General features: G+C 36.6%; 5 protein-coding genes across 6 annotated transcripts; 1 reads left to right on the top strand and 4 right to left on the bottom strand.

Moving 5' to 3' along the window:
* Window positions 1-977: 977 nt before the first annotated feature.
* On the bottom strand, window positions 978-6,853 carry LOC116200261 (homeobox-leucine zipper protein REVOLUTA). The gene is made up of 18 exons (XM_031531086.1): window positions 5,748-6,853; window positions 5,180-5,339; window positions 4,772-4,854; window positions 4,595-4,685; window positions 4,375-4,470; window positions 4,148-4,261; window positions 3,969-4,052; window positions 3,733-3,888; window positions 3,575-3,649; window positions 3,381-3,487; window positions 3,101-3,281; window positions 2,812-3,000; window positions 2,646-2,726; window positions 2,422-2,556; window positions 1,937-2,271; window positions 1,705-1,810; window positions 1,451-1,600; window positions 978-1,337 (listed from the first exon to the last, which is right to left on the bottom strand). Exons 1-18 carry the CDS (start codon window positions 5,996-5,998, stop codon window positions 1,188-1,190), a joined length of 2,544 nt encoding a protein of 847 aa, XP_031386946.1. The 5' UTR covers window positions 5,999-6,853; the 3' UTR covers window positions 978-1,187.
* Window positions 6,854-17,582: 10,729 nt separating this feature from the next.
* Window positions 17,583-21,597, bottom strand: LOC116200531 (double-stranded RNA-binding protein 2-like). The gene is made up of 3 exons (XM_031531376.1): window positions 21,071-21,597; window positions 19,375-19,594; window positions 17,583-18,673 (listed from the first exon to the last, which is right to left on the bottom strand). The coding sequence occupies exons 1-3, from the start codon at window positions 21,314-21,316 to the stop codon at window positions 17,940-17,942; spliced, it is 1,200 nt and encodes a 399-aa protein (XP_031387236.1). The 5' UTR covers window positions 21,317-21,597; the 3' UTR covers window positions 17,583-17,939.
* A 4,839-nt stretch (window positions 21,598-26,436) lies between these two features.
* On the bottom strand, window positions 26,437-31,336 carry LOC116201462 (vacuolar fusion protein MON1 homolog). 2 transcript variants are annotated; one of them, XM_031532708.1, is made up of 14 exons: window positions 30,876-31,336; window positions 30,055-30,134; window positions 29,886-29,957; window positions 29,722-29,761; window positions 29,168-29,269; window positions 28,897-29,018; window positions 28,606-28,738; window positions 28,400-28,491; window positions 28,139-28,220; window positions 27,988-28,052; window positions 27,555-27,851; window positions 27,358-27,449; window positions 27,199-27,263; window positions 26,437-26,844 (listed from the first exon to the last, which is right to left on the bottom strand). In XM_031532708.1, the coding sequence occupies exons 1-14, from the start codon at window positions 31,155-31,157 to the stop codon at window positions 26,749-26,751; spliced, it is 1,620 nt and encodes a 539-aa protein (XP_031388568.1). In that variant the 5' UTR covers window positions 31,158-31,336; the 3' UTR covers window positions 26,437-26,748. The 2 variants fall into 2 exon arrangements, with proteins under 2 accessions (XP_031388568.1, XP_031388569.1); XM_031532709.1 differs by having other exon boundaries at window positions 28,617-28,677.
* Window positions 31,337-39,011: 7,675 nt separating this feature from the next.
* LOC116201664 lies at window positions 39,012-40,057 on the bottom strand. Its single transcript, XM_031532965.1, has one exon. The coding sequence runs from the start codon at window positions 39,831-39,833 to the stop codon at window positions 39,315-39,317; it is 519 nt and encodes a 172-aa protein (XP_031388825.1). The 5' UTR covers window positions 39,834-40,057; the 3' UTR covers window positions 39,012-39,314.
* A 14,622-nt stretch (window positions 40,058-54,679) lies between these two features.
* On the top strand, window positions 54,680-56,394 carry LOC116200519 (plant intracellular Ras-group-related LRR protein 4-like). Its single transcript, XM_031531365.1, has 5 exons — window positions 54,680-54,710; window positions 54,853-55,043; window positions 55,089-55,452; window positions 55,565-56,111; window positions 56,310-56,394. Exons 1-5 carry the CDS (start codon window positions 54,680-54,682, stop codon window positions 56,392-56,394), a joined length of 1,218 nt encoding a protein of 405 aa, XP_031387225.1.
* The last annotated feature ends 2,679 nt before the right edge of the window (window positions 56,395-59,073 follow it).

Genomic DNA, 59,073 nt, shown 5'->3' with positions numbered 1-59,073 from the left:
GTGTAAAAGCGAGTCTTTCCCCCCAAATTAAACTTCTTGTTAAAACTTAGACTTAGTTTGAAAATAACTCACAATCTAGGCTTGTTTACGTGAAATCATTTCAATTCAATCCCTATTCTTTAAATTCTTTTAAAAACACCCTAAAAAAATATAATCGGATAACCATTAAAACAATATTAGCCGTTTTGTCAATTTGGCTTACCGGTTAATCGAGTTCTAAAAAAATAATGAATTCTATATAGAAATTAATCGGTTCGGCTATTTTGGACAAAATTCTTAAGAGTCAATCGTGAATTAAAGTCAATTTTCACACCCCTAAAGATACTTCTATGTTTTATTTACCATACCCGTTTTTTCCGATTCATTTAACTGAAATTTAATAAAAATTAATCGGGTTTGATTATGTTGGATGCAATTTTTAAGAATCAAATGTAAATTAAAGTCAATTTTTATGGATTTTTTTTGTTTTTTAATTTAATTTTCAATTATTTTTACTATTTAAATGATTTTACTTATTTTACTGAATTTTACTTAGTCATTTTAATATTTTATATTTTTAAAACTAATTAAAATTAAAGATCAATAAACTATGAATAAACGGATCATAGTAAATCACTAATCAAATAGGTTATTGACTATAGATCGAATTAAAGTAGAATTGATCCTCAACCTGTATCCTCGAGTTTTTTTAATTGAACATACCCACCTCCGAGAATTTGTGGATGAGCAAACATTTAAGGATTTAATTAAGGATGAATGATAATGCTGTTTTTATTTTTTAACTATCCTCTATTGAGTTAAGGACTTAAATCAAACAAATTAAAATGTTTTGAGAATACGCGTAAAAAAAAGAGAACAATGTTTACTTATTTCGTACTGGGCCAAGGACTTAGATCAAACAAATCAAAATATTTTGTGAAATGTAAATCTATTATGAAATATATTTTGCAAAAGACCTTAGCCAGACATGGGAATGGTGGCATGATAAAAATAAAATTTCGATTAAATTAATTAAAAAGATTTAAGGGACACAGCCAGAGAGGCCGGGTTCTGAGTACTACAAAACTTGCAATTTCCCCTCATCATCCATCCGTTTTTTCTTTGCACAGGCTACTACTGAATCTTTACTATAACATAAAATGGATGATGAGTCGGAAAACCGAGAAAAAGGGTCAAAAGGAAAAGATTCACACGAAAGACCAGTTGACGAAGGAGAAGGCGAGGCAGTGGACGGAGTTGTCTTCTCCCGATAGGACTTTCCACGCGATGGCTTGGTCGTATGAGACGTGCCGCCCCATTATCGACATGCACACTCCTCCGGGCAAGCAGGCGAATCCCTGAAAAGTCCCAAACATCGTATGGAAGGACTTAAGAGTAGGGCCCTTAAATTGTTTCTCAGTATTATTTGTTGATATAATATAATAAGGATCATGGAAAAAGAAGACTCTACCTGCTGCATCAACTTGGCAAAGTCATCACACAGTGCCTTCCGGCCAGCTTCATCGAATATCTTGTCGAGCGTGATGTCCTGAAGGGCCACTAGGGTCGTCTCCAGCATGTCTAACCCGGCCTGGTTTGCGAAAATGAACACCGGAAGAGACTGCGACAAGGATGAAAAGGACAATTTCATTTCACTTCCAAGGGTATTTTAGTATATATTGGGTAAAAGCATGATCCAAACCCGGGGAATTTCAGTTACAATACCTTCAAAGTACAGCACAAAATTGCATCCTGGTGATTCCAAAGGTTCTTTAACACGGAATCCCCGCCGAGAGAATCAGACCCGAGCAGTTCTGTCCCCAAATGGTAACTGTAGAGCCAAACCATGAGTTCCATCAGTTATCAGTAAAGTTCACCCGTAAATCACACATATCAGGCGCAGGGGACACAACTAATTGCTGAAAAAGCCAGAGGAATGATAGATGTAGATATTTACTTGTAGCTTTGACAGATCCAGTGAGCAAGAGTAAGGGCCTCTGGAGAGCCTGGGGAGAGCTTCGGTCCCACAGGCGGGGCCATTCCCGATGGGGATATTGCCATAGCCACACGCTGAACAGAGGAAATCACGCTCCGGACATATTGTCGTGCCATCGAAGCAACATTATCTTGTAGGCTGCCCTCAAAGGGGAATTGGAATGCAATCGTCAACACAGACCGTGTGCTAGACGATCGCGCCCCCTCTCCAGCACTGTTGGCCGCACCCGATCCCACCTCAAGGCTGGATGCTAGATCAAGGGTCCGATTTGTCAAATTGTTCTCCTGTGCATCACTCTGCATCCAAACCAAGAATTAGCACATCCAAAATATGGAAAAGACCACCACATTCAGATAGCTTTACGTGTATGTCATAATTAGAAGTTGTTCTGACAATCTTCTGGTTCTGCATGACAAATACAACTGAGACAAGTGAGATTGACTCACTGATTTTGAATCCAATGGGATGACCCGGAAACCTGAGGGAAGCAACGGAGCATCATCAGGGAACATTTCGTCAATTGGGGCGAACACCAGTTCAGAACAAACCCCGACTGCATTCTCATCAATGCCACTGCAAATCTGCCAGTTGGAGAAGAGGGTGACAAAATTAGGTGACAAGCAGTTATAAACTAAACTTGCTAGGTCTGCAACTTGATAAATTAAAGTACCTGCAAGAGATGAATGTCCCTTGACACAAAAGCATCGTCTTGGGCAAGAGAATGGCCTTCAAGTCGAATGACTTCCAGCATCTGTACAACAGCAATCAATAGTTATAAGCACAGTAACATAAAAACTGGATCCTAAAAAGCCAAGACAAGAGCCTGACACTCTTACCTCCTCGTGTTCGATTGTGTGGCCGAGGGGCATAATGATTTGGCTCCCAGTAAACCTCGTAGGTCTCAAGCCAGGATAAGCATAGGAAGCTGCCTTCAATGATGCTGCAGAATAGGCATCAACATTGAAATCAGCCCACTCCGAGCGGTGCTCCCTGAGGAACCGAACCAACACTGCAGGCGGGACATTCTAACAAGCAAACCATTTCAAATCGAGACATGTCAACAATAAGCATAATCCTTAATTAGTCCTTAATCTACTTAAAGAAAGAGTTTTCAAGAGAACTCACTTGGAGGAGCATAGAAGCCTTTGCACAGAGGATCCCTCCGAGAAATGAGAAGGCATTAGGAGCTGAGGTAGCATTCAAGTTCTTAGAGGAATTAATGGAAATGATGACATCTTCGGCACCATCACAGTTTAATAGCGTCCAACCATCGTCATTGAACCCATTGATTGCATCATTGAAGCCTCTGAAATAATAGGACAAGATAAAAAAACATAGTGAGAAAAAAGACTCAATATGATTACTGAACTGCATGAAAGACATAAAAATGCTTTCAGGACTTCACCTGCTTAATCTCTGGCTGAAATTTCTTAGTACAGCAGGTTGCCTACCCAAACCATACACGACTTCTCCATTCGTTTCCTGAGCAATTTGCCGGACGAACCGTAGGGCCTGTAAATTTGAACAGGATCATCTCACTTCCATCTCCGGGAAAAAAGGTGAATTAAACTAGCAAAATTAAAGACCAAACATGCTCACCGCAATAGTCATTCTTTGCGCCACGACTTTTGATGATTCGTACAGTGGGCGAAGTACCTCGGGCACGCTCCAGGCCTAGAATCATTGAAAGGGAAAAATAAATTCAGACCCAGTCTAGAGGAGAAACCTCAGGGAAGTTTATAGTTTTAATGTCAAACCTCGAGATTGAGGTTGTCAACAATATGAATGATTGATCCTCCACCTTCACAAGGCCGAATCAGATACCCACTAGGAAGCATTTCAGCTCTAACAAACTGAGAAGCTACAGCTGCGTTGGCCCCGGCTCCGGAACCAGAAAGAGATCTCTCGCATACCTTCAGAATGAGAGCCGTGAGGGTTTGAAGAAACTATAAATTAATCACAGATATCCATCACAGTTGAAGGAATATTTTACCACGAGACTGCCATTCTCCAAAGTAGTTGTGTATCGCAGAGTCCAGAAATCCCGTGCAGGAGCAAGCGTCGTTGGTGCATAAACCTGATAATATACAGGTGTAAATACATTTGTGATTTACTTATGTGTATATCGATCTATAGAAGCGAATGTCCTATGAAGTTGAACACTTTACAAACCTGCGTGTAGATGAGTTCAATAGTTCCCCCATTGCCAGCAGGAAACATGGTGAAGACTTCAAGGTTCCGACAGTCCCGGAACCATAATGGACGGTCTTTAAGGATCTCTGCGATCTGTGAAAATTTTCTTCAAAGATTCAAATGGCATTCATGAAATGGAAAAGGGACTGGAACTAGGAAGTAGGAACTTGAATCTCCTCTCTGGGTAAAATGTAAAATAATAATACCTTTGAAGGTTCCAAACTCACGAGACCACAGGCTCGAGCAGCCACTCCACTGCAACTTTGCGAAATGGCAAAGATCCCAACCGAATCCGGACCAGGCTGAATCAATCAATCAATCAATCCTCATCAGGAATAAAATCAATGAACAAAAAATTATATTCCTAGGTCTTTATCAAGAAAAATCTGTAGAAAGACTACAATCGCAACAATATACAATACAGACCTTCATCCCAGGCATCTGAACCCAATCAACAGCAGTTCCTGTAGCCTTTGAGAGGAACTCTGCCAATGTCTCCTCTGCAATGGAGAGGAGTCTGCCGTACAGAAAAAGAGAAACATCCATTAGAAACACCCTGTTGATCGTATATCGTCCAAAAGAGAATACAGAGAGTAAGATTACCCAGCAGGGTTATTGGCGTCTCTCATAGAGTGCTGAGGAGTGGTAACTACAGAATCACAACTTGCGTCTGTTGCAGTTGGTGTCTGCAGAAAATTTCAAAAGAACCATATATTACGAAGGCTACCTAACAGAGATATGCGATAGTGTTGAGAGTGGAATCTGTTGTTCAGGGAAAACTAGCTCTTCATCAAGATGCGGTCTGCCGAATTACCAACAAAACCATCCAAACATATCCACACCATAGATAGACAAGCAGAGTTGATTCCAGATCAACTCTGATTTTCAAAGAGATGAAAAGATTTAATCTCCCCAAACGAAGCAATCTCATGTCCTAGGAATCCTTATAGAATGCAAAGACCATCTACAAAACAAGATTCCTAAAAAAAAGAGAGATTTTCGGGGCATTACAGTGTGGAGTTGCTGCCGCATATAGCCGTTCTCGCAGACCAACTGGGAGACCTGCTTCTGCAACCTATCATTCTCCTCCATCAACAGCTTGTTCATGGCCGTTAGTTTCCGATTCACTGTCTGCAGCCTCGAGGCCTCTTTCCGCTGCTTCTCTCGGCACCTGCATGAGATTCAAACCCCAATGCAAATCATCACTGACTTGCCTACTATAAGCTCCTCGAAGCTTAAGAACCAATCAACCCAGACCCTTATTCTACACTACCCCCTTCCCCAGCAGAAAAAGCACTTGTAATAGAAAATACTCCAGACCAAGTGATAAACTGGACGAGGCTGTTTTGCAATAATGAAGATGTTCAAATTTTCACATAAAATACAAACACAGGTACGGGATAATTACATATTCATACTGAAAAAAGGAACTAGGAAGCTTTCTACACCAACATACTGATCATTAAAGACAAAGAAAAGCTAATACAAAACCGACAAGGAACAAAACACAACCAAGAGAACCAAGACTGGTCACAGTTCAGACCCCGTTTCTTTCAGTTTCAATTGTGTCTGTGTGTACCTGCGGTTCTGGAACCAGACCTTGATCTGCTTAGGCTCAATGTTAGACAAAATGGGGCACTCCCTGATCAGCTGCTGCCGGCGGATGGAGCTTGGCTTCGGACACTCGGAGTACACCCTCTCGAGGGCCTCGACCTGCTCGGCCGTGTACCTCACATACTTGCCGGAATCAGTTAAGTGCTTGCTGAGGCTCCCCCCACCTCCGCCCCCGCTGCTACTGCTCTCCCGGTTATGGGCCACCACCATAGCCATACCTCGAGAACTAGAGCTTGGCCTCTCAGTATCAACAGCTTCACAAGATTCCCACTCTTTCTTTCTTTTGTCAAGCTGGCTCTATGTAAAGCTCGTCACTTTGCGACTGATTTAAGCACACAGAGAGAGAGAGAGAGAGGGAGAGAGAGAGAGTGGAGCCTTGTAGGGGAAGGTAAAGGCCGAGATGGGTTTCCCTTCAGTTTCGTCGTGAGACCGAAACACCGCCGGGTGTATTGGGGTTGATTGAAGCAGAAGCTGCTGAAGGGCTTGCTGAAAATGGGCTGAAAAGTGAAAAAGCTCCCGGGACAAGTTTGGAAATTTCTAGGCGTTTTATGGTTCTTTCTTTGCCAAAAGAAATCTTAAAATCTTGCACAGTTTGAGCTCAACCCCCGGAAATCTCACCGACCCAGAAAAGGGTATCGACCATCAACTTCCGGAAGCAGCTTATTACAGAGGAACACAGCTCAGGCAGGGCGATCTAAGCTCAAGATCTCCCAAGAACACGAAAACAGAGCTTAGGGTGACAGAAGCTGGGAGGGGATGAACAGAAGGCTCTCCCTGGAGGGGGATTGAGAGCCAGTGTTTGGGAGCATTAAAAGGAGGGGGGTGGTGTGGTCATGCACAGAGCAGGGGAAAAAGAAGAAGAAGGAGCAGAGGAGAGTTGGAGGAGGAGGAGGAGAGAAAAACCAAGAAGAACCCTAATCATGATGAGAATGTAGAGAGGAGAAAGTGAGGGGTCTGAGGAAGTGTTGGATTTTAAAGGGCAAGAAAATTTTTGATTGAAGGAACAGAGCAGATAGAGAGAGAGGATTGGGAGAAATTTGGAGCCGAGGATGGAAGGACGAGGTTGGGACTACAGTACAGACATTACACAGAGAGAAGGGGAGAGAGAGAGAGAGAGAGAGAGAGAGAGAGGGGGGAGAACTACAAAGCTAAAATAAAATTAAAATTTTAAAAAAGAGTTTGCCAATGAGAATTCTTTTTTTTTCTTATAATTATTTTCTCTTTCAATTTTTAAGCAGAAAATCAGCTTTGAAAATTATGTTTGTTTGTTGAAAGAATTATAAGGGCAAAAAAAAGTGGAGCAAATCATGATACCAAGTAAATGTGAAGATTGATTCGTAACATCATCTTGCACATCAACTAGTATTCTTACTATGTAAATACGATGAAAAAGATATCAGCATTGAATAAGTTCAAAACTATTATACAAATATGTTGGATCAGCGAGTTGCGAATTAAGAAATTAATATTTTAATGGTTTAACTGATGCTTAAATTTTGATTTTACGTATATACGTGAAGATTGAAGAAAGAAGGAACGAATGGGTAATTCCTTCTTTTTATTCATTCCTTCTTTTTTTATAATTGGATATTTTTTCTTTTGGGTGTCCAAATGAAATTTCTTTTGGCCGAGAGGGATGGACAGGAGGACCGGAGGAGGGAGACTGTTGATAGATTAGCCTGAGTTCATTTAATAGAAACAAAAACATAAATAAATAAAAAAATACAAAGACAAAGATTTTTAAATTTATCAGTAAATAATACAATAATTCTTTTCATATTTATATGTAAACAATTGGTTGGAAAACGACAAAAGGAAAGAAGGTGTCTCTTTTTTTATAAAATGTTTTGGTTACGGCGCATTTACGGAGATGTCCCTATTCCTACTTGGAAATGACATCTCAGGCCCCCCCCTGCTCTGCTCTGCTCTGCTCTGACCCCTCCTTCCCCCACTGCTTCTCTCTCTCTCCCACCTTTTTCTTTTTTAAAAAATATTTATAATCAATAAATTTATTTTTTTTGTTTGGGGAAAAAATTTATTTTTCTGAATCTTTCTGATACTTTTGCCGTATTTCAGGGAGCGTACATCTCAGGTGTAATTGCTTACTGTTCATCCACCGTTGCTTCTTTCAGCTTAAAGTCGCTCCTTCTCGATATACAAAATTAGGAAAATGAATTTCTGATCCACAGGAAAACTAGCTTAGGTTTAATCTACTTCCATGAAGTGTTATTTCATTTCTTTTGTTAGAGTATTTTCGATGACCGAGAGCTGATGAACAATTTTAGATATATGAAGTGATTGGATGTCATCATCGATCAACTGAAACTTTTGAATTGTTCATGAATCTCATCGAATGATATCTTAGGGCAGCCAGCCTATTTGGTCATACTCGTGTGCACCCTTATGCATGTGGCTCTTTGCCATATACACATTTTTTCAATTGGACATCACTAAAAGCGCACATGACAAAAGATATTCGCGACAAATGATATTAATTGGCAAATAATTTCCCACACTAAATTGACTTGCTACTACATTAGAAAGCTAGTGTGTGGACAAATCTTAGGTATATAAGGTGGTTGAATTTCACTACCTATCAACTTAAATTTTTGCATTTGAGAATTCTTAATTTTATGAATATATTACTGCATTCATCACTCTATCTTTTGACTCTTTAATACAAAACTTTCGAGTAAGTTTTATTCCATTTTTCAACCAACGAAGAGCCCAAAATCATTGTAAATATATGCAAGAATATCATTGATATTGTTTACTCCGTTATTATGTTTTGAAAGCATTTTCAATTATTTTTTTCCTTTTCCCCTCCTAAAAGACTAAATCGATGGATTAACAAGATATAAGAATCAAAAGATTTTGAGTTTAAATTTTAACGATAAGATTATTCATACTCCTTTATTTATAATTATTTTAATAGGCGACTTCCCTTGTAATTGAGAAAGGAAGATGCGGAGATTAATGAAAAAGCAAAGAAGAATATTCCGAGAGAGAGAGAAGGGGAACTGAGGGAATGGCAGTCTCGAGATTCTGCAAGAAAATTGAGGACAGATTTGTAAAGCCAAACATTATATTATAGAATAAAGGGACAATTCCATCTCTTCTTAACATAATTTTAGTTTCCACTGCGGTTTCTTAATTCCGGACAACATTATTCCGAAAAATGGAAAAGGACATTTTATTAAATTATTAAATTTCTTAAGAAAAATAAAAGAGAACGGAATAAGATGAAAATAAATAAACAACCAACCATGTTCATGTAGTTCTACATTTTTTATCCTTAAATAAGATCACAAATTCAAATGCAGAAAATCCTTGATCATGAAAAATTTATCCTTAATGGATCAAACTGGGTCGAATTAAATTAGTTAAGACATGCATTCCTAGATAGTAGGATACTCATCGAAAATAAATAAATAAATATAAAATCTATGTTGTGAGAATTTTATCCGTTAATGAGTTGACCTGACTTGACTGAATTAATATGGTCCAATTAGACTTTTGAATACAATAATTCAGATCGAAAAAATAAATAAATATATAAATAAATAAATGAGAAAAAGAAATTTGGGGTAGAAAAAGTGGTCTATTCGGCTCTTTCCCTCTCGCACGCACTCTCTCTCTCTTCCGGCGCGGCCGTTGGCGCCCGTATGTTTGGTCGGTTGTGCGTATTGGGATTTGAATATAAATTCATATATTATATACATATATATATATATATATTCTTTATTATCCTTGCTTTGATGCAATATTAAAACGAAAGGTCATGATTTTAGCTGATGGGATGTTTTGATATATTTAGCTAAAAAAAATATTGCCGAAACAAACGTGCTTACGATTGTGCATGGAGTTTTGGCTAGATCCAAAGTTAATGATTTGTTGAAATATGTTAGCATTACAAAGATGGGAAATAGCCTAAAAAATCATATAGAGGCCGTTTGGATTCAGAGTTAAAGTTATTTTGATTTTGATTTTGGAAAATGACAAATGAGATGTGATTATAAATTTGACTTGGGAAACGTGTATTTTTATTGTGTAGTGTGTTGAGTTAAAGTTAAAGTTAAAATCAAATTTCTTTGAATCCAAACGGGGCAATAGTTTTCCTAAATTCCTCGTTCTGTCAACTTGTCAAATTTTGATATGAAAAATCAAAACGTTTCCCTTCATTTTTCCCGTTTACCAACTCGTTACTTTTGACTTTAGCAGTACTGATGTGGCCGTTATTTCTGCCTATGTGGCAGAAGGAGTCAGATGTGAAAAATATGGCAATTGGATTTAAGCTAAAAAATCATATAGTTTGCCAATTTTTCATAATCTACCAAAATTATTTGACTTTTTTTTCCCGATCTACCGAAACATTAAAAACTCCAAAAATTCATATAGTTTTCATATGTACATTAATCAATTAAAATGTGAATTATAAGTTCGAATTACAAAGTCATACATGTACGTTGGTTTGAATATTAAAAAATATTACATATATCCCAACATCCGTACTTTTTCTCAATTTTATCATAACCTATAAAAATGACATGAAACACTCCAACGTTTAAGGTAACGTCTCAAATCTATCATACCGTCAATATTTTATTCATTTTGGACGAAAAATCTGACATGACACATAATTGTGCTGACGTGACAGTGCGTGAGCCACTCCTATATTGACTGACATGAAGAGTTCATCAAGTTAATTTCAAGCTAACTATTTTCACGCTCGGACCACCATATTACGAGTTCTTAGATGCTATAGAAAGCTCATATATAAGACTAAGCATACAACAATGAGTTCTTTCAAATCTCTCAGGCCACCAACTGCGAGTTCTCTCTCCTCTCTCATCTTTCTCTCCCTATCTCAACTCTCTTTCCTCTCTCTTATCTCTCTCCCGATTCTCTATCCTTTCTCTCCCATTTCTCTCCCGACTCTATCTCTACTCTCTCATTTATCTCCTCTCTCTCCCAACTCTCTCTCCTCTCAATTTCATCTCTTTCTCTCCCCTTTCTCTCTACTATCTCCCATCTCTGTTATCTCTCTCTCACCTCTCTCCCTCATCTCTCTTTAATCTAACACGTGAGAAAAAGGAGAGAGATGAGAGAGAGAAGAGGGAGTAGAGATAAAGGAGATAGTCGAGAGAGAGAAGAGAGAAATGGATGACATTGAGAGGAGAGATAGTAGAGAGAGATGAGAGAGAGTCGAGAAAGAGAGGAGACGGACTCGAGAGAAAGGAGAGAGAAAGAAAAGGGGAGAGAGAGATGGGGGAGAAATGAGAGTGGTCGAGAGATGAGAGAGTAAGAGAGAGAGAGAGAGAGAGAGAGAGAGAGAGAGAGAGGTGAAAGAAAGAAAAGAGAGATAGAGATGTAAAAAGAGAGAGAACTCGCAGTTGGTGGCCCGATAGACTTGAGAGAACTTGTAGTTATATGCGCAGTCCTATATATGAGCTTTCCATAGAATCTAAGAACTCGCAATATGGTGACCCGAGCGATGAAAATAGGTAGCTTGAAATTGACCCGATGAACTCTTCTTGTCAGTTAACATAGAAGTGGCCCACGCACTGCCACGTTAGTACCGTTATCTGTCATGTCAGATTTTTTCGTCGATGCGATAGTTTTGAGATGTTACCCTAAATGTTGGGGTGCCTCGTGTCATTTTCATAGGTTATAATAAAATTGAGAAAAAGTACAGATGTGGGGATATATGCAATATTTTTTCAGTATTCAAGCCAACATACATATATGATTTTGTAATTTAAACTTATAATCCACATTTTGGCATATCAGGGTACATGAGAAAAATATTTGAAATTTTTTAAGTTTTTGATATTTCAGTAGATTGGGAAAAAATGTCAAACAATTTTTCTTGATTAGGGAAAATTGGCAAACTATCTGATTTTTTAGCTTAAAGTCAATTGCCCTATTTTTCACATTTGACTCTGTCTGCCATGTAAACAGAAATAATGGCCACGTTAGCACTGTTAGAGCCGAAATTAACGAGTTGATAAATGAGGGAAACGTTTTGATTTTTCAATTCAAATTTTGAAAAGTTGGTAGAATGAGAGGGATTTAGGAAAACTATGTGATTTTCTAGGCTATTTTCCCTTACAAGAACTAGCATGGGTAAGTTGATTTCAAATCGGGATATCGTATGAGATAGTAGATGTTGCATACAAATTAAGATTAATGAAAGAGGCTTATGCAGCAGTTAGAATTTTTTATATTACATTACAAAACTACGAAGTTTCATGAATGATAAACTTTACATTTCATTATGTAACTTATGCAGACAGATAACATGCTGAAAATTTGGATTTAACGAATGATAAACTTTACGTTATATTCCATAATTTATGCAGATTGTTAACACACTGAAAATTTGATTTTTTTTTTTATAATATACTTCCTATATATTTTCCTCAATTTGCTCTAGCCTCACCCTTCAAATATAGTTCAATTACATAGAACAATCTCGCTCGTAATGTGAGTAAGGAAGCATTTGAGCTCAATGGTCATTGTATCATGTACTCTAACGTGTTTCTCTTCTACCTTTGTCGCTTTCGAGTCGAGAAAAGTTGTTTATATGAAGACCCTTCTCGCCAACAGTTATTGGACGATAAAGTGGTGCTCTTGATATCGATGAGACAGCACTGCAACTCGTGAGGGTTGACAAATGATCGGATTGACGATCGACCCTAGCACGGACATGAGGCATTTCGCGATTACGACATGGTACCGGACGTCGACTTCCGTCGTCTAGTGAGATGAATTCCTATGACCAAGAATGGACTATATGGGAACAATATCCATGTTTGTGTTGTGTGCCATTAAAAAAAAAAGAAAAGAAAAGAATAGGGAGACATGTTGGTGAGATTTGGGCTTTTGGCGTTTTCATCCTCTCACTTTTGGCATGCGGGAAAAGTAAGATTCACATGCTTCCCACATAGCCACAATAATAACATATCTTCCTATATTATTATTATTATTATTATTATTATATATATATATATATATTTGCGCATAAATATAAAATTTCCATATTTCTAGTATGATTTTTTAATAATTTCCTCGTTTAAAAAGACCATTAATCAAACTATAATTAACAGTTTCTTATTAGTATTGTAAAGGCAGTCTTAGTTGTTTTACAAAATAAATAAATAAAGATGATATGCTGTCACTTAATTAAACCGCTGAACTGCATTGCAATTCAAGCAACACAAAGGCAAAAGGGGGGATAAGAAATTATTATTCTCAGATCGAGTTAAAATGAATCTTTTTGGCTCAATGATTGTTGGCTAAAATAATAGCGAGAATAATGTAGGGAAATCGGCTTCCAAATTGTTTGCGTAATTATTTTACGTGTAGACGATATTTCATACACAGGTACGCATCACATTATTGTACCAACATCACCCCAATGAATACGTACAAATTGGATAATAATAATAACTTTTACAACACTTATTACAAAAATAAGTAATACTGCTCGTGAATTACATGCACAAAAAATGTTCGAAAATTATGTACACATTATGCGTAAATATCGCTTACAATATGTATTAGAAATCATCGAGATCATAATTAATATATGAAATTTAAAATTCCTGATAACGCCAGCAAATGGCTAAATCTCTATTCATGTTCAAGATTCTCCGACACATGTAATTTGAACATATTAGCGTAGGAAAGGAAAAAACAAACCCTAACATGTTACAACATATACATTGCACATTCGGCTGTTCAAGGAACTGAAAGATCGAAAGTTTCATTTTATTTCCCGGTCAAGACAAGAAATTCCAAATCCGACAGGTCCCCCGATTTCGACGATGGTGGAGAATATGTATGCATCGTTAGCTTGCAATACCGCACTGGTAAAAAATTTGAATGTGGCGAACGGCGGTGATAGCACAATTTATGCGTGTTTGATTATGATAATCCCTTCTTATGATGTGCAATATAGAATCGTGAAATCGTGGTGTTAGAATACATACTCGATGGATGAAATGGATGCGTTCTAATAAAACAAAGCAGTTAGTTAGGGACATGAGCCATAATACCAACGTCAAAGGGACCAATAACATGGGCAACATCGGATTGGGAATTAATGAAAGCCTCTCACCCAATTCCACAAATTCAGCTGTCGGAATAATTGCATGAATAGACATTAGACACCATTCTTTTTCTTCTCTCTGCAATGATAAGAAGAGTTTCCAATTTCATGCTTTGCTAAAAATAAACAAGATAGAAAAAAAAAAAAAGCTTCTCTTTACATGAATTTTCCCTTTCTCTATCCCTCTCTGGCTTTACACATTCTATTCTCAAGGACCAAGCTTCCTTTTCACATGTAGGGTTTGTTAGAAGCAGTCAACACATGCAGTAAAACAAAAAAAAGGTGGTTTATAACCGCGGTAAAGATGTCGGTCGATTTACCGGATACCCTATTGTCTTCAAAGTTAGGGTTCCATCGCATTCGGGAACATTCAATCCTCTAAATGTTTTCTAGGACGAGAAATCAATAGATTCGTATGAATAACTACACAGATCATAAGCACACTGTTACTTTATAGTCTATATCCTCATCCATTTAGGTCATGTGCATCCCGCAAAATAAAATAAAATAAAATAAAATAACAGATTTTTATGCAATATTACCATATGAATAGATTATCTTGTATCAAAGGCCTACTAAGGTTTCCAAAGTTAATTGGGTTATCCTTTTGAGGATTCGACTACAATACGATATACTCCATACGATAACCACAATGAAAAAAAACTAGACATACCTCCTAAAAGTTTCGGAAAAGTGAAGAGTAAGATTACCGTCCAGATCGAATTTATCCATATTCAGCTGCAATGCATCACTGCTCCAGATTGATAGTGGTTGGCCTTTTCTTTGTGATAGATATATATGCATCTTGGAGTAGAAATCAATCAAAGAGAAGATTTTTACAAAGCAAGTTTTTTCCATTGGCTCAACACAAGAAAAAACAAGAAAAAACAAGAAAAGGCTACAAATCATTGTTGCCAAAACCCAAAAGAGAAGCGCAACATTGCACATCACACAAATGATGTTATTATATAAATTCTTATATTTATTTATGTTATTATTTGTGGAGTGATATATAGTACAATCAATGGGGCATGATGAGGCATAACAAAGTCAAATGGGTATATTTTCTTTTCAAAGCTTTAGTTGATGGGGATCAACATCCTTCCACTTTGTCCCCCCCTTCCTCCTTCCCCTCTTCTTTCACTTTTCTTCTCTTTCCCCTTTTCTCCTCATCTCCTCTTCCCTTCTTTTTTTTTTTTTTAAAAAAATGCTTATTATTATAATTTTACTCTCTTCTGTCATTTTAATTTTATAACAAATTTTATAACTATCTCTATATCCATTCCAATTCATGTCGAGACTTTTGCATACTCGCTCTTAAAGTTCTATATGCAGAACGAGGAGCAGTTTCCATGACTGCACCGTATACTCAAACTCTAGATTGTTGAACGAGGACGGGGCATGTGTTTGTTAGTCCAAATAGCGTAGATTGACGACAGGGTTAAATCGGTGGAGATCCCAATGTAATTCTTCATCCTTTATTTAATTTAATAATAAGAGAAAAAAGGAGAGAAAAAAATGAAATGTGGGTGTTCTATTGGGTGAGGGGTTCCCATCTCCTTTAGCACCCGGCCATTGCTTTTGTCATAGGGAAGGAATATTAGTGCCAATTAGCTTCTTCACCTCAGGCCCTTTCATGGGCCCCACTCCTGTCCAATCAGGCCCCCTCCTGGTGGGCCCACGTTGTCCTGGGCCGGGCCCACGGATAAAAAAAAGCTTTTTTTTACTTCATCCCTTCCTCTCTCCCCCCCTACAGAACGTTGCTTGAATCAATAGAAAGAAATTTTGGCTACGCGGCAGAGGCAGAGGGGAGGGGTGCGGTTGAAGTGGAGATCGGTCCCACTGCCTCACTCACTCCCCCCTCCCCCAGCCCACTTACACACATGGAATTGATCTGACACGAGAGAATGAGATCGATGATTGTAATCTTGCACGATATGAAGGCTTCGGTGAGATTTCATCTGTTTTTTCCGTGTAAATTAGCTTCGAATATCCTGACATCGATCCAAAGCAGCTTGAGCTAAAACCCGGTGTGCTTTTGGGAAGAAGAGGATTTGGTCATTGCCAATGCATCGGATCGCACCAAAGCCGTTGCTCATGGCATAGAACGGGAGAGAATGGGGGGAACACCCTTCATGCACAGAAACGGAAGGATATCGAGTTTTCTACTTTCGATGGTAAATAATCACATCCGTCGGATTAAGTAAGGAATAAGTTCCACCTGATTCAACGACGAAGGATTCAGATCCGGTAGAAGTAACGAGCCGACATGGCAGTGTGGGTGGCCGGTAAATGTGAATACGGGACTCTCGCTCTCACACACACACGCACACACGCACAATCACACTAGTTGTCTATTCTAAGTTGAGTGCTACCTTTGCTTGTATGGCACACTTATTGTAGTATCCTCACAAACACTCCCTCCTTTATTCATCATCATTTTCACTTTTCTTTTTTCTCCTCTTTACCTCTCTCACTACCATCCCCTCCCTCCCATGCCCTGTTGTTTTCACCATTATAACCTTTTAACCCACAAATGGATAAAAAGAAGCCACTGTTCCTTTTCATGGCGGTTAGGGCTCTTGCCCCTATCAAAATCCCCGTCGTCCTCATCTATATCTCATTTCAAGTTCTATAGTGGTCCCCTCCCCCCACCATGCCGCCCTCGATCACGTCTCGTCCCGTTCTCGATTCAACGCTCCTCCCGTTGAAATCTCGAGACCGACGGCGAAACCCGAAATTATTTCCTAATCTGATGTAAGTTTTTGAATCGAGCGATTAGTTGAGAGGGAAGAAGTGACGTGATTAGATGGGCAGGCCGGGGATGGAGTGAGGTGAAATTGTGGAGGGCCTACGGGGGTTGAGAAACGGGCATAAAACACAATAGTTGTGTCGTGGAATAATGGAGCACAATCATTTGTATATTGCCTGCATGACATGACCTTTCTCTGACCCCTTTTCTCCGGATTTTAGCTCTCTCTATCCGACCATCGTCAAGGACAGACAAACCTCTACCTTACATTGTCCTTTCTACGCTTTCACGGACGATCCATTGGGTCAATTGCTCCTGTTCATCTTCCCGTTAGGCCGGTTCGATTGCTAGGCAGAGGGACATAATGTGCACGAGACAAGACGCCATTCATGCCGATACCAGTTTCCAGTTTTCTGCGATCGCGGTCTACCCATCATGCATGTGTAAGTGCAAATCACGGTGCGATCACAACTAATAATAATATGACAATCAAGCCTTTGGAAAAACTAATGAAATAACGATGCAAGTCTTTCCATAGCAAGACCAAGATGTCTTCCCTCCCAATGGGCCATGACCAAACCACCATAGCAAGACCAAGATGTCTTCCCTCCCAATGGGCCATGACCAAACCACCAAACGAACGTGAAGGTTCACAATGAATCCTAACAGACTGAAACAACAAGGAGTCGGTCTTCGAGCTGCAAATCATGCTCTAAAGTTTCCTCCAACAACGACATCCTCAGCAACTGCAATGACAAAATCTCCTGCTCCAGAGTCATTCCTATTTCCATCCAAATCCAATTTACCAATCGCCGAACTTCAAGTAATTGAATGCCTTCAAGTTTCAAAGTCGATACATTTATACTACTCGGACAAATTTTATTTCCTCAGAATACATATTAACACACATATGAAGCTCTTACTCAGAACGCACATATAAAACACATGATCCAGGCCTAGTAGATGTGATATAAATTAACCGACCAAGGATCGGGACAAACCACTGTCTCGCAACATTGCAAGTAAAGGTATCTCAACTGTATCAAATCACAAAGTCTCAACAGTTGAAGCTAACTTAACCTGCGATATAACTACACCTTTTTAAAATACAAAAGATAGGGAAACTGATGAAAGATATATATTAAGAAGGGGAAACAAAAAAGAGAGATATTGAGGACGATGATGAACTGGGCACTCGCATTAACCAAAACAAGCCTAAGACAACATGAGCCCTTATGAGGACTAGGATTGTTCCCTACAGAACTAGTATACTCCCGGAAAGTACGGTACCATCATATCTTAAGCTGATGCAAAATCTGTGCTGCCTCGGATTCTTGCAAATTTTCTTTTGCTGCAATGCCCTTGTCTACGTCGTTGATGGGCTGATTTAGTACTGCTGGGCAAGGAACTGCCCGAGCTTCCTCCTTCTGAACTGGTGGAAGATCTTTTTGGGCAGGGGGAGCTGCAAATACTGGAACAACTGGTCTAATACAGACAGGCGGCGCAATGTGAACAGGGGAGGCTTGCATTGGAGTGGGCAGCCTTGATTGTGGTGACGGCAGGCGGGGTGGGGCAGAGAATACAGGAACGGCAGTTCTCATCGTCACCGGGGGAGCCATGCCTCTGCAATTGGACCTCATTTGCCTAATGGGGACGTAAGGTGCTGCTCCAGGCGCAGGGAACTTATGTGGTCGGGCCCCAGTTCCGCGTGTTTCTAAGGCAGGAGTTTGTGAGGTTGGAACTAAGTTATCATTTGCGAGAGAAGATGAAGGTCTATTATTACGAGGAACTGTCTTTGGGCAGATTAAAGGAAGGATCTTCGATGTGGTCATTGGTGGAGGCTGCGGGCTGGTGGGTCTTGGGATTTGAGTTGGAAACTTCTTCTGAAACGGTAAGGAGCCATCTGGAGAGTTCGCCATGGCTAGCTTCTCCTTCAGACGGTAATGTAGTAAGGCTCGGGCTATTGTTATCTGCTCCAGTTCGTCATTATTCTCTGGTTCAGAGGAACCTGCTGCTTCTTTTGCCACTGCCAAAGAAAGAGTAAATTATGTTATTAAAAAGCCTCAAGAAAAGATATCCTGGAAAAGAGCTAGATTTACAAACATTACTGAAACAACCCAATGATGCTGCTAACTTATAGATTTAAAAAGGCAAAAAATGAACACCAAGATATCAAACGATGGTATATAAACTAACAAAGAAGCCTAACATAGGCCTCAAAAGAAAAATTGAAAATTACGAGTCGATCAGCTCCTGTTCGTCAGTATTCACGAGGAAAGACTGAGAAATATTCCAACTAATTCAATACAAGGCAGTAGTAAAAAATCCTGGACAAACAAATTCCAGATTTGGATTGATGTAGGTCCCATCACAATCTATATGGGACCTACAACGATTAGCAGTTGGGATTACTTCCTCTAGAGTAAGAAGACAGCTGACTACAAAATGCATGATCCTGCAGTTACCAGGACAAAACTTTGTGGGACAAATTCATAATTTGGCATATGAGGTCCTCTAAAGATGATCTCTGTTGCAGGTATCATTGGTTATGTATTATTTCCGGAGAAGGACTATATATTTCTACTCTGTGACTGATGATTCACTCCAAGTTCATTGCAAAACGAAAACTGAGGCTAGTAGTACCTCAGCATCCGCTATTGTATGAGACATGACTTTATTCTATTCTAGCAAATCAATTAGATAAGAAGAAACTGGGAAGAGACTTGCATTGCTTTAGAGATGACCATGCAGCCATAGCTGCATTCTTTTCTGCCTGCTTCTTATTCTTGGCAGGCTCTCCTGTGAATGTGATTCCAGCCAATTCTACCGTCCCTGTGAAAACAGGCAGGTGGCCAAGACCCGATCTGTATGTTGTATACTGTGGCAATGGGGCTCCAACTCTTTGTGCAATTTCCTGCAATAGGTTCTTGTACACACCTGTCTCATCCTAAGAGATGAAGAAAAAATTGTAATGAGAAAGTACCCCAGTCATGCCATAGCAATTTATATTTTCAGCACATTCTCAAGAACATGATGACAGGACATAAGACACTACATTTTCTCACTAAACAAAGCAAGTAAAGTGGCATATAATTACAAACAGCATGCTTCACAGGTCATTTGGAACCTCTAGTCAGCTCATTATGATAAGAAACCACAAAAAGTTAAATGGGAACCGAGATACTACCTATAGTAGGTGCTGTATAAAAAACAATACCTAGACGAACAAGGGAAAACGAAACCAGATGTTCAATCATTTTAAAAAAGATCATGTTTGGATAGAGTATTCACTGGCCAATCACCACTCAAAGCACAAAAGGCACATCCCAGATCCCAAATTAACTAACAGAAAAGAAAGTTGGGACCTTTCAATATTAAGTTCTAAACCAAGACGACATATTTTAGGAAAAAATACAGAAGTTCATCCCTTTTGATAATGTCCTGTTCTGACACCAATCGCTTTGGGAGTTAAAAGAAATGAAGTAGTTATTCTGCTGCAGTTCATAGATACCCTGCATTCAATCAACATGACGCTTTGGGAATTCATCTCTTTGTGCGATTCAATCTACACATTTCCTAATCCAACTTACATAACATAATTTTCCCTGCGACATGCAGTGACCACAGCCAAGCACTAGGCGCAGCCAAAGTGTATCTCCATAATCAGCAAACCATCCATGTTAAGTCAACGGTTCAGCCAAAGCTAAGCCAAGAAATGAAGGGGAATTCAGTTTGAAGAAAGGAAAACACTGACTATGTGTGAGCAAAAAGCAACAGGTGATGGTCTTTCGACTTCTCCAGGAGAGTGAAAATGTAAATATAAAATGCTGACTTCTGCGGCAGTTAGACATCACATGAATGAAGGCATCTGCCCTCTGCCCGGCAATCATTGAGAAAGAAGGGGCATATGATTGTTTCATGGGCTTATCGAATTCCATCAGAAAAACATTGCAATTTCCATTCCGAAAACTGTTTTCGCAGTCTTGATTAGTTTCTGAAAAGCACGAGTTATTAAACGTTGAAAATGGGACGTCCGCTGCAGCAACCCAACACAGTAATGCAGGAAAACGATGAATGGGATGCAATATTCACGTGCAGCTTTTATGGTCTAAAGATCAATTGACCTAAAAGCCGTCCAAATCTCACATACTGAAGATATCACACCATAAAAGTCCCAAATTTCACTTTTCGACTGATTCCTCAGCGCAACACTTAGTTTGTCCGACTGAAAAGTCAGTGGTAAGAGAAAGCAGCAGCGAGTGCAATGGAGGTGGAGAAGCTCAAAATGGGGCAATTAAGCCATGAAGACGTTACCAATGCGCCGATCAGCAGAGTTACATAGCAAACTATACCGATCATCAGCTCAGGGACGAGAAAACCGTGAAAGCGACGAACAACAGCGAGGGGGAAACCCTAGACTCACCAGGATACGGGCGGCGAGGGAGTGAGAGGGGCCGCGGCTCGAGAGGGAGTTGAGGGCGACCTCAGCGGCGGAGTGCTCGGCCTGGCGGAGCGTGGAGCAGTACTGAGGGCTCTCAAAGATCTCGCCATTGAAGTTGACGGCGGCCTTGAAGCGAGGCGCGTGGTCGGGACCTTCCCTGAGGCACGTGTACGAGGGGAGGTTGAAGCAGCTCCTCTGCGCCAGCTCTTGCAGCTGGTTCTTGTACATCTCGCACGCTCTCCACTTTCTCTCTCTAGCTCTCCCCCCTCCTCTCTCTCTCTCTCTATCCAATACACTCGGTCAAGGCGGCTCTGCTTCCTCCAATGCAAATCGACGGAGGCAGTGGTCGGAGGCTGGCCTGCAGAGGCGGCTAATGGCTCCGCCGGAGAATGGCGTCCCTCGGCGAGATGGCGGTCGCTTTAGGGTTTTGCTCTGTACAGAGAAGGAGAGGTAGAGAGAGAGAGAGAGAGAGAGGAAGAAGGGAGAAGACTCAGAAGAGTAAAATGTCCGTATGTGGTGAGGGGGACGAGTAATTAATTTTTGTTTTTGTTTTTAATTATTTTTTATGATTATTTGATGTACTATTTATTTTTATTTAATGCGATTATTTATTAAAATTTCAAATTTAATATTTTAGTCGGGGGGGAGTCAACTGAACGTTGTTAGGCTGCATTGCATGGAGAGCCGAGGATGTGATCTTCTTCTCTTCTAGATTTCCCCTTCCATATTGCCTTTTTGTTTTATATTATTTAGGAAGAAAAATATCTCGGTCGTCGAATTATTTTCATGATGAATTTTTAATTACAGTAGACTTCGAATTTTATAAATGGAAAAAATTTATATTGAGAGAATTTTACTTTCTTAGTGGACTGATCCGGCTCGAACTGAAGTGATCGAGACCTATTCGATTTTTGGATACCAAAATTCACACTAAAAATTTTATATTTCAAACTCATACAAATATATTAAAAATTGAAACCGATTCGACTTCTTTCTTTCCCAATAATTTAACTTCTTTAAATATATGACTATTCTTAATACGATCAAAATTAATATTTCTCCGTAATTCGAATTATCAAGTCTGTGAATTATATTAGGGTACTTAAGAATTAAGTGGCATTGAATAAATTAAAAATATTGAATCAAAATATATAACATTTAAATTCTTGTAGATTATACTTCTATATGAACTAATATAAATTGTCGAGCAAAATATTAAAATAATTTTTTTCTCATGCTAATGGAGTCATGGGAAATTCTTGAAAAGAAAAGGTACTTGGAACGTTAGGATGACGTACATGAAGATAAAAAATAACATGGGCGAGTTTTTGAAGAGAGAAGGGAAGTGAGACTAACCACCCTCATCTCTGACTGTATATAATAATATAAATATAATTTTTTTTCTAAAATAATGTTTTTCCTTATCTAATATATTCCTTTATTTTTCCATCTTTTCCCACTAGTAAAACATTATAAAACCACCGGACATGGAGGATGATTTAACAGCAGTGACAAAGAACCAAAGACTTTCAAAAAAAGAAAAAACACTTTGTGACAATGGGAAGTCATTATCCGGACGACAATTATCTCAAACAATAAAAACTATTATGAATAAATTATTGAGCACAAGTAATAGAGGAACTAATAATTTGGACGTTAACAAACATATATGGTAAACTATATTAGGGTACTTAAGAATTAAATGGCATTGAATAAATTAAATATATTGAATAAAAATATATAACATTTAAATTCTTGTAGATTATACTTGTATATAAACTAATATAAATTGTTGAGCAAAATATTAAAATATTTTTTTTCTCATGCTAATGGAGTCAAGGAAATTCTTAAAAGAAAAAGTACTTGGAACGTTAGGATGACTTATATGAAGATAAAAAAAATAAACAAAAATAACATGTGTAAGTTTTTGAAGAAAAAAAAGGGAACTGCATAGTATATAGTTCTTAAACTATGTATACACATGTCAAGCAAAGGTCCCCCAGCTTAAACCATAGACCATAGTGAATGCACCCGTGTTATGCGCGGCCAAATTAAAATTTTTTTAAATGAGTAAATTTTGTTAACGTGAATAATGAGACAATTAACGGGAAAAATACTGTAAATTTTCTTCATTTTGGTTTGCGCCTTAGTTATGGGCAAAGATATACGCGCTATAATTTATTTCTTTTCTTTGAAAAAAATTAAGCATTAAGAGGTGGTTATGGGAACTGTTTGTAGGAATTACTCCACGCCTAAACTACGCAACTATCTGCACTTGTGCTATTGCGAAGTTAGAAGGGTAAAAATCGGAATAGAAAGTGAGACCAACTACCCTCACCTCTGACTTTATATAATAATATAAATATAAATTTTCTTTCTAAAAAAATGTTTTTCCTTCTGTAATACATTCCTTTATTTTTTCATCTTTTCCCACTAGTAAAATATTATAAAACCACCAGACATGGAGGATGATTTAACAGAAGTGACAATGAACCAAAGACTTTCAAAAAAGAAAAAATAAACTTTATGACGATGGGAAGTTAATATTCAAACGAGAATTATCTCAAATAATAAAAACTATTATGAATAAATTATTGAGCGCAAGTAATAGAGGAACTAATAATTTGGACGTTAACAAACATATATGGTAAAAAATAATTAAAAAAAAAGAAATTGTTTTATTGGGTGATTGTTCATTAGGGTAACATTAAAATGCAACTACGATAGTGGTTCATTTCATTTGGGTGTGTCCACCAACTTTTTACATCTCTCCTTTCAAATCGTATCGTCCAACGAAACCATAGCATTAAAAACGTATAGAATTTACACCCGCACTACGCACGGTGTATAAGTTAATTGAAAGCTATATTAAAATATTTCAAGGAAAAAAAAAGAAAATTATATTAAAATGAAAAACAAATAGTGAGGGACAGAGAACCAAAGGAAAGAGGAGAGATGAGAGAGGAGGAGAAAGACGAAGAGTGAAAGGGGAAGTGTGATGCGTGCGAAAGGGAGAGCAATTTGTGAGGAGTTAGACACGGTAATTATCCTTAATATTTTGTTTTTACATTTGATAGGTTATTTATTTATTTATTTTGATATAGTTAAAAATTATTGAGAATAATTCGGTAAAATTACATTAAAGTAACTATCATAATACCAAATTCTTAGTATGGATAAATATATATATGACCGTTAATCTTATATATTTATAGTTCCATCTGCACATTAAATTTGTATCTATCTCATATACTTGCTTAGCAAAACCGTTGTTGGCATGTCACTATCGGTGACAAGGATGGTCTTTGAGCTACAAAAAGTCGGGCTGGGGTGGTCGGCCGATCACCTTTGACGTACGCTAACTGAATATCAATCGAAGCTTGTGGTGACGAAACTACAAGTATAAACGATTAAGGTCAGGGCGTCAAGTTACACTAGCTAGCGATACCTCAATTTATTGGGCTTGTAATATTCAAATGGAGAAATTAATCCAGCGTTGTAATTACGATAATTCCTTTTTGCTACATACTAATATTGCAGAATTTCCATGTGTTCCTCACGATTTCTTTTTAAATTTCCTGAATTATTTCTTTATTTCTGGATTTTTTTTTTCTTTTTTTCTTAATGAAGGGTATCGGATTTTAACCGGACAATCCACGATCCTCTTGAATATTCTGTAAGTTTACGAGACTTGTAAGTTCATTCGTACCTAAGATACAATTGATCTAATGTGAAATATTCTTCAGAATGATTTCACCGTGACTCCATATATAAATATTTTCTATTTAATCACCACAGCAACTTTTATATGATTTATTCTCTGAATCTTTACTTCATTCATCGTTCAAACATTATTGTGATCTTTAACATTTATATTTTCATTAATGGGGGAGTTGAATAATGGCCTTATCACCTCGACTATTGCATCTTCATTTAAGTAGCAATTAACAATGTCCACTATTAAGTACATAGTTTATATTTTTCGTAATTATATTTGAATTTTAATTTGATTCCAACTTCCCTTGTGAAAAAATAAATACACGCAACCATTAAATGCGAGGCCACCAGCTCTAAATATAAACGTATAAAAGCATGTCATAGTCTTGAAAACAAAAAAAATTAGGTGATGAATTACAAAGACAAAAAAAGAAAACTATTTATTGAGATGTCTTCCCAACTTAGACCAAACCCATGTCGCTCTTGCATAAAGGTTAGGTGCAAACATGTGCCCTCATAATAGGGACTAAAAATTAATTAAAAAGATAGAAACACCGCTCTCGATCATATATATGATACTGCGATCGCTGAAGCATCCTGTCCCGATCGCGAAAAGGGAACTGCAGATGAGTTCGACATGCTAGAATACTGCTGGCTGACTCGGCAAGTGAGACTATTTTCAACCATCATCTGCATATATAATTGCTTTGGCCTAATCTCGCTGTTGGATTTTGACAAATGACAAATTAATGAAGAAATAACCGTCATTAATTTAATGATATGACATCGTAGTATTTTGTTTCAAATTGGCCGGTCAAAGAAATTACAGTAAATCGGAAGAGATAAAAGAAAGGACATAAAATAATGCAAATTGGAGAAAATCAGATACCGTGTAGACCAAACGAAGAAAATTATACGTTCTGGTTGTGCGCATTTAAGGGTCATGTGCTGGTAGAAAATATGGCTTTATTTTGGTTTTAAATTTTTTTTTAACTCTATTTCGCTTAATTCAACTCATTTTCAATTTAACAATACAATTATTATTTTTCATTTTTTTCAATCTTTTAATCATTTAATTTAATTTTTAATACTAAATTCTTTTAATTATTCTTTTTTTTTTCACAATTCAACAACACAATCATTACTTTCTTTCAACTATTATTTTTTCACACTTTTTCTTATAATTCAACAACATAATCGTTACAAATCAATTAAAATCAAAACTCAACTCTAAAACCAAACACAACCTAATTATCCCACAACATTTTGGACAGTGTTTTGGTACAGCAAGAGAGTATATAAGGAGAAAAAGGAACTATCACATAAGATAGATCAACTACCTTGCTTATGCGACGACGACCATTCCACCACCTTCTATTTTTGTACTCTCGTATCAAACATGACTTCGGACAAAAAGTAATCTACTGCCAAATTGATGCGATAGGTCTCACGACTAAGCAAAATCACATGTTTTGAATTAACCCAAAGATAAGGAGGAGACAAGATCCCGAGAGATGGAAAGAGACGTAAAAACAAATCACTTGCTTTGTCTCTGGCAATATCGGGAAGTAGTCTGGGAATAATAATACGTTAGAAAGCAGGCCAAGAAAGAGTGTCATCGGAGGAAAACGTAGAAAATGAACAAATCGACTTGATTCGTGCAAAATGGCAGCCAAACTAAATCCATTCGATGCTTGTGACAATTTGCATCACTGACAAGTATGTATCGAGTATGACTACATACATTATACATTCCTTACCCAAAAAAAAGCTCAGAAAAGAACATGCAACTAATAATTCTAAGCATTAATTAATACCATGCTTTCCTATCATGATTGAACTGATGATATGGATGTATGAACTGCTCCTGAATAGAAGAACTAGATGACCGGATTTCTCGAGAAATTGAGACTCTCCATGCCGGTTTATACAGAAGATGAGTTTCACCATGAGAACGGGCTGGCTCCCAGCAGAAAGATCTCGTTTTCGAGGTCTTTCACCCATTGGCAAACCTGATTGCAAACCTTTATTGCCAATGCCTGCAAAAAAAAGGAGGGAAAAAAAAAATTCAATCCCCAATTCACCCAAACAAGCAACTTAGAGAGAAACGGAGGAAATCGACTATACTAAAGGCATTTGGAATGCCTAGCGTCTCTTGCTCAATTCATTAATTCAGCAGGGGTTGATAAGGAAGTTTTATCCACTGAATAATAAACTCCTGCATACTTGGTTGCCAAATAAATATGTGATATCAATGAAAATTCTGAAGAATGCCAAATTCAGTAGGGGTATTGCATTTACAATAATAATTATTAACTGAAACAAAAAATTGTGGTATTGAAGTGTGTTTATCACTACCATACACAGAAATCAATAAAATAGTGGAAACAAACCTTGTCTGCCAGTGGATCAAAAGCCGCATAGAATTCAAAATCTTGAGTAACCCAGCAAAGTAAGGCTGCAAGACAGAGACGAGAAATTTTTGTTAAAATGGTTATCCCGATATATCACATCAAATACTTGGAAACTAAAATGAAAACCTTAATCCTCACCATAACTTTCATCTCTTCTGAACTGAGTTTTGTGGGGTCCAATATCTTGGGCATGCATGGAAGCATACATGTTCTGGTAGGCCCTATATAACCTGAAAATTTAGGTGCCTGATCATCAATTGACTGCAGTGGAAGGTCGATGGATCAGAAAGGAAAGCAAACGACAAAAAATATTGCTCCTTGAATGCCTCTCTTACCTTTTCTGCTGTCGGGGACTGTCGATTGGAGGTGAAAATTCTGAAGCTACATACTGGTCCATGTATATACTTCGGTACAAAAAATGCCAGAGTCCAGCTGGACCACCAATACCCAAAGAAGCTTCCTTAGGACTGTCCTGCATATGTGGTTTCTGTCGACCTAAATGGGAGAGCAAAGATCCACGGTGAGGTAATGGATCCATTGGCACATCCTCAACTCTCAGTCCACCATCCAGCATGGATCTTTGAATTTCACTAAGAACATTCGATTTGAGCAGAGACACTTCTATGCGAATCCTAGCAAGGAACCAAATGTTTAGTAGAATGATGGATACAATAACTCACACTAAGGTAACTTCAAATGCTGTCCACAGGGAAAAAGTTAATCCATCTAAAAGCCAACACACGCACTCATAACAAGGTGAAACTTTACCTGCAATCCTTCAGGTGATAGAAGGAATCTGAACTTGTAGTGAGCAACATCAAGTATGTGTCCACCTGCAACAAAATATAATTCCGCACAAATTATTTAGCTGCTATGAGCAACAACAACATCATTGAGATTTGAATGAGATATCACTCACGTCAAGATAATGTACATATGCATACAAAAATGCCATAGGATTATATCTCGGCAGACAAATCGGTGAAAAAGACTCGGATGTCCTGCACAGGAACATAACCTGAAGTAAGATGACAAACCCAGGAGGGTAAAGGCTGAACTGGAATTGCCAAAGTTCATGAATACTCCATAAAAGAAGGTGTATTGTATAACATAGTTTAGCTATATAAATATGTCTCGCTGATGGTAAAAGATATGTACTGGAGTAGGCAAATTTACTTGCCTAAATGATTCTGATGCCATGACAAAATTTGCAAGTAGCAACATGTCATCAGGATGTAGGGATGCCTTTTGAGCACCAACAATACTGACAACCTGCAGTAAGCTTAACCAGATAAGATGCCACAGGTAATAGTTATTTTGAAACAGAGAACGACTTCTTCTGATGTTTCTAATCTACAGATAGAAAAGAATGAAGGGACCTCTAACCTTGTGCTTACACATAAGTATAGCAAATAGGACACCAGAATCAGCCACGTCTTGGAGCACAGCACCTGCAGCCTGCCTTGTCGAATAAGCAAGTGGAAGGCAAGTATATGCATGAAGAAATGTGGCTGGGTTCCTAAACCATCAGTAAGTAGTCAAAATCTATAGCCGCTGTGTAACAACAACCTCCAACATGTGCATCACAGTAGACGGCTCAGAGGAACTTATAAGGAAGACGCAGGATAGTGAGCACAGAGAGTGATTTTCCAAACATTATAGGAGAAAGCAACGTACCAGCTAAAAGAATGGATAAGGGAAGAGAAGACAATATCTGTCCCTCCCAGCAATGGCGTCATGTCAAACTTTGGGTTTCTCTCAAAGCATCTGTTTACAGACTTTGTTAGAATAAGAATCATCTGCATCCAATCATAGACAGCCAAATGATTAGTACAGGGGGGTCTACCACAGATAATTATTCCATTTGAATTATGTTCCTCTGCAAGAAAAAAGGATGGGCTAGTACATTTATGGGAAGTGAGAAGGAGAAGAGGGGTTATCATGCTACCTGACCATAGATGAGCTCCAATTGCATTCCGAGTGCGTCATAAGGCTCTTCAGTGCAACTGATGCAGACTAAATAGATCGGCCCCTTGACAAGAAAAACTACCTGAATACAGAACCAAATACCAATCCAGATTTAACAGATAGCAGTCTCCATTTTACGATATACCCTACAGAGAGAGAAAAAATGTTTGATTCACTTAAGACCCTCTTATACAAGTTTCAATGAAGTTGACAAGACAAAAATTGTGTGATTCTAGACAAGCAAGCAAGCATAGGTATTCACCTCGCTGCAATGCGCCAAAACAATGCATTGTTACGTCATATTAAACCTCCCAATAATAATGTCATCCTCAAGAAACCCACATCAAGCATGAAAACATTATTTAATTTTAAATTTACAGGCAAAGAATGATGTCACTGATATAATTATGATACAGAATGAAAGAGGAAATGAGAAAACTTTTACAAGCAACAGGAAAAAGAAAAAAGGATCCCCTTATACCAACATAATCTTAAACTAGAACAATATGGCGACAATTCAAGCACAAGATATACCTGGTGTTTTCCTGCCCTAACAAACTTGAGACGATCACCCCTGAAAAAAGATTAATGACGAAAGCTGAGTCTCCTTTTACAAGTTGATGAAAATTTAATTCTGCACGATTAAAACTTATTCCTGCAGGAACTGTCCATAAAAACCACAATAAGAGATGCCTTACCCATTCTCTACAAAGGAAATTATGGCCTGTAGCGTCGCAGAAAATCCTGCCAGCCTGTATTCATCTCCATATCTAGAGATGTGAAAGATGGCCTTTGGACATCAGATTTTATCAGATGAATAAAGACAGACCACAGCATGATGATGGAAATACTAGGCACCAGTCAGACCTCGAGTAAATTGGTTTGCCAGAATGACTCAATATAAAGAAATGCTTCTTCCTTTTTCTCCACGAAACAGAAGCATCGTCCTGCACTTCATTTATGAACCAAACAGGGTATTAAACCGCAGGCATCTTATCTTAATAATGAAACACAGAAACCTAATCTGATGACTTCATGCACAGTTACTAAACAAAGAATGGCATTGATGTGAACTAATTTATTATCCTTGGCATGTCAGGAGAGAAAGACGGCTAGATCATCGAAACGTTAGCCTAATGCAAACTCGCACAGCTGCAACTTCATTTATCTCACCTAAAACATGTAATCACTCTCAATATCAGATTTTGGAACTACTAAAATCAAGACCTTTATATCGTATAAACATATGAAACTTTGAACCAGTGTGATTAAGATCACGCTTGATAAATTACTGGCAGCGCCCCACTTACATCCATTCAGTTTTTCCCTCCACGAATATGCAATATCAAACCATATACTTCATATCTTAAAATTCATTATCTTCCCCTTCATGAAGATCATGCTTGATAAACAGTTCTGACAAGTTCAGCCAACATCTAACAAGCCTCTCATTCATTATCTTCCCATCGTTTTGGAGACCCTACCATTCTATAAGCAGCTCAGATGACAAAAGAACAATGGTAAACCACAAAGGTATAGTAGGCGCAGGCTATTCCTAAAAATCCCTCATCCTCCTCATCTGCTCAGATGAATTATATTCAATTCTAATGCAGATTGCAGCTTCGTTCACATCACAAAGAATTGAAATTCCAGCGCCACCAGACAGAAACGGCCGGCAGTCGCTTTACCTCATCAAGGCGCCGCTTTCCCTGCAAACCGGATCCAGAGACTCCATCAACTTGACCACCAGCGTTCCTCGCTTCCCGTATATCGTCCTCTCCAATCTCGCCGGAGTACCCGCTGCTACTAGGGACCGGATGCCCCTCCGCCTCGCTCCTCCATGCAGCGGCCCTCTCTTCCACAATCTCACCGGCGTCACGGTTCGGCGAGCCGTTCGAAGCGTGGGAATGCGAACGGGACTTCTCACTTACGGTGATGGAAGCGAACTGGTCTTCGACGGCGGAGGACATGATGGTGGCCTCCTACTGCTCAAAATTGAGCATCAATCTGGCAGGAGAGCGCCTATGAAGTGAGGCCGACGGAGCTTTCGGCCTCTCGGGAGGGAAATTCAGGCGATCTTCCTTCTCCTTCGTCGTCTCCGTCGTCTCTGAGGTCGAGGTTGCTTTTGCTGTTCTCTTAAAAGCTCTGCAACGCGGACATTCCAGCAGAAGTTTCTCGTATTAATTAGATTTTTCATCCTCAAGTTTGCTTCTTACTATTTTGCACCCCAAAGATTTTACTTTTCCAACATACACCCTGATCTTTTAACACTTCTATGTTACACTCACGGGTTGTTTGGTCGGGCGGAAACCCACAACAAATCTACAGAATATTAAAGCCCATGTCCGGTTGCACTTTGAGGTTAGAATTGGAATCCCGACTCATCCCCAATTCCATACAAGGCTCACAGTGGGCTCCGACAATCCCGGGAAAAGAGCTCACTTGAGCTCCCAACTCCGCACCAACTCACACGGGCTTGCAGCGAAGCTCGCCATGGGCTGTGTAGTGAGTAGGTTTGGAGAGGTGAAATTTGGCCAAGCTAGTGCCAGATTGGCCTCGCCACGACGAGACTGACTAACAAAGGTCAGTCTGAGGTTCCGATTGGAGTGTTGAAGGGCAATGACAACTGCAATGGTGGCCGAGCTTCAGTGGTTATGGGCGATAGTTTTTTTTTTTGAAGAAATAATTTTTATAAGCTGACTACAACCCTTATTCTTTTGTGACTTGAGATTTTTAGTCTCGGTTCCTATTATTGTCCCCTTCGGTAGATGAGTGTCTTATTGGGACGGTTTCTCTCCTATATGGAGAATGGTGAGTGTAGGTGTTAGAGATAGTCTTACATGGAAAAAGTTGAGAGAAAATCCATAGGTTTATAAGAGACAATGGTTTAGCAATTGATTGACTTAAGCTTTTGAGTTGCGGATGGGCCCAAGTCCAAAGTAGGCCAATTGATTTTTCCTAACAAATGGTATCAAAGCTCAGGGTAACAATCCTGGGGAAGTGCACATGCTATGCGTAGAAACCCACACCACACCAAGGCCCGAGTGTGGAACTTGTGGCTAGTAAATGGCCTAATAATTGGTATCCAAGTCTGGAAGTGGAAGCCTAGCTCGAAGTCCTCCACGTAGTCGAGAAGGGGGAAAATTGTTGTGACAGTTTCTCTCCTATATGGAGAATGGTGAGTGTAGGTGTTGGAGATAGTTTTACATGGAAAAAGTTGAGAGGAAATCCATAGGTTTATAAGAGATAATGGTCCAATAATTTATTGGTTTAAGCTTTTGAGTTGCGAATGGGCCTAAGTCCGAAGTAGGCCCGTTGATTTTTCCTAACATGCCTTGACTTTGATTCTCCACGAGAGTAGCAATTAGTAAGGATGAGAGCTCACGATGGTTCATGGTGGTTATATTATGGAAGTAGTGAGGGTTTTTTGTGAGAGTAATGAGAGTTTGAGAATAAGTATGTATTTGTTGGGACTTAAATTAAGTGTCGAAAATCTAAAACTTATAAATTTTTAAGTATTTAAATGAATAAGTGTTAAACTATTAAGTAAAAGTTTAGTAAATTATTCAAACAAGAAAACTTTCAATCTATTTTATTGACACCCTAAAATTTTACTAATTTTCACTTCTAACCTAAAATTTTTACATTTTATTTTGAAATAAAAAAAGAACTAAAATGTCAAAGAACTAGGGGTGGTGCTGGCTCGTCGATTGGCCACCACCGCTGCCAGCGCAGTCGCCAACAACCTCTCCTAAGCAGTGCATGGTGGCCAACGAGCACTCATCACTGAGATTCATTCTCACTCCTTTCATTTTCAAAGAAAGGAAAGGGGAGATCTCAGTGGTGCACATGAGGTTGTCGGCAAACACTATGGCCACATGAGGTCTTCAACAAGCATGGTGTGAGATCTTCGCAGGGTAGCTTGTCACCACCCACCCTCGCCACAGATGATGTGACTCATGGGTAGTGACTTGTTTAAGGGAACCCAACTCAGCCATCACCAGGGGCGGGGCCACAAGTCATCATGGGGGCAATTGGCCCGTTAGATTCTCAAAATTTCCTTGTTTATGTATATAATAGTATTAAAATTCTAGATATTATCCCATATTTATCGTAGATTCCCCTAAAATATCATATGATCAAACTGTTTAAAGTAAATGACCCCTAGCTTTTCGCCCAAAAAAAAAAGACCTTCCACAGAATCAGGTGCAACAAAAAAAAAAGAGCCCCAGTGAGATATATTTGATTTGCCCCAATTTTTTCCCTAAAATCTAGTTAAATTACCTCTCTTAATTGAAAAAGAAGATTATATATTTTAGAAATTTCAAAAATTAAAAATAAGTAATCCAATTTCAAGAATAAATTATCTTCTCAAAAATTTATGAGAAACACTAACGAATAATGTCTTATAGAGACAAAATTTTGAGACGTACATATTGAAAATTTAGCAAAATTTCGTCCATTCGGTGATAGATGGAAAAGAGGACGGAAATCTTCGTCTCATTATTTGAAACGGATTAGGAGACGAATAATATAATATCTTAATATGGAGACGACACTTTCCATCTCAAAATTCGTCACTTCTATAGAAATAAATTTTTGAGACAAAATGAGTTTGTCTCAATGTTGAGACGGAAATTTGCAAACTGAGATAGAAAATTCTGTCTATCATCAAAGAGACGGAAAATAAGATGTAGAACTCCATCTCTTTTTTTGAGATGGATCAGAAGACGAAAATTTTCATCTTTTAATAATGAGACGAAAATGTATTTTTCAAATTCTCATTTCTATCCACATAAGACAAAATTTCTATCTCTGGATTCAGATACTTTTTATAAAATATTTATTTCTCCTTTTTTTTCTCTTTTTTCATTCGGGACCTTCTTCTTCACCTTCTATAAAACCCAAAAGTCCTCTAGGATTCTTCACCTTCTATAAAATCCAAAAGTCCTCTATGATTTCACACTTAGAAAATTAAATAATTTGATCTCTCGTATATTAAATGCATTGAGTAAGTTATTAATTGCTCATATTAGTTTTGATATTGCGTGTAAATGAGAACACAAATAGCTCGATACATGAATATAAATTATAAAAAGAGTCAATATAAAAGTTTAAAAAATTATTAAAATAAAAGAGATGAATATTGATTGTACATTAAAAGTTCTGTAAATAGAGTAATAAAACATACAAAAGATGAATAGTAGTAGAAAAAATATGCAAATTACAATAAGAGTGTAGATATTTAACAAATAAATAATAAAAAAATAAATATTAGTTTTAAAATGAAAATCTATAGATGTATAATAATAAATATAATAAAATGTTAAAATGTAATAATAAATGAGAGTAGCCTAGATAGTAGCATGCATGCGCTAGAGTGAAAACCTTAGTTACTAGTAATTTTTTTTCTTTTTACATTTTTCGATGGGTTTCAGTCTCAAGGATTGAGATAGAGAGAAAAATGAAAATTTTCCTCTCTAACGTAGAGAAGGAAAGCTCCATTTCTTTTTCTGTCTCAATTGTCAAATGAAAATTGAGACAATTTATTCCATCTATCAGGTTGAGACGGATTGGGGTGCATTGCACCCTTTGTATAGGTGGTGGGCGCACAAAAACTCGTGCTTCCTTCAGACTTGACCGAACTAATAATTTTTTTTCTTTTTACATTTTTCGACAGGTTTGGGTCTCAAGGATTGAGATAGAGAGAGAGAGAAAAAAATTTCCCTCTCTAATGGACGAAAAGCTTCGCCTCTCTTTCTGTCTCAATCGTGAGACGGAAATTGAGGCGGTTTATTCCATTTATCATATTGAGACGGAAAATTCCGTCTCAATTAAGGATGAGGCGAAAATTTTCGTCTCATTATTTTGCAATGAGGTTTTTTGAGACGAACTCTCTGAGATAGAAAAATCTGTCTCTATATTATGCAGAGACGGAGTTTTTCATCTCAATTGATGTCTCTATAGGAATGAATTCATGTATTGAAATAAACTTAAATTTAAGTAAGCCAAAGAAAATTTTGATAGTTTTAATATATATATATATATATATTATAATTTGTAAAGATTCAGAAATCAGATCTACGTAATAGTAAGAATACCAAAACCGGATTTCCACTTTAAGTTGGAAGGATCTTGTTCTTAAAAGCAAAACACTATGAGAGAAGAAAATCACGATGAAGAAATTAAAATGAGCATAACATTCATAGCCATGACAAGCAATAGATAACCTCTTTCTTGTTTGAGAGTCCCCCTTAATCTTTGTGTCATTAATTTATACAAATTTATCTTAATTTCCTCCATGAATTAGATACAGACTCGTACAGAGAAACCGATAATAAAAGAAACATTATTATACGTTAACTATAGTTTCATATAAACGTCCATTTTTGTTTTGTCCCTGATATCATTTTCTGGCTCTGACCCCGGCCATCACTGACGTGCAACACTGAGCTTGCCGGCTACTTTGTCCGTGGCAATGGTGACTATTGTTGGGGTTACTATAGCCCCCTCCCCAGTCTTCTCTCTGTCTCTCTCTCTCTCTCTCTCTCTCCCTCTTCCCTTGCCTGTAGAGGAGTACATTGGATTTTCTTTGGCATTGGTGCAAAATTTTTAAGATGACCCACTAGCTGAGAAATTATTAGTTAGGTAGAAAAATACACAAACTTGTCGCAAATCCTGTCTTGACAAATGGCATGATTAAACGCCAACTTGATTGTAATAAACAAAAGAACGAGTTCTAACTACTTAAATAATCATCTTCTTAATTGAAACAATCTTGTCACACTATTGTGAGGTAAGACCATTTAAAATCTTCTCATAAAATAAGTTAGATTTTACTTACCTCAAGAGGTTTTTGGACTTATTAAGTTAAATCAATTTACTTTGAGTTTTATCATACAAGTTGACTCAAATTAAATACCGAACATTTAATTTGATGGGAGAATTTTATCCTTTGGTGGGCCAATCCGAATCAGCTGAATTAGTCATGGTTCAATTGGGATTCCGAATAACAGGTTCAAAAAAATAAAAACAAAAAACAAAATCCCGAAGTTTCAACTTAAAGACCAGGTGGTGGGTCATGGCCCGATCCATTTACAGACCCTAACTCTCCTGGAGGCCCAACTACAGCCTACAGGAAGAGAACATGGGCCGGGCTTGAAATCTTAGGTCCAAATCAACTAAAACCCATCAATAAACATAATTAAATAAATACATAAATAAATAAATTTGAAGTAGTAATTTCACATGAGCACATTTTAATCAAGTTTTTTTTCACATGATTTAGAATGAGCCGCGACATGATTTATACAGCATATGGATCCCTCCCATTAAATGCTTGTAGTAGGGCTAAAATTGTGTTTCGCTTTCAGAGGAGGAGAGAGTGCCACTTAAGAGTATTGTTCTGTGCACTTAATAATAATGCCTCTATTTATTTTCAATCAAAGTAGTTAGTGCAAGATTATTACTTCCCATCATATCCGACCATCGCCTGCGAAAGATCGATCTCGGCATATAATTGTTTAACTATATAAAAAGGAAAGCAAATTATTTGAGTACATATCGGGCAGTACATTAATCATATGCATATATACATAACTAACTATTACATTCTTATTACAAACTGTACTTCATATAAGTATACTTTATCTACAATAAACTATACCCCGTTTGTTTTCTCGAAATTTGATTTTAACTTTAACTTTAACTTTAACTCAACACACTACACAACAAAAACACACGTTTCCCAAGTCAAATTTATAACTACATCTCATTTGTCTTTTTCCACGATCAAAATCAAAATCAAAATCAAAGTAACTTTAACTCTGAATCCAAACGGCCCGTAAGTATCTTGTAGTCAAAGCTAAAATGACACTAGACGAGTATTCATCGAGTCAGTAAGTTATGGTCTCATTAATAGGTGTGGGATCTTATATTTTTAGTATTTAATTTTTAAAGCATTTTGTAATGTACAAGTTGAGATTTCTTGCTCTCCAATTTTCGTTTGCTTCCCCGGGATTTGTGGTTCTTTTTTTTTTTTGGTTGAAAGATTTGTGAGGTTTGAAGGGTAGGGGTACCGGTGAGCTTTAATATTAATATATATAGTGAAGACTAATTAGAAATTTTATATTTTATATAATGGCACGTAATTTAATTAATTAATTTAATGAAAAGCAGGAGCATTTTTTATAATCAATGTACACAAACTCATATTTTACACTATTTTAACCGTCACTAGATCCGATGTCTCTCAGCAGGAATATGAACTCACTTTTAATCAAAACAACTTACTTTTATATAATAATTTATATAAAATTGTATAAATCACAAAACATCAAGTCGAGATGGGATAAGCTTTATCCATAGACCCCATTGGAAAGTAAGAAAAATAGAAAAAACACATATTTCTCAGAAATAAATTTTGCGATACTTCTTTAATTGGCTATGTATTAGAATCATGGATTTGTAAGAGATGATCACACAATTCTCTTCTCGCGAGCAAATAGGAGACGAGATATTTCGTGAAAGATGACTGTGTTTGATTTTAAAATAATAATTGTACTTAACTCTACTCCATACTATTATATTATTCTCTCAATTTAACAATACAATACAATAATTATTTTTTATTTTTTCTCCAATTTAATAATAATTTATTTTAAATACTTGTTTAATCATTATTATAATTAATTTTTAATTTTTAATTCTCTTAATTATTTATTTATTTTATCTTTTTCTTTAATTTTGTAGTAAATTCTATAATTTACTTTTTCTTAACAATTATTATAATATTTTTTTAATAATAAATTTTCCTAATTATTTTGTCTTTGTCCCGTGAATTAGAGTAATAACTCTATTTCGAAATCAAACGCAAACTATTTTTTTTTTTAAAAAATCCTATATTCTTATGTGACGACAAATTCAAATGAAAATTACTCGTGCAATTCTTTGAGGTGCAAATTCAATTCCATGTAATTTTGTTTTGAGAGAGGGACAAGATCATCAATGGCATGCCCCACCATTTGTCATCATCATTTAACCAAAGGTCCCATTAATATCATCCACTTTTATCATGAACACTCCCCCACTCTATCCATTAATATGGTTGCTATTTTACCTGAATTTAGTGAAATGATTTTTTGGAAACTTCTATCGACAAAATTCATCCAACCAAAATTTTTATAGCAATAATGCATTTGATTTTAGTGTTGAGTAAAGTTGAATTTTGATTTTAATTGATTTATAATGACCGTGTTATTGAATTATGAGAAAAAGTGTGAAAAAAGTAATGAATAGTTGAGAGAAAATAATGATTATATTATTGAATTGTGAAAAAAGTAATGAATAGTTGAGAGAATTTAGTATTAAAAATTGAATTGAACAGTGAACAGTTAAAAAAATTGAAATAAAAAGAAAAGTAATAATTATATTATTAAATTGAAGATAAGTGAAATTAAGTGAATTAGAGTTAAAAAAGAATTGTGAAATCAAACGGACAGCCCTCGCACCATGGTATTGAGAAAAAATGCATTTACCCTTTAGCTTCATTTACGCATAACTCATGATGGAAGCTGCTCAAAAATGGAAATTACATGTGTTGAAATTTAACCTGTTTTGAGGTCTTTCTGTTTTTTTTGGGTCCCGTAATGACATTATGTAGTTCGAACATAAAAAAGATTCAAATCGTATGAAATTTTCTTATTTATGCTTGAAGAATTTTTACCCATTCTATCCTTATTTATTTCACTCTAGGTATAATTTTTGTATTTATTTTCCACAAATGGGAGTGAAAATTCAAGAAAATAAAGCATCCGAACGCGGAATTGAGGAGAACCAAGAACAATAAATAAGAAAACGACATGTAAAAATCTCCCGCAAATAATTCAATCTTCGGGTCCCGAAATATATAAAATAGCCCAAAAGTCAACATCAAGGCTGTCCCTACGAAGAAGGAAAAAAGAAAAAGCAAAAATCTTCTAATATTTAATATATTATCAAAATATACCAATAAATATTCCCGCCGCGTTTCCGAATTAATTAATCCCTTTTCCTTTTTTCCTCTTTCTTTTTTGCCTACGAAAATTCATCAAAACTTTTCCTCTGAGGGAATCAATAATTTCCTGAAATTAATCTTCGAACCCTGTTTTCTCCCATATTGCATTTCTGACCCTACTAAGATCCCTCCCTTTCAAAGTCCTCCCCCTCCCTTCGTGCACCGAGAACGACGCCATCCTCGTCCTCGCCACCAGCTCGTGCGGCGGCACCCGCATCCCCTCGCCGCCGTTCGCATCGTTGTCCCCGCCTTCGGAGTCGTCATCCAGGATGTCTCTCCTCTTGCTCTCCCTGTACTCCTCCCGCAGGATCTTCGACCAGTCCGGGACGTCGACCGGGAGCGACGACGGTCCACTTGGCCGGCCCTCGGAGTCCGCCCGCCTGGCCCCCGCAGCCTTCTTCGAGATCCGGGACCCTGGGGCGGAAGCAACAGCAGCAGCAGCAGCAGCGGCGCGGCGGATCACCGCCGGCGAGTCGTAGATGTCGGACTCGTCGAGCTCGAAGGCAGGGTCGTTTGGGGCCGCCGGGGCGATCTGGTCGGCGGGGAGGAAGCGGTAACCGGGGCGGGCCGGGTAGGTCCTGCTGGTGGCCATTGGGTCGGTCTGCAGCCGCCGAGTCTGTGCCACTGATTCGAGAGACGACCGTGTCGCAGAGCTAGAGAGAGAAAGAAGAGAGAGAGATAAGACGGTGATCGTCTGAGGAAATGAAAGGACTGTGAGGCTGCTTTTATAAAGGGTTCGGGGGGGGAGGAGGAAGGGGAAGCTTCAGTGGATAAGGCCCTCTCTCTCTCTACTTTCTCTCTCCTCGGTCTCACATTTTCTCTGCAACTTCTTCTTCCCCCCTCCAATTATTTACCAGGGTGGGTGCACGCACAGCGTGAGGTGCCACGTCGGATTTCAATTACGACGATAATTAATTTTGCTTCCTGGAAGTCTGTTAGACGGTAATTAAATTCGCATTAATATTATCTCGATAGTTCATGTGGTAATTGTTTTATTGATGTTAGTCCTTTTACTATTTTGGGGCTCGGTCATGGGAACAAAGCAAAGCATCTCGCGTGCGTGATTTATTGGCACATCGATCTCCGTGGAGGCGATGCGCGATAGCTAATATGCTTTTTACGTTAGGTGAGATCGAGTGGACTGTCAATAATGAGCTACCGGTTTTGGAGAGAAGAAGAGACAGCTGCTTTCTGTTATTGGTCATGGAAAATTTTTACTGTTACGGATCTAGGCGTATCCAAATTAACTGTTGATCAGATTATGATCGATTTTATATTACTTTTCGTAGTAATACGGTTTCTTTATCAACTTTCACCCGGTGATCAAGATTGTCACTCATTAGAAGCATTAAATGATAGGTAGAGTATATATCTTTCTAATAAACAACTTGTAAAGAGAAGAAATGACCTCTCAATAACGTGACAACATAGAATATGAATGATGAATTGGATATGCTCTCAATTGCATTTATTACGACATGATCTAGGGTTTTCAGGTTTTAGTGAAGAGGTTGCGTGAATTTTGAATTAAGCATTTTTATATCACGCAAAAATTTCAAGCTATTAAATTCAGACATTGCATGAATACGAAAGTTGTATGATCACTTGAAATAACTGTCCTAATCATCCGCAAAGTAGTTGGATTAATCGTTTATGCAAGCCACGTAGTGAAAGGTTAGTGTAATGGCATATAGTTACTAAGACATATTATTAATGTTATTTCCTGATAAATATATTATTGTTTTGTTTGGATTTGAGAGAAATGGAGGAAATGAGAGGACCGAGGGAGAGAGACAAAGCCGTATTGAATTTTTTAAAATTTTATTGGTAATTTGTTATTTAAGTTATTTTTGCTGAATATATTTAATATTTATGTTTACGAATATTAATTATTGGGCTGATTTAAAATTTCTTATATGGTCAAGGGGTCCACCATGCCTAGTTTGCCCAATACTATTATATATATATATATATATTAAAAGTTTTCAAATTGATGAATGCTGTCTTTCCTTGTACTCGGTAAATGGACGCCACGTGTGGCACCGAGATTTAATAACTTGGTCTGAAGAGCACTACGCGACAAGAATGTCAAGAGGTCATTTTTGGCAATAGAATTTGTCCCATTCTCACTTCCCCGAGTTGCCAAACTTTTCTCCTCCATAAGTTCACCTCCAAACAAATCATCGATGCGCTATGACAAGAATTGGCTCGCTCGGTTATTATAGTCGAGACAATACATGCCGCATCGCAAAGGGTCGCCCTAATACCACTGGCTGCCCCGTCTGTCGTCTAATCGATCATGTATCGATATAATAAGGTGACATCCACGGAATCGAGAGCAAAACTTTCCCTGTACGATAAGAAACTTGAACTCATCACTACCTTTGGGGAGCATCCGATGTTTAACTGTCGTTATGGATCAACTCCTAATGTACCGCAGAATATCTCGAATCGTTGCATTACTCGACACATTGCCCATTCGATTCAAATGATTGGATATGAAGTGCCTTTCAAGGTTGGAATTTTTCTTGCATGTACGTCTATTTTGTGATTGAGACATTTGCATATTTAACAAATCCATTCCACACACGCATGACCAACATATAAAAACTATTGACTACAATCGAAGCCATCATCGTCTTGTAATTTTATATGAAAATCAGACGCAACTGTGCTGAATCTCTCTCTTCTTTTTTTTATATAGTATAAAATATTTCTTCACCGTGGAGCCCATTTTACATCCGGACGGAAGGTGTTCCCATTCAGACGGTCGAGATCTTGACACGTGGCGCTCGTGGGCTCGACGTCCACGTGGCATGTGACAGCTCAGCGCGACGGAGGGGCCGTGGCGGCACGTGGAGTCGGGCCCTCCTCTCTTTTATCCGGGGGCTTTGGATCTAGCGCGTGTCTTCACTTGCCAGCTGGCCTGATTACACTAACTGAGCCAAAATATCTTCGTCTAGGGGCGAAATTTTCACCATATCGGCGATAATTTGAGGAGAATTGCCCAGAGACTTGGCCTTTATGGGGGTTCGGTCGGGTCCAACGTTTGAATAGTGAGTGCATCAAATGCTTTACATGTGAAAGCGACATAATTACAGCCTTTATCATATACCCTGGCTAATGATATAGATTAGACCCTATTTTGCCTATCAAATATATATATATATATATATATATATATTATAATAGAAAAATCCTTGTTTTTTTGTTATTGGACTTTAGATGTCATCTTTTAAGTGTTGATAACGGATTTTAACCCAGGAAGTTTTATTTGGTGTCTTGAAGAAGGCAAAATATCTGCACAGTTAATCCAATAATATACATACAACTTTAAAAGTCAATTGATGACGTAATGAAAGACAATGTCAAAGGAGGTAAGTCTTAATGAATTTAATGCTATGTTTGATGATAAAATTTTATTTTATTTTATTTTTAATTTAATAATATAATCATTAACTTTTTATTTTATTTTTTTAAATTATCTTCTATATATTTTCTTATATATTATTAGAATTAATTTTTTAATATTAAATTCTCTCAATTATTCGATTTTTTTCAATTTCAATTTTTTTTCTTAATTCAATAACACAATCATTACAATTTTATCTTCTTTTTTAAATTCTCTCGCATATTTTTTTCAACTATTTTTGTCTTTATTTCCTCAAATTAAATGAAATCAAATTTAATTTTTTTTATGAAACGCTATGTAAACCAGTAAGTCTTTCTAATTTGTTGCAGCTTACATAGAGCTGTCTTTTGTTGCCTGTATCTTTTTCTTTTTCCCTCTTTTGGTTGGAAAACCGAAAACGGGACTAACACACGAAAAACTAAATAGAACAAATGTAGCTTTTATCCTTGTCTGATATATATATATATAAGGTATTAAATTCATTTTTTCTTGTAAATTTTCCCCTGGCATAACTACTAACTATAATCCGGCATTAGATTACCAAGATAGGAAGGTATATGAAACTTGTAAACGGACAAGATTAAAAACTTATAGAATTTTTCACAAACATGAATTGGTTTAAGTGGTTTGGCGATTATTTTATTCAAGCAAAGTCTGGATTTAAGTCATTGTAAATGCAGAAAATCCACGTTAGGAGAGCTTTATCCCTTAATGGGCCGACTCCACTCAATTGGATTAGTCGGGGTTCAATTGAACTTCCAAATGTCAAGGTTCACATAGAAAAAAAATTATAGAATTTTCCTATTGAGTTTTTGGATACTAGGATGCACACTGAAAAAAGAGTAATAGATTTTTGTTATCCAAGTATTGTGTTTAGAGAGTATTAGGATTAGGATATTCTATTAAAAATGATAGGAATTTACCTAATTTATTTCGCTCATATCAACATTTGCAAGATTATTATGTTGATCAGTAATAAAATAAAACTCATTTTTAATTAAGAAAATATTAATTAAAAATAGCTATTAAATTTGTATTTAAGAAAGGTTTTATATATAGGGGATATTAACAAGGGGTCAATGGAGAGGGGGTGGTGGGGCCGATGCCCAGCCACCACAACCTAGATTGAGGCGGCTCGCAAACTTTGTGACTACCGGCAACGTCGATCGGGGTATTAGAGGCTGATATCTTATCATCATTATTCATACTTCTTAATTCTTTATTCACAAGAAAGACATGAAATGAAGGAGATTTTCTAGTAGTGATGGCTCAACGTCGGCTACCACCATTTGGTAGATATCATTGGGATCGTTCTTGCCCACTAACGACCTTGACCAAATCGGTAGTGGTCTCTTGGTTGGCTCCTATTTAGACCAAAATACATCCGTAAGTACGATAAATTAATTAATAAATTATCTCGTGCAATTGTCTCACATATTTTATCAGTCATCATTGAATACATGATAAGAATTTAAAAAATCATATCGCTTTTATTCTGGAAAAATCATTATGGGTAGGAGGAAGTGATTCATATACAAAACTATGTACATGTACTAGTCTTGTATACCAATAATGCTCAATTATGATAAAGGGAAATTAATCTCACATTCCTTTCATCTAGACATGTTTTCTCCAAAATTTAGGCGTGTTTGATTTTAGAGTTAAGTAAAGTTGAGTTTTGATTTTAATTGGGTTGTAATGATTGTGTTGTTAAATTATGAAAAAAAGTGTAAAAAAGTAATGAATAGTTGAGAGAAAATAATAATTGTATTGTTGAATTATGGAAAAAGTAATTGATAATTAAGAGAATTTAGTATTAAAAATTAAATTAAATAGTTAAAAAAATTGAAAAAATTGAAAAAGTAATAATTGTATTGTTGATTTTTGTTGTGTAGTGAGTAGAGTTAAAGTTAGAGTTAAAATTTTAAAAATTTGATTGCGAAATCGAACGAGTTGTAAAACCTTTAATTATAGGGAGCCTACATTCATCGAGACATACATTTGTTTAATTTTCATATATGTAACACGTATATGAAAAGATGAATGATTATATATAATTATTATGGAAGGAGACCTTGTGGTTCCCATAATTCATTTAATTAAACACAATTATCGTGTTCACAATAATAAATCAAGAGGGAATCTCGTGTCCCACTTGCGGGGAACCCGAGAAAAAGAGAGAAAAAGTAAATCTAAATGCTATTTGCATCGAAGTTCTTGATTTGAAGTCATTGTTCCCCAACCCCCTTTTGATGACCAAAATTCTCATAAAACAATACAGAACTGAACTTTCAAGTCAAGGAGCCACATTTTATCCGTCCCAAAAACAGAGTAAATTGATAATTACGTACCCATGCCATTACCTTTTTTCAAGGCAGGGCGTAATACGGGAATGGATAAGGAAAAAGTAGATAGAAGTTAAAGTAAGAACCCACCAAAAATGGTGTAACGTAATAACGCATATTTTCGTCTGGTGATCAAGAATTTTTAGATTCGACATACATAGAGAGCCACATGTGCCCCTTTCTTATCCATTAGGATTTATATTTAATTTTACCATGCCAATGAGAAAAAAAAAAGACATTGAAGTAAGAATATCTTGATTGGAAAGTAATGGAACTCTTCCTTATCCACTTGCCATGCTGATTGTACAAAAGAGGATCAAGTGGTAAATAAATATCAATATGGATAGTAATGTTTATTTTTGTTTAGATTAGGCCATTACCTATCGGATAATTTTATAAGGGCCTTTCATATGTTATTTCATTCTTCTTATAATGTCAAAAATTGAAACATAATTTTAAAATAAAAGACACAAGGAGAGGCAGGGGCAGTGGTGGCTACAGCTAGCCACCGTCGCCCAAGGTGAGGTTATTGATGGCCCTAGAGGACTTTGATGACCACTCTAGGGGCCATGGTGATGAGCAACGAGTCACCGACGCACCTTTTTAACACTCCACCTCACTCCTTCGAAGACAGAGGGAGAGAAAGACAGTGATAGTTGCAGCTAACCAACACCACTCCAGGCAAGGTTGCCAAAGGTCTCATAGGCCTTTAAGGGGGGGTGGGGCGTTAGGAGGGTGGGGCGGGGCGGGGTGGGGGATTTATCCTTTATATTTCTCTTCGACCGGAGAGAAGGGGAAGAGGAAGGGGGGTCCAAGGTTATAAAAGGTCTTATAAAACTTTCTTATGAAATGATGCATATCCCTCACGAATATGAAGTTACACAGTTATGGTTCATTCAATTTATATTTAGCTTAAATTGAAGGACTTGATAGATATTATATTCATGGAAATACGATTGATTTAAAAGAAGAATAAAAAAAATGGTGAGAAGATAAAAGTAAAAATTGGTTATAAAATTTGAAAAATAATATGATAAAATGTGGGGCTATGAGGTTGAGCGAGAAGATAGCAAAATAAGGAGAGAGTGACACATGGGAGGAAAAGAGAGTAGAGGAGAACAATATCAAGTGATCTATATTGTTTTCTATTTTATTTTAAATTATAAATATTTAAATTAAGAATAAATGATATTTTTGACTTCTCAATCACCTTATAGATTGAGAGGTAGTTACAAAATAGAACTCTCGCTTAAATAATAGTGTAAGATATTTAAAACTTAAAAAGACTATTTTGCCCCAATTAAGCGCACAAGAATAATAATTAAGCTTGCTTTTGGTTTTCGAGTTGGATTAGTAATCCAACTCAACTTGATTTTGTATAATAATTGCAAGTGTTGACAAAATATATCAAAGTGTGATAATATATATGTATGTATATATAGATGTAAAAGTAGATAGGAAATTTATTATTAAAAATTAATTATAAAAATAGCATGAAAAATTATGAGCGATAAAGTATTATTAAATAGAAGAAAAAATAAAATAATAATGATTATACTATTGAATATGTGGAAAAATAGAGTTGAGTTGGGTGAAGTTGGGTTATTACTTTAAAAAAAAACAAAGTGATTTTTTTTTCCTTTTCCTTTCCTTTCACCGTTTATAATCTAAGTCTAAATAAAGGAAAATAAATCCTCCAATCACCATCCCCTCTCTTTTCCTCTATCCCTTTCTTTCCCTCCTTTTCCTTTCTCCCCTTCCTTTCTCTTGACCAAGGAATAAAATTTCTTTCATAAAATGAAACGTAATTCTATTGAGATAAAAAATACTTTATGACCTATTTTAGAATATGAAAGGAGTTCATATTTAAGCAAACAGACTTACTTATTAGAATATCATTCTATTTATATTTATATATGTATATGTACATATGTATATATATATATATATAAAGTAAAAAAGAAGTTAATTATACCGGTAAATTGCACTGGTAGTCAAAAATATTTTACAAATGTTTCATTATGGTCCAAAAAGTTTTTTTCGCTACATAATGATATAAAATGTTTCAAAGTTGTTTCATGATGGTACCGTCAACTCGAGCTTGACGCCGTCAAACCGACGCTGACGTGGCCGAAAATTTTTAAATAATTCTAAAAATTTAAAAATTTTAAAAATTTTAAAAATAATCCTAAAAATAATTTTTATTATTTTAAATTAAAAATAATTTTAATATTAAATTAAAATTATTAAATTAAAATTTTTTTAAATTATTTTTTAAAAATAAAAAAATATTTAAAAATAAAAAATTTTAATTTTTTAAAAATAATTTTTAAATTTTTAAATTTTTAAATTTTTAAATATTTTTTATTTTTTTTCTAAATTTTTACTCTTTTTTTGTATTTTTTAATTATTTTTTTGGACTTTTTAAAATTTTATTTTCTCTTAAATGACGTGGCGCACTATGATTGGTTCCACGTAACAAAAGTGACACATAAGACGCGCCACGTCAGCAAAATGTTAACGGCGTTAAGGCCAATTGACGGTTTGTACCATAATAAAATAATTTTGAAACATTTTGTACCATCATGTAGCGAAAAAAACTTTTTGGACCATAATGAAACATTTGTAAAACATTTTGGACCACCAGTGCAATTTACCCTTAATTATACTCGCTAAAAACTTAGTAGATATGGTAGAATTGATCATTACTTCAATTTTATTACGGAAAATTCATTCCATCAAGTTGAAAAACCAATGTTCTCATGATGATGAAAAACTCTTTCTAACTCAAAAAAAAAACACTATATAAAAAAAATGGAGTGAAAGCATGAGATATTTGTTTTGTTCCATTTCCGTGTATCGAATGAGACCTTACAAACAAGGATGTCATTTCAAATTGTATTCAAGATGTTCATAGATGGACACTCGTACTCTTTGCTTGGAATTGTATACGGATATGGTTCGATCAGTTCTTTTGATTACGTTAAATCAGTGCTGTTTCTTTTCATAAGTGGGTATAGAATAATAAGGAAGTCAAAACATGAAGCTTTACTTTTGAAAGTAAAATTTGCCGATGAGTACACTCCACAGGCATATTCTAAAAGTCGCATCTTCCTTTGCAAGAATCAATTTTTAAAAATCAATGTAAGGAATTAATACTCTTGAAAAATTTCTGCCAAAAGATATTGTTGATCAGATTTGATTTACATCATAAGAGAAAGTATGTCCGGTTTCAATCTATGCATGGAGAACCTATGATATGTCATGATTCCCCATTGGAGTTGTTGTGATGGAAGATATGGAGGTTTCCTAGGAGCTTATTTTGAAGTTGGGTCGACTTAACTTTTTACTTGCCACAGTATATTTTATAGACAAAATGTGCCTACAAATTAAGGTCACGTTTGGTACGTCGGAATGGAATAGAAACGAATAAAATGAGTTTTATAATGTGAAATATAATTTTATTGAGAAAAATGTGGTTTTTTTTTTTGCTAATTGAATGTAACTTGAAGATGAAGATGAATGTAATTTAAAAAGACGAACTTATTAATCAAGATCTCAATTTATATATATAGATAATTGAATATCAAATAAAATACATCATACTTGAATAAAAGTTAATTGGAACGATAGAATGAGCATAATCCAAATTTATTGAAGGAAATATCGTTCTATCAAGTTGAAAAAAAAAAGATTATTCAGAAAAAAATATTCTTTGCAACTCATAAAAGATACAGTAAAGAAAAAAATGAAGAAAATTATGAAAATATTTATTTCAATTCCAATGTATCAGATATACCTGAGTTCCAATATAATTAAATGAAGATATCCATTTAGTGATGAAGGCATATTCTATGGCTCCGTGTTTGGATGTTCACCATAGAAAATGAGGGCTAGGAGTGCATCTAGCTAGGGGATGGCTCACTTTTCATACCTAAAAGGTTGATGAGTGAGGGCAGTGGGCCATTTGTGCCAATCAAAGATAGAATGGAGAGTGACATGCATTATGCCATAATTGCTAACCTAATAAGTCCCTAGACAATGACCTAAATGAAAAAAGACTCATCGATATGACATGATGTGCTCGACGAGTGCAATTATATATCTAACCGCCCAATCCGTCCATTCCGTCAAATTCACAACTATAAATACTTACTTAAAACTTACTGTCGATTAGTTAATATCTCAAGACAATTCACCTTTATATTTGCTAAGCTCAAGCAAGTTTTGATTTTTGAGCTGCGTTTGCTACTCATTTTGACTAGAAGGATTTCTTCTTTTGACTGACCGCAAATTAATCGGTGATATAAAATTCACTCATTTTGATTATTCTAAAATATCTACTAATAATAAAACAAAACGTGTAAAATGTTATATAGAAAAAAATAGTTCGTGCTAGATGAGCGAAAGAACCCTCCATCAAAATCGACAATATGTCAATTGGGAGTGGAAAAGCAAGTGTGGTGTTTGTAGCTTGTAAAATTGAACCCCTTCAAAGGCCCCCTCATTCTCCTCACCATTTGCGTTTTTGGCATTCGACAAGGAGTTACGCAAATGGCACTTTTGACACCGATGTGAGCGACCTTATCCCGGCATATTCGTCATCCGTCCCCATTTTCAAATCCCTCATCAGTCCAAAGGACAAACTATGAACTAGGAAGAAACGGACCTTATTGGGACAGCGGTCGGGCTCCCCGGCCCCACCCCTAGACGCTGCGTGCAGTACTATGTCGCCGCTTCTTTTCGATGTTATGTTCAAAGCCGTCGAAATCAGGACTCTGCTCGAGATAAGATTGAGACGAGCCAGCCAGTGGTCCACTGAACGTTAAGAGCTGATAAAAGGATTTTCCAGATGATCCGATGATCATGGATAGATGAAGCTAGAAATGGGATTGCATTAGAATCCATCTTCTTCAATTCGCCGCTGTCCGTAAAGGTACAAAGCCTAATTCATGCCACTTTTGGTCCTGATGCCAGAGCTTTCACGACATACGCACTGTTTCCTGTTGTAGCCGTGGTTTAATGTTCGTATCGGCAATCAAATTAATGTATAAGATCGAAATGGCCACAAGATATAACGAAATTTTTGCATCTCTAACTGCATGTTTTCCTTCCTTAGCTTAATTTGTATTGATGTTGCTATTTTCTCCCGATGCTTCCAAAACTTATCCACGATTGGGGAAAAAGGTTGATTGGGCCCCCTCGGTATGTCGTCATTTGATTGTAATGCTCGAAGCTCAAATTTCCAAGTGAAATGACAAAAGTCTCTGCAACTTGCGTGATCATTGTATCTAAGGAAAGGTAGAAGTATCTCACTAATTACTTACTTCTATATTGATATAGACTTCAAGATTGTTTTTTTAATAATGATATATATAGATAGTAAGTTTGAGGTCATATACTAACTTGAGCTGGTTTAAAGTGGTTCGAAGTCTATTTCCCTTAAAAAATCTCAAATTCGAGTTCAAATCTTGTGAACGAAGAAACTCTACAATTGGCAAGCTTTATTATTATTTACTGAGCTAACTCGACTTAAATCTACATTAATCAATATGCGTTGGTTCAAATGGTTCGGCGCTTATTTTCCTCTAGCAAGATCTCGAGTTGGAGTCTTATGAATAAAGAAAATTTATGCTATGAGAGTTTTATTATCATTTGGTGGGTTGTCCCGGCTCGTACTGGATTGGTTGGAACCTATTGGGGTTCCATATACCAGAATACACATCGAAAAGATCTCAATTAGTTGGAATCTATTAATTAATATTAGGTGGTGCAGATCAACAGAGTGTAAGGTAAGGTCTCCATCCATCTTTTGTACAGCTTATTACTATTAAGATGATGGAATTCGGAAGGGAAAGGTCCAAATAATTCCCTAGTTCTGATCCAAAACTTTTTTTTGTCTGAATCGGTGCTAGGAATAATTCCTATTAGAATGGAAGAGTGCAAAGGAATAATGTTCGTCCCTTTCCCTCCAAATCCCTTCAACATATTCTCTTAGATTTATTCATTTCATGTAATTTTCACCAATATGGTACCGTGACACATCGAAACACATATATATAACCGTTCTGCCCGCATGCAGCGAAGCACTCGCCCCATATGATACGGCAATGGCCGGTTGATAAGAACACGAGCTTGACCATACGATACGGCACTCGGTCGTTAAAATGTGCCACGTTTTTCTCAACCTTAGCGTGGGCTAAAGCCCATGAATAGTTTCGTCAAGCCATCCCTATGTGGAATAATTGGACCTCTTCCTGTTAATGGATTTCTACTGAATAGGCCCATCATGGTTTGGGCTTAGAAGACTATTTAAGATTTTTGGCTCGGGGATGGGCCTGAAGAGAATTGCTAAGAAGGGGTTGAGCTATATGCACTGCACTTCTTTTCTCTTGCATTGGCCTCCTTGCACACTACCTGGATGAATAACTACATTTTATTAGCCATAAAATATTTTAAAAAAAAGTATAGATGATCTCAAGATAGATTTACTCCATATGAATAGAGTTGTTAGACACTTATTTATGGGTTTGATAGGGGCTAGTTACTCGAGTTTAAGACTCGTTTTTTAAAGCTTTCAATTTACTTTTCATTCGTTTGTATTTTTGGTAGGTCTAAGTGGTTTTGATTGTTAGTATTTCATTTTCTTTCTCGAATATGAGTTAGTTGATCGACTATTGTAACTTTTAAGTTTTCGATATTTTTTATAAGGTTAAACTCCAATAAGTTGGCGCAAATAGCTAAAGCATATCATCGGAAAGCTAATCTCAAGATATATTCTATATAAATAGAGTTATTCTATACTTTTTTATGGATTTAATTGGGACTAGTTACTAGAGTTTAAGACTAGTTTTTATAGCTTTCAATTTACTTTTCATTCATTTGCATTTTTGATAGGTCTTGGTGGTTTTGATTTTTTCATTTGTGTTTTTTTTCCTCGATTTTGAGGTAGTTGATCGACTATTGTAACTTTTAAGTTTTCGATTTTTTTTATCAGGTTAAACTCCAGTAAGTTGGTGCAAATAGCTAAACATATCATCAGAAAGCTAATTGAGTTAGGAGGGTGATGGTTTTAACGGTTCGTCATTTGGAGCTAGAACGAGGAAATTACCTCTGACAGAAATTTGACGCACAGATAAGTTTTATTGAGCTGAGGTCGCGAGACTTGGAGGCCGGGGCCGTTCTTGATCATATCACCGGATTAGCTCTTTTCTTCTCCCATATTTTTCATCCGTCCCAAGCATTCTTAATGGAAGAAATTACTAGAACACTATTTAGATGTCCCTAATTAGGGGATTATGATATTTCTTTATAAATATAGTCTTATAGATCGTCCTTTGAAGTTCGAATAGGAAACAACTAGCTCTCACGGACGCGTTAGTACTTTTATCCAATATCAGTTTTGATTTTGATTTATTTTTTAGATATATGGTAATTGTAACTAATTAAGTAAGGTGAATATTTTTTTAGTGATTGAATTTTTAAGAATTTTATTTTTTCTATAAAAATCGGAGAATGAGTGGGAATATGGTTTTATAATAAGATTAAATTATAAAAAATTAAAAGTGATCACAATATGAAATTTACATCAGCCTTTGTAAATACTCATACTTATCACTTATTACTTGAGCAATACGTGCACTTCTGTGTTACATTTCATTTAATCGGAACAAGCTTTTAACGCCACTGTCGGGGGTTGTTCCTTGGCTTTTAGCTAATATTAAGACTAAGCAGTTTTCTATTAATGAATTTTTTTAATTATTTATTTTTATTTTCAATTTTAACTAAGTATTGAAATTGGAACAATTCCAAGTAAAGGCGTGAAAAATACTCATTGTGGAAAATTTAAAAGTGTACGCATAACTCAAGTTTTAAGTGATAAGTATGTGTATCAACTTACAGAAACTGATCTATACTTTCACTAAGTACTAAATTTGAACAACTAACTTATTCAAACGATCAAAAGAGTGGATTAAAAGAAAATTCGAAAACTAACCAAAGCAGAAAATTTGGAATGAGTAGAAATCAACGAATATGAATTTAGGATTTTCAATTTCTCCCATACAGAATCGACCATTCTCTCTATACTATTGAAATCCTAATGATTAATCTAGAATTCTATAGTCCCCTACGCCTCTTCCAAGTGCCGTAGAAACGTATTCTTTTTATTGAATTAATTACTACATATTCCTAGGCAATTAATAAGTTTGAATCCATCAATCGTCAACCTTTGTTGTCTACCTAAGGCAATCCAGTATATATTCCTATCCTTCTCATGAAACAATCCCGTTTTCAAATACCAACTATAACTTAGGCTATCATATCCATGGTTTAGCCTAATGTTCCCGTTCCAAGCTCATCTCGATTTCCTGATTTAATCAATTTGACATCATTAAGAACAAGATAAAGATATGCAAATAAATCGAGTTCCAAGTTCAGCTCGATTTCCTGATTTAATCAATTTGACATCATTAAGAACAAGATAAAGATATGTGAATAAATTGAGTTCAATGGAATATAAAGAAAAGAGTTTACAATTCTATTTACAAGTTTTAGGTTTCATCGAATCCCTAGAAAACGAGTTTAGTTCTTAATCGATAGAATAGAGCTCAAAACACTAGAAAGGATCATAGACATAAATCTGATAAATAATACAAAAGAAAAATGAGAATGAGGAGAAGAATTATAGTTAGTATTCCTATTCGATTTACAAACCTTCGATCGGGATCTCAGATCTTCTCCCCACTTCGTCTCAATTGTCATGCTTTTTCTCTAGGAGCTCTGAACGGTCTCTTCTGTCCAACCTCTTAATATATAGCAGATCCCTCATCCTCTATAATCTCTCTTTCCACTCAAAAATATATTTTTATCTAATTTTAACTTCGAAGGAGAATCGTCTATATCTATAAATAAATATCATAATCCCCTAATTCGAGACATCTAAATATCATTCTAGTAATTTCCTCTATTAAGAAATGCTTGGAACACATAAAAAATCTCGGAGAAGAAAAGAGATAATCCGGTGATCTGATCACGGACCAAAGTTCATATTGCAATTTATAAATTCAGGTAACTAGTTACCCAAATTCGGGTAACTAGTGTCACGTTGTGTTTATAGTGATTTGGATCACAAACCTTTAATCCAAACACGACATGTGATTAATAATTGTGCCTGATTTTTTGAATACATGCTATTTATCGCCGGATTTTCACAAACATGGCATGACTAATCAGTTTAATTTAGCATATCAAAGTGAGCACATTACATATATAAGACTGATGGACTACGTACTAATCAACTGTCAGAAAAAGAACATAGGCAACTCATCTTCAAGAACCATCAATGATCAATAATATACATTGAATAGCACACAAAACACAAAGAGATGATGAAGACTAACAATTTCCATGGAGAACTCGCGAACCAGTGCAAGAGGATGGAAAAAGCATGAGATTTGGTAGGTTTCAATTTTCATACTTTCAATATCGAGAATTTGAAGTGAAAGAAAAAAAATCTAAAAGTATTGAACAACTCATTTTCACGTCTAATACCGAAGAATGATTGATTTCTAATTTTCTTTAATAATTTTTAATTATTTGTACTCAAAGTTCTCGTTTCCTCTCCATCTCTTGACCTCTCTCTCCCACAATTTCCGAAGATTGTTTGAAATGAGTGAACAAATGGAAGAGGTCACATATAAAAAGCACAAAGGTAAAACGGTGATCCATGCTGATGAGCTAATGAGATTAAGAGAAATATTCCCAATAAGAAAATTAACTAATACGATAGCGGGAGTATCATTACACGTGTGTTACATATGAAATCATTTGTTGAGTTGGATCTTTTTTTTCAGATATAGACACTGTCGAATTACATCAGAGAATTGGACGACGGGTGAAGCTTGAGGTCCTCAATTTAGGTAGATATGGAGGACTGGAGAAACTTCCGGATTCACTGGGGAATCTGAGATCACTAGTTGAGTTGAATTTATCGGGTACACGAATTACTGAACTACCCGATACTATTGGGAATCTAAAGAAGCTGGTTAGGTTGAATCTATCATGCACTTGAATTACTGAACTACCTCAGAGAATTGGACGACTAGTGAAGCTTGAGGTCCTCAATTTAGGTAGATGTGGAGGACTGGAGAAGCTTCCAGTTTCATTGGGGAATCTGAGATCACTGGCTGAGTTGGATTTATTGGGGACACGAATTACTGAACTACCTGATACTTTTGGGAATCTAAAGAAGCTGAGAGTGATCAAGATGACAAGAATTAAGATTAAGGAGTTGCCATCCTCCATTGGGATGCTGAAGAGGCTTGAAGTGCTGGACGCTGAGCTGTGTAGATCACTCGTAGAGATTCCATCAACAATCGAGGGTCTCACCTGCTTGAGGGTCTTGAAGTTAAGAGACACCAGTGTCTGCCGATTGCCGCCAAAGCTTCCCACCAGTTTGACCGAACTACATGTCTCGCCATCTTCACTACAAAGACTTATAAGATACGTTAGAGTTCCACACATGCTCTATGGAAGATGATACTGTTGGAAACCTTGGAATTGCAGAGTTGGACTCCTTGAGTTACATCTCTTTCTGGTATTGCAAGGTGAGAAATCTTGCTGGGTTTTGCCTGCCAGAAAGTCTATGTGAACTGGATATAGCTTGTTGTTTCTTTCTCAAGACTGTATCTGCTCTATCACATTTGAAGAACTTGAAAAAATTGGAAGTTTCGAGCGTCACAGAGCTAGTCGAGATCCGAGATTTGGGGGAATTGGAATGCTTGCAAACGTTAAATATTAGTTATTGTGATCGCTTGAAGAGATTAGAGAACCTTTCGAAGTTGAAAAGGCCAAAAACAATTGAGATAAGGAATTGTCAAAAGTTCAAAGGCATTGACGACATCAGCGAATTGGAATCCCTGGAAACTCTTCATATACAAGGTTGTGATTGCGAAGATGTAAACATCCAACGTTCATCAGGCGAAATGGGCAGTAGTCCAGGAAGTGGCGCTTTGAAGATTTGGATTGAGGTGATTGAATTCAACAACTCTGAACTGAACTTACTTACGAACGAGGCAGTGGATATAGAAACACAAGAAGTCTCTATCTTGTGGTATGTTCTGTACTTGACATGTATGTCATACTTCCTTTATTCATCCAGACTTGCCGCGTAATGATCCACAATGTCCATGCAGACAGTTCAAAAGATGATGACGAGTACTCATGAGGACGTCCATAGGTGCTAAATTTTTTACATTTAATACCCATCACCTCTTCCATCAGGCTCCATGGCCTGGTGATCTTCCATCAGCGGTGCCTTGGAGCTGGCGACCAGCAGTGAGGTCACGAAGCAGCGCTACCGGGCAAGCATCATCGACTATACAACAAAGGCTTGAGCAGCTAGTCAAGCTCCAGAGGCACTATCCAACGGAGGAGGTTCGGATTCCATCTCATTATCTTCCTAGGGCTCTATTAATTGGAGTAAGAGTGCTTTCTATTTTTCAGTTTCACCTGAGGATGGCATTGGTTGAATCAGCTGCAAGATCAATAGTAGAACTCACACGTTCTTTTTCTTTCTTTTGAATTGGGATGCAGGAGAAAGAGTTGAAGAGATGGCTGTCACTGAAAAACACTGCGAATCAGGTGATTAAAGTCTCTAGAATGAATTTTCAAAAGATCTCGGTCTAATTGACATGCATTTATTTACACTCATGAAAAAAGGATGAGAATATTTTCAGTCATCTGTTGATCGAGGGATGCTACAGAGTTGATACAGAAGCTGTTGGACATGAGTTTCAAGGTCAGGAACCACAGCTCATGTTTTCATGCTCCTCTATTAGTGAGATGTGGTATTGTGCGCTAAATCGGAAAAATACAAGTGGTGTGGCATTCTGAGCTATCTCACTAGCTCGAGCAACTAAGCATCTAGATTGAACTATGAGTATTAGAAAAAAGTATTTATGATGGAGATTTGTTGGCTCTGGACAATTTTGCAGGATCCACTGGTAATGAAAGGAACTAGGTTGGTGCCTTTAATCGGAATAAGATGCCTATGATCATGCAAGCTATCTACGGGTGCACCTTCTGCGGTTTGATTGTTGACGGTATCTAGTGATAATTTGATATACAATTCTTAGATTCGTTTGGTAATAGAGTTAAATTTCAAAATTCAATTCTTTTCCTATTGAAATAGGTAAAAGACAAAGAAGTATGTTGGTAAAAAGGTATATATATATATATATATATATATATATATATATATATATATATCTAAGTGGGTCTATAATAAAGGGTTGAGGAAGAAGATAAAAAAATTAATGATTGTGTTGTTGAATTTTGAAAAAGTAATAAATAGTTGAGAGAATTTAGTATAAAAAAATTAAACTAAATGCGATTAAAAAAATTTAAAAAAAAGGGAGAAAAAGTAATAATTGTGTTGTTGAATTGAAGAAATAGTAAAGTGGAGCGAAGTACAGTGAAAAATAATTCTAGCTTTAGTGCCCTTTTCGCCTCCTAAATCTTTTAAAGAGGAACAGATGAATGGCCGCATTGTGTCTATTAGGGGTGATCGGTTCCGGGTACCCTGCATTTTTCACGATACTCGGACCCTATCATGTAAGGGATAGGTTCCAAGATTTTAAAACCGGACCCTACCGTGTCGAATCATGAAACCGGAACTTACTCGGAATCTGTAATATACCACAGGTTTCGGGTACCCTGTTGGAACCTATAAATTTTTTTCTCTCGCTAAATAAAACCGAAAATGTCACATACATAATCAGTAATCACGTCAAATAGGATATCAATAAAATTTAGATTAATCCACGACAACAAAAAAAATAATACGTCTCATCAATCCATCGATAAAGTTAAACATCCATAATACGATATCACACAATAAAGTGTCTTTGTTTTGATTCATTAGAGGAGACAGTAACTTTACTCTTTCTTTTAAAAAAAATAAATAAATAACTGGTTCTGGGTACCTTGTAGGCATGAACCGGAATCGATTTTCACCGATTCCTGATTTTAATACCTGAAACCTACTCTATTTTCAATATGAGCTATCCGGACGCTACCATAACGGGTAGGTTCCGACCGGTTTCGGATATATTCAGTACCCATGCACACCCCTAGGGTGTATGACTGTGTCCCCTGCGGTTTTTTGTTGGAAAACTTTTTGGAACGTTTACGGTTTTATTTTCGAAGCTTCTCTCCTTGCTGTATACATATTTTTTGTGCATAGATTTTGTTTGATTGGTTAACTTATGAGACAAGTGAGAACTGTTAATTTTTAGTCCACCGATTTTATCTTAGTATTTTGTATTTTATGGTACATGTTTAAACTATATCTTTTAAGCGCATATTCGATGGTACATGTCCAAATAGCAAGACAACAGTTTGTGTATGATGTATGAACTATCGGATTGCAAGTTAAATATATGATGCTTTCCTTGGTAGAATAATGGAAGTAATAGTGCACAAGAGTCAAGAATTTTTCTTGATTGATTTCGCTAAATAACAATTGAATTATCCACATGACTTTTGACATGAAATTATCCCAAGCCATATATCAAGCAAGAGTCCTGTCCATACACTATGCTCCGTTTGTTTTCAAAGTCGTGATTTAAGATTTTAACTTTAACTTTAACTCAAAACACTACACAACAAAACACACATTTCAAAAGTCAAATTGGTGGGCCCCATATATTATTAAAATACAATCCCATTATAATTAATTATCTCTACATTCCATTCATTTTATATTTCAAAAGTCAAACTGGTGGGCCCCATATATTTTTGTCTTCTTCTACAATCACAATCACAATCACAAATTCGTGACTTTAACTCCGAAAACAAACGCATTGTTACAAACATTTTACAACCCAGCAATACAATTCAATTTATGGCACAGATGTTACAATGAATCCACACACTAAACAAGAATATCACCCCTCCATAGATGCAAGATGTAATCAAGAAAATTCTAAGACACTGCTTTTTCTTTTCTTGCAACTCCTTCTTCAAATCCTTAATCTTCAATTTTAGGGACATTTTTTTTTCCTAAAGGAGAT

This window comes from Punica granatum, chromosome 3 (genome assembly GCF_007655135.1).
Source record: "Punica granatum isolate Tunisia-2019 chromosome 3, ASM765513v2, whole genome shotgun sequence".
NCBI lineage: Eukaryota > Viridiplantae > Streptophyta > Magnoliopsida > Myrtales > Lythraceae > Punica > Punica granatum.
Note: the sequence above shows the minus strand (reverse complement) of the source record. Positions and strands in the feature narration are given on the sequence as shown.

Coding starts and splice junctions, on each gene's coding strand:
- LOC116201462 (XM_031532708.1), bottom strand. CDS start 31,157: ATGTCCTCCGCCGTCGAAGACCAGTTCGCTTCCATCACCGTAAGTGAG. Junction 29,019..29,167: donor TGGAGCTCATCTATGGTCAG/GTAGCATGATAA, acceptor GATTGGATGCAG/ATGATTCTTATTCTAACAAA. Junction 27,450..27,554: donor AGTCCCCGACAGCAGAAAAG/GTAAGAGAGGCA, acceptor CTAAATTTTCAG/GTTATATAGGGCCTACCAGA.
- LOC116200519 (XM_031531365.1), top strand. CDS start 54,680: ATGGAAGAGGTCACATATAAAAAGCACAAAG. Junction 54,711..54,852: donor CACATATAAAAAGCACAAAG/GTAAAACGGTGA, acceptor CTTTTTTTTCAG/ATATAGACACTGTCGAATTA. Junction 55,044..55,088: donor TTGGGAATCTAAAGAAGCTG/GTTAGGTTGAAT, acceptor GAACTACCTCAG/AGAATTGGACGACTAGTGAA.
- LOC116201664 (XM_031532965.1), bottom strand. CDS start 39,833: ATGGCCACCAGCAGGACCTACCCGGCCCGCCCCGGTTACCGCTTCCTC.
- LOC116200531 (XM_031531376.1), bottom strand. CDS start 21,316: ATGTACAAGAACCAGCTGCAAGAGCTGGCGCAGAGGAGCTGCTTCAAC. Junction 19,595..21,070: donor CCCTCGCCGCCCGTATCCTG/GTGAGTCTAGGG, acceptor TTCATCTCTTAG/GATGAGACAGGTGTGTACAA. Junction 18,674..19,374: donor ATGGTCATCTCTAAAGCAAT/GCAAGTCTCTTC, acceptor TTTCTTTGGCAG/TGGCAAAAGAAGCAGCAGGT.
- LOC116200261 (XM_031531086.1), bottom strand. CDS start 5,998: ATGGCTATGGTGGTGGCCCATAACCGGGAGAGCAGTAGCAGCGGGGGC. Junction 4,855..5,179: donor TGCGGCAGCAACTCCACACT/GTAATGCCCCGA, acceptor AATTTTCTGCAG/ACACCAACTGCAACAGACGC. Junction 2,557..2,645: donor GGGACATTCATCTCTTGCAG/GTACTTTAATTT, acceptor TCCAACTGGCAG/ATTTGCAGTGGCATTGATGA.